Below are 72,089 nucleotides of genomic sequence, written 5' to 3' on the forward strand. Positions count from 1 at the left end.
CTGAAATAAGACAACACCAAGCAATAATAATCACACCACAAAAATAAATTTGTATTTGGTAACCTTGATAATGAGAAAATGGAGAAGATACACTTCACCTTATCCTCATTTGACTTGATGAGTTGTTAGGGGGTTAGGATAGTGTGGCATATCAGTTAACAAACGAAGGGTAAAGTATGACAAATTAATGCAACAAAGAGAAAACAAAAAAAGCCAATAGGAAAAAGAGAATATAGAACTAAAAACATACAAGCCTTGAATACTGGTAAAACCTCCTTCCAACTGAATGATTTCCTCTATAAGGTTGTCATGTCCTATATGAATTAGTTCATACATAGCAGCTCCTCTATAGTCCCATTCCATCAAGAAAAACCACTGGGAAAAAAAAAATAAAATGTAACCTTACAACACCAATTTTAAAAATAAAATTCACATCCTATGGCAATCTCTCCTCTTAATAAGCTATTCAAATCTCATGTAGTTGATGTGATCGGAGGAATATAGAGACGATTAATTTCTCGGCACACTATCATAACTTTGTACTTCTCCGTGTACAGTGTCTCCATTAGTTACATGGAATCACTGTCTCCTGACATGAGTAGGTAAGTCGCAGGAGCAGGATTTTCATGTGCCCAAAATATCATATCAATCATCTTACGTTTGACGGCAGCATCTTCCTCTATGATTTCATGTAAAAAAAATAAACAACAATATCATCAATAAATCCACTTCAAAAAAATACCTATACCAGGAGTCAAATGCATAAGTTGCACCCATTGGAGGTCATCGCCCTTTGCAATTTGGGAGACAACTTAGCACAATTTCCATACAAGTATATGGAGATTTCTCCCTGATGACCCAACTTCTTTAGGGCTAGCATGATATTACAAGTAATAGTATATAGACCCGGGGGATGGGGGTGGTATTGGTGTGCTCGAATGTGATTGTTTAAAAATACAGAGGTTGGGCCAGCCTTTACTCAAAATACAGAAGGATTGTTACTAAGACGCGTAGGCGCATGTTTTCTTAAACCATGATCTGGACCCAATTCCATATATTAAGGCTGTATAAATTTTTCTGGATGAAGTTTTGGCAAGTTGACTGAAAAACAAACAAACATCTTAAAATCTAGGAGTTAGTCACTTGACATTATTCAAAGAACAAGATCATTGATCATTATTCCAGCTTTTTCCTCATATAATGAAATATGATAACACCAAGCAATAATAAATACACCACAAAAAATTTAATTTATATTTGGTAACCTCGATAATGAGAAAATGGAGAAGATGCACTTTCCTTTGTCCTCATTTGACTAGATGAGCTGTGAGAGGGGTAGCATAGTGTGGCCTATCAGTCAACAAAAGAAGGGTGATGTATGGCAAATTAATGCAACAAAGAGAAAACAGAAAAAACCAATAGGAAGAAGAGAATATAGAACTAAAAACATACAAGCCTTGAATAGTGGTAGAATCTTCTTCCAACTGAATGATCTCGTCTATAAGGTTGTCATGTCCTATATGAATTAGTTCATACATAGCTGCTCCTCTATAGTCCCATTCCATCAAACCACAGGGAAAAAAAATGTAACCTTACAACACCAATTTCAAAAATAAAATTCACATCCTATGGCAATCTCTCCTCTGGATAAGCTATTCAAATCCCATGTAGTTGATGTGATCGGAGGATTATAGAGACGATTATTTTCTCGGCACACTATCATAACTTTGTACTTCTCCATGTACAGTGTCTTTATTACATACATGGAATCACTGTCTCCTGACATGAGTAGGTAAGTCGCAGGAGCGGGATTTTCATGTGTCCAAAATATCATATCAATCATCATATGTTTGACGGCATCATCTTCCCCTATGTTAAATTAAAGAATAAATAAACAACAATATCACCAATAAATCCACTTGAAAAAAATACCCATATCAGGAGTCACATGCATAAGTTGCACCCCATTGGAGGCCATCGCCCTTTGCAATTTGGGGGGACAACTTAGCACAATTTCCATACAACTATATATAGATTTATCTCTTATGACCCAACTTCTTTAGGACTAGCATGATATTACAAGTAATAGTATATAGACCGAAGGCTTTTAGGTCTTTGGGGACATGACAATTTTCAATATCCCACAACATGGATAGTTTGCCCAACTGATAATCCTCTTCCGGTATAATCGACGACACTTCACGGGCTTGGGTACGACGGACTCTTGTGCGACGACGAGTTCCTTTGCGAGCCATTTTTCAAATGTGCAAAATTTGAAAATTAAGATTCATCTGGCTGAAGTCTCTGCTCAAGTTCGTTCATCATTCTTTCTCTTCACAAGAGTGTCGGGTTTTGACAAAAAAGGAGAAGAACAGAAGAGAGAGGCAACAGGGCCAAGCAACAAGAAGATAACTAAACCAGACAAGCCAACTGATAAAGGACCAGCTCGGAAAAAGTCTAAAAAATAATCTTAGTCTCTTGAGTCGAAGAGTCCTTTTTTTTAAAATGTTTGTACGAATCTGTACTTAACTCTTTCAAAATCAATAAAATCATTTTTCCTGAATATGTACGAATGTGTACATTATTTTATCTACAATTAGTTTTGTTCTCTATCATCAATTCATAAAATCTAAGTTTTGTCAAATACCAAAAAGGAGAAAATTATTGGAATATTATAAGTTTCAGAGTTTGACAAATTAAACGGTAATATAACTGAAGAATCTAACTGATCGAACAATCAAGTAATCGTAACTGAAGACTTCGTTTGAGATGACTGAAAAAAAAAACCTTATCAATTGAAGAATTTGTAACTGATAAGACATCAGTTAGAACTGATAATGTCCAGCTGAACTGATCGGCTGATCAGTTGACTTCTAATCAGTTGGACATATCATCAGTTGAAGTATCAGCAGAAAAACTGACAAGTCGTACCGAAGGAGAACATATGAATCAGAACAGAACAGTATGAATACCTCGTACTACTGTTAGATAAAGCAACTAGACGACGATTTAACGAATATTTGTCATTAAATGCATTCAATAAGGCTAGAAAAACACACGAAACAATCAAGTTTTAATCTTCAATCAGTTGCGATACTTCTCACGGGTATTTTCTCAATATACAAATCGCACACTCAAGATCCAAATTCATTGCATTTATCATTAGCATTCAGGCTACATGTTAGAGCATTTCAGTTTATTACTGTAAAAGAGTTGTTAGACTAAAAGTTTCAGCTTGGCAATGTGTAAGACCAACTGAAGTGGATTATTACAATTTGTTGTAATATATCAAAATATTTTAGTGAAATTCTATTCTCGTGATAGAAGTATGACATAGGAGCAGTTTCAAGTGTCTCACTTGAACTTGCAACTTGTAGACACTTGCAACTGTCTCACTTGATCTGCACGGAACCGGATTCTGTTCCGGTGCCTCTTTTGTACATTGCGCGCGCGGGTGCTGTTGTCTTCTTTGTCATTTAACACTTGAATGATTTTACAATGTCCTCCAATTTGGTTGTCATGCTCCCGAAACCCTTCCAATCTTGACGTCATGTTTGTAGACCCTTCTTGGTAGCACAACATTAGTCTTTTAAGAGCTTTCTTAAACTTCTTGTTTCTCCCTCTCGTTATTGGTCCTTCCAACAACTTTAACAGATCTAATGCTTTCTTAGGAGCTTGATTATCCACAATCGCATCACATCTCATGAACTTAGCTGATACATATCTATGTGATAAATACCCAATTTTTTCGATTCGAGAATTTTTTTCATGTATAACATGGTTTAATTTTAAAAGCCCTAATATATATATTTTACATTATGTATCATATCATCTCACAAAATTCAAATGGTGCCTTCGTGTATTCTCATCCCTTAAATGGGATAGAAACCCTAATCTTGAGGTGGTTTTTAACCCAAAACAGGGATTTGCGGTGGCGTTGTTTTATTTGGTATGACATGTTAACCACATACTAGGGGTTTTTCTAAAAAATATTATAAATTAATAAAATCATTATAAAATATGACAAATTGAGTAGATATGTAAAATTAGTACAATCCGGGACTTACTGTCCCGGATTCATATTTTCTATTTTATTTTTAAAAAAAATGAAAAGAATGTGGGGGCGCGGATTTTAAAAAAAAATAAATGGAGATCGGCGACTGTTTTTGAAAAACCGTCGCTATTGGCGACGGTTTAAATAAATACCGTCGTTATTTACGACGGTTTAATCAAAATCCGTCGCTAAGACAAATCCGTGAAACACTAGTCACGGATTCTAAGAAACCGTGTCACTCCGTGTGTTTTCTTCCTTTAAGTAGAAATACGGGTATTCTTTCCATCATCGTCGAAAATAATTGTTTTTCATATTCTCGCAACTTATTTCTTTCATTCGATTTATATGTGCAAAAATCAGATAGAAGACTTAAATACTGTAAATATTTATTTTAATGTCGTTTTGATAATAAAATACTCAAATTGTAAGGATCTTTTTTTCAAAAAAAAAAACACATGGATCTAAATATAATTAATTTTGCAGAAAGTTTTTTATTTTTTAAAAACTTTTATTTTATTCATGTCAAAAACTTGTATGAGACGGTCTCACGGGTCGTCTTTGTGAGACGGATATCTTATTTGGGTCACCCATGAAAAAGTATTGTTTTTTATGCTAAGAGTATTACTTTTTATTGTGAATATGGGTAGGGTTGACCCGTCTCACCGATTATGATCCGTGAGACGGTGTCACATGAGACTCACTCTTTATTCATAGGGATGTAAGTTGCAACTGACACAAGATTATCTCATTTTTACCGCTAAAGAAAGCCAAATACATATAGACACCATCTGTTTTCTCGACGTCACTCCACTGAAGCAGAAACCCATGCAATCACCGCAACGCCAAGTACTCCACTGCAGCGGCAAAACCCAGAAATAAGCTCAAGGATAGAATTGCGCGCGCACAAAAGAAATAAGTCACTGGCAAGAATTCCATGGGTGATAATGTACAATTTTCTGAATTATTGATTGAGTTTCTTTGTTTTTCTTCTGGTTTTGCGTTTAATGGGCTCTATCATGTATGAAAAATTCTAGTCATTATGATTAACTTCGGTTATTTGTTATGCTCAACTGGGTGGATTATAAATGTTGGCACTATTGATTTAGTGATTACTTGTTTCTCGGTGTTCGTTAAATCTTGAAGCCATGTAATGTTTTTATTAAAGATTTTCAAAATTTTCATCATGGTTGGATAATCTCACAAATGCATTATGGCGATTAACTTGGTTGGCTTCACTTTTTATGAAAAATTTTCCTGGTTAAACACAATTTGAGTGTAGGTCTCTTTCATCGTTTATTTAGTAGTGTTCTTTGTTGTACACAGTGAAATCTGTATGTTTTCTGCAACATATTTTTGTTGGAGATTGTCTGGTTGTGAGAACCGAGATTTCCTTTAAACCATCTAATTAATATTGTAAGGAAATTTGTAGGATTTGATTTTTTAAAAAAAAAAAGAAATAATAAGATTTGCACATTGGAAATTTTAATTATCAAGTCAATAATATTCCCACCAAGGCATGCTTAATTTCGAAATTGGGAAGAGAACTTAGGAGATTTAGATATCATACAATTTTAGGAGAATTAAGGCATGAATATTGCTAGAGAATTTAGAAAAAAATCCTCCTATATTATTTTGCCCAAATATGGTGGTGCCTAGATATTGATATCATGCAAGATTGAGCCAAGAATTGGAAGCAAATCCCCTCACTTGGACTCAATATTTTCGAAAATATTAGGGGCAAAGGAATCAAGATTTAAATCCCATGGGATTGGAAGATAATCTCACAAATTAAGCAGCATAATTTTCGAAAAATGGCAAGGAATATTGGAGCAAATTTTTGAGATTTGAGCACGAATTTTGGTAATGATTTAACCACCAAATTTAGCTCCCTCTTCTCCCCTATAAATACCACACCACACTATTCAAATCCCCACACCAAAATTCGAGACCCTTGCTGCATTTTTTTCGAAAATTTCAGCCTTTCCCTAGCCGAAAATATACTCAAAGTCGTCCAAGAAATATCGAGCCGAAGTGCCGCCGGAAGGAAGAACGAGTAGCAACCGAATCCCGAAGCCAAGCAACCTCGTTTTTTTTAACATCCAATCAAGTAAGTGGGCTGTTTTAAATTTCGTTTTTATGCATATTAAACTTTCGGTTTTTGGTTTAAAAATACGGTCGAGTACCGTCGTTTTATCTATACGTTTTTACGAAATTTTGGTACGTTTGTGTTTGACACTGTGAGGATTCCCTGAAAATGGGTGGAATTCCAATATATGGCCCTTAACAGTGGGATAGAACTGTTTTATGGCCTCGCCCCCTTAGAGGATTAAAACTTAGGGACTGACGTCAGTAAACCATGAAAGGTGAAAAATCGCAGTGTTATTATGTTATGGAATTTACGTTAGGATTATGAAAAGCATGCTTTACGTTTATGTTATGATTCGAAAATGTTATAAAACTTTTATGTTGTGTTCAAAGTCCCCCATTTACTGAGTATTCCCAAAATACTCACCCCCCTTACTCTCCCCTCCCAGATAAGTCCGAAGAACAGGTTGAGGACGAAGAGACGGATCAATTTTGGGGTTGGTGATTTGCCAGATTAGTAATAGGATTTACTTCGAATTTATGATTTAATAAATTGTAAGACGCTTCCGCATTATTTACTATTTCGTTGGATTTCGTTATTGTAAAGACAACGTTATTTCATTGAAATTATGATATATAAACTGGTTCGGTTTATACCGTGCTACGAAAGGCTTGTTGTTTCGATTGTGTGATTGTTAAACAACGCCGATGTCGACTAACCCCGGTCTCGGGGCGTGACACTGGTGCATTATGAGGGGTGGTTAACATTCGGTTTTGACTAGCCTAGTGATCTGCAAAAATTCTTGTAATTTGTAGTTCACCTTCTGAAATCAACTGTTAAGAAGAAGTTAAAGTTTCATATATTCACATACTTGCAATTTTAATTTCCTTACAGAAAAAATGTGCCATTTTCTTGGGGCCTATGGAAAGGGGGCAAGGTCAGGCCGTCGTTACTCTTGAGTGTGCTCACTCCTTCCATTCTAGCTGCGTAGGCAACAGTGGTTTTACATATGACAATTACCTTTGTCCTGTTTGTCCAGCTGAATGGAATGATGTTCCAAACTCTAACACTGTTACCGATAGCAATTCCAGCCCAAATCCGTTCAATCAAGTTCCTGAATCCCAGGTCCCATTTCACTCTCATGTTATGTATGAGCCAGAACCAATTCGATTTTCTGATGATGAATCGCTCCCTATGGTCACTGAGGATTCTATGTCTTCTGCTCCACCTGCTGACCTGCAGATTGTCAGAATCAATGACATTCCAGAGCGGGTCGCTGTAGCTTCTTCGGAATCTGTTTCTGAATATGATGTTCTTATTAACATAACTGGACCGCCACCCTCAAAAGAGTCCCCTCTGTTAGGATCGATTCGGGGGAGCACCGTTGAGCTACAATAGCTCGGTTCTTGAAATATTGAACACCGATGAATTAAATCGAGTTTGGTTAAAAACCAAGCGGAAGATACTCGAAATAATCCTTCGTAGAAACCGAATAAATATTTTGTAAACCATTTAAAATATATGCAAGTTGAATGAGTAAAAATATTCAGTTGAAGCATTTTATCAAACACTTGGTATGCAATATTTTGGTATTTGAAGAACACATAAAATACTTCAACAATGCATCCTTTAAAAACTACGAAAATGATAAGTAAATGCAATAAACAAATAGACACGAATTTGTTTATGGATGTTCGGAGATTAACAACTCCTACGTCACCCCTTCTTCCCCTTGGGAAGGATCCACTAGAAGACTTTGATTTATACAACACCTTGTACAAACCCATTCAGCTAGGACTTACACCACTGCCTAAACTGAACTCCTAGCACTCAAGATTGTAGGCAGCACCTCACAATCAGCATATTGTTTAATGTCTCATATGCAAAGGCTACATACACAAGTTTTACGTCTTTGTGCAAGACTCACTCAACTAAACTTTGAAGTTCAACTCTCTTGTGTAAGTGTGAGTGATTGTGTGTGAGGAATATATCAGTTACAATTTACATCTCAAATGTATCCTCACACAAGGGCTTGTGCTCTCAACTAGCTGATTTCTTCATGCTAACTGCCCATGCTTTGAATCCCCTTCCAAAGCTCTTGTTTGATCTTCAATAGGTTGTATTTATAGGCTCCAACACTGATATATACGTTAGACACAAGAATATGACCGTTGGAAAGTTTCTGTACTGTTTCTGGAATTGCAACGGTCAAATTCAGCTTGCTGGGCATTTTCCCGACTGGTCAACTCTGGTCAACTGGTCAACTTTGGTCAACTCAACTGGTCATTCAATCGGACTGGTTCAATTTCAGTTGGTCAGCAGCTGGTTCAGTTCAGTTGGTCAGCAGTTGGTTCAGTTTCAGCAGGTGTGCTGAAATCAGTCTAGCTGATTTCAGTTTGTGCAGAACCAGTAGCTTCATCGTCATTTATCAGCATCATAAGCTTCGATTCAGACTTTGACTTATAAGAATGATTTGTAGATCTTTGTCTTAGCTTTCCAACGCATACTGAATCGCTTCGTTTCGATAACCGAGCTGAGAGATATGACCACAATACGGCAGCTGCTCAAACACAACTGATTGTTGTTTTCGTGTGATCAGTTCGGTAATTGAGCGATCAGTTAGACCATGATAACATCCGATTTTGTCCAACTGATGTGAAATACGATTTGTTCCAAATTGGGTTTTCTAATCAGTCTAGTTGGCGTATTGTCATTTGAATCATCCAGCTGGGAGATATCATCAAAACACCAAAGCTTGCCAGAAATTCAGTTTGTGCAGAATTCAGTTTCAGCTTGCTTCTTGTGTTTGCAACTTCACACTTGAGTAAATATGTTAGAAACACAATAACAAGTTTTGTTAACATCAAAATCCAGATTGAGAACTTGAAAAGTTCCAACACCCTCAATTCCATCGTGGTCCTATCGATCTTGTTACTGTGCTAGATATCAGTGGCAGCATGCATGGGTCGAAATTGGCACTCCTGAAAAGTGTTGTTGTCTTTTTTATCGATAATTTGGGTCCTTCTCACTGACTTTCGATAGTCTCATTTTCAACTCATGCTCGGAGAATTTTACCCTTGCGCAGAATGACTGAGGAGGGGCGCGAAAATTCTAAATGGTGTGTGAATTCACTCTCCGCAAGGGGCTCCATCAATATTGTGGAGGCTTTAAAGAAGGAAGTTCAGATTCTTGATGAAAGGAGGCACCAGGATCCAGTTTCTGGCATCGTGTTATTTTCAGATGGTAGGGACACTTGTTACCATGACACACATTTTCCACGTACTGGGCATCATCCACAATATTTGCATCTATTGCTTGGTTCTCTCCATCCTGAAATCCGAGGAATGGAAGATCATGACCAGCTACAAACATATCCAGTTTATTAACTCTGCTTCGGTACAGATAATGACCCTTTCTCAATGCATGCCATATCTGTTGTATTAGGAGGTGGTTTTTCCTATATTGAATCTGATGAATGTGTGAAAGGAGCTTTTCTAAGCTGTATCGAGAGTTTATCAACAGTGATAGGTCAGGAGCTTCATTTAAGGGTGAGTTCTGCATCACATGGTGTCCGAATTAGATCAATATCTTCAAAAATATATGCAAGTGAAATCTCTAATCAAGGATCACGAGGTTCAATAAATGTTGGGAATATTTGTGCTGATGATGACATAGATATTCTCGTCAACTTAAGCATCCCTGTATTTGGGAGTATTGAAGACGACGAAAATGATTCCAACACTATGCACCTTTTGCATATTACGTATTCTTACACAGAATTCGTGTCAAAACAGATGGTACAAATTGATGTTCGCCCAGTCACCATAAGGAGACCGAAATCTCTATCCCCACGTGAGATGACAGTACATGAGGATGTTGATATAGAAAGGAACAATCTCCTGGCAGTAGAAAGCGTCACTGAGGCTCTACAAATGGCAGAAACAAGTGATTTAACAGGCGCACATACTCTTCTGCGGGATCGAAGTTTGATTCTTACTGCTTCTTCATCTTGGCAAAAAGGTTATGGATTTTCTAGGAGTCTCGGAACACAGTTGAAAGATTTGCAGGAAAAAATGGAAAGTAAAGAATTGTATGAAAGTGATGGACGAAGGTGCGCTCTCGAATATGTATATTCGTATGGAACACCTAATATGGTGAACAAATTCGGTCAACTTAGCAAGAAAAGGGGCAGCCCTCCAAGTAAAGAATGAGTGTTGTTAGCGTTTTGTTCTCTTGTGGTGCTTGATAATTGAAATGTATAAGTTCAGCAATAACCAACACTTTTTCTGTTTGCTTATCAGATGTCTTTCTTGAAACCTGATGGATTGTTTGTCTTTCAAAGCTAGCTGGTAGTGTACGTTATCAGAGTGTTTCTCGATATCTCATGCATTATGAAAGTGGATTCTCATATAATTACGTGTGCATGCCATTAAATACAGGACCTCAAAACATTCCGTCTTCACTCTTCACTTAATTGGTTCTGATTAAGCTTAAGTAATTCGAAACTTTCAGGATTTGTTTTCATATTTATCATAAAACTCTTATATTTGAAATCCCTTGATCAAAATTTGCAAATTCTCGCACGATAAATTTTTGTTACTACTCAAATTAAAGATAAGACTAAATTCTTGATAGTGTTTATGTTCCACTATTTAAAAGATGTTAAATATGTTTGGTATAAACTCTTAAAAATATTTGATAAGCTGTCTCTTTAAATTTGTTTGACAAATTTTTTCCAAAGAGCTTATAAACTGTCAAAAAAATAAGTTGTTTGAAGCCGCTTTCAAAGAAGTAGTTTCACCCCAATTTTTTTTTAGAAAATATCTTATTTTAATATTGTAATTATCAATATTATCCATATATTTTCTTAAATGTTTGAAGGTATTGTCATACGAATAATAGTGTAATATTTAGATCGGTTTTTTGGTATATATGAAAATTTAGTAAAATGAGATTTGATGGCATGATTTTCTTCTCTTAAATATTAGGAAATACAACCAAAGAAATCTTGGGAGATATAGTCACCAGATATTTTCCATGTATACATCTTAAATTTCTACTACATACGATGGAAGAGTTTTAGTTTAATTCAACTATAATACTTCGATCTTATTTAAACAATATATTCACTTTGTGAATTTTCACGCAATTCACAATTCGGTGTTCTCTTTTCTTGAAAAACAATGGGAACCCAAGAATCAAATCCTTTCGAAAATCTCACATGACCTGACCGCCGAGATCTTATCGAGGCTCCCCGTGAAGTCTCTTCTCAGGTTCAGATGTGTTTCGAAATCTTGGCTTTTCCTCATCTCCAGCCCCGAATTCGAGACCAACTATCTCGAAGTTTCGACTACTCGCCGCCGAAGACTCGTCTTCGGCACTGCTACTGCACTTTATACTTGCCCACTTAACGGTATCTTTTATGAACTTCCTCATGTAGATTATGAGCAGTGTGATTTCACTAAGGATTACCGAGATGATAAGATTCAGATGGTGGGTTCTTGTAACGGGTTGGTCTGTTTAGTTTATCTATTCACAGGTCATATCTTCGTGTGGAATCCGGCGATCAGAAAGTGTAGGCAACTACCTTCTCCGCAAGCCAGCTATCGGGAACCCTGCGGGTTCGGTTACGATGCATCTTCAGATGATTATAAAGTCTTGCAAATTGTTCATAAGCTAAATTCCACACCCTATTCCAGAACTTATAGCTTGAGAAACGATTCGTGGAAGTCGTCGGATTGGACTCATGGTAGGATATCTATTACAAGAGTATAATTAAGAAATTTACAACTATATGATAACTTTTTGGCCATTCAAATTTGGATAGACGTAAAAAATGGTTATCGGCCTCAAGAGTGCCTAAGAAATTTAAACTACAAAATCCTTGTATCGGCATCGAAAGTTTGACGTGAAATAGAGAAATGTTTGCAAAAAAGAGTTTCAAGTATTTCCAAACTTTCAACAGATGAGACATTTAGAAATTGAACGTAGAAGCTGAAAAACACTTAAAATAAGCTCTCGTAAACATTAACTTAAGTTTTGGACTATAGATAGCATATGATCAAGACTATTCAGCTAATAAACATACTTTTGATGATCATCCTTTTTGAAAACTTAGAGATGATTTCAAAAACGGTTTTCTTTAATTAAATGCAATCTATGGTTTCGAAATTGTCCATATATATATTATACTGGTTGATATATTGTACGTAAACCGTGTTGCACATAGTATCTAAAGTTGGATGCCACTTCTCCAAAGCCAACATGAGAAGGGGTCAAGCCATAACTTTAAATTTCCTTTATCCATGCATGTGAGTTTCATATCAAAAAATTTATTCGCTTCTTGTTGGATGGATTTCAATTTCTTAAAACTGTACATGAAGCTAAGCGTTGTTCGAGCTGAGTGAACCGTAAAGACCAGTTGAGAAGGTGCAGAATTTTCGCGTGTTGAAGAATCATCGAGTTTATAGTGATAATACGACGTATCGAGGAGTGGGGATTCAACATTTGAATAAGGTTAGTGTCTCGTGGTGAGAAAAATAAACTAAGGGTTGTTCGAGTTGGAGATGGTCCGAATCAAGAGAATTAAGTGGCTTATGAACACAAGAAATTAAGTGAACAACTTTATCCATACATGTGATTTGTAGGCAGCAAGTTGAATCAAATGCATAAATGTAGTTCGTGGCAAATCGGTCCGCTCATTATTGTAACTTCAAATGAAATGGGCGATAAAATCAACAAATAATATTAATATATGATAGAAGTAGAAAAGATGGATATTGCACATATAAATCGAATGAAGAAAATAAGTTGCGAGAATGAATATGAGGAACAATTATTTTCGACGATGATGGTAAGAATACCCGCATGACACGGTTTCTTAGAATTCGTGACAGTGTCTCACGAATTTGCCTTAGCGACGGATTTTGGTTATACCCGTCACCAATAGCGACGGGTTTTGGTTAGCGTCGGTCTTTACTTAAACTGTTGCCAATAGCGACGGTTTTGCAAAAACAGTCATCGATCTCCTTTTTATTTTTTTTTAAAAAATCCGTGCCCCGACTTTCTTTTCTTCTTTTTTTTAAAAAAAATAAAAAATATGAATCCGAGACTGTCATATTTTTATAATGATCTTATAATTTATAATATTTAAAAAAAAAACCCACATACTAGCCAGTCATAAAATCGTCCGCGCAGACCAAATAATAATTATTTGGATGAGGAAATATATTAAAATATAGGAATCATTGTTAGATGCGGCATCATGCGCCTGGAAATAAAATTTTATATGATAGAAACCAATTTTGGTTTCTTTAATCCAACAAACGGGACGGGATTATCAATCACTTCTTACCTTCCATTTCTCGATGGGGACATCTTTAGGCACCCCGTGTGTGCAATTGGCCCAACAGTGTTACTAGCCACTACCGTTCAAATTCTTGTATTTTTCCCCAAAAAAAATTAATAAATTATACTATAAACAATCAAATATTCCTCCAATTCACACTATACATGCCATATTTCTGTGAAGTGCTCAAGCGATACTCAAAAAATGTTAATAAATTATACTATAAACAATCAAATATTCCTCCAATTCACACATCATTTACATGCCATATTTCTGTGAAGTGCTCAAGCGATACTCCAAAAATACCACGGGGCGATGCATATGGCTGTTCTGAGTTCACCCTTGAATCTTAGCCTGGAAAGAGCTCGGATGTTTTTGGGTTGGCGGCTGTACAATACTCCATTGTGACGTGATTCCAGCTTTTATTTATCAACTAGTATCCGATTTTTTAGATTCGACGGCTGTACGATAAGATAAACATGATCTCTCGGAGCAATGCCCTCTGGCTCAGCTGGTGAGCAACCTCATAGTATCCGATTTTTTAGATTCGACGGCTGTACGATAAGATAAACATGATCTCTCGGAGCAATGCCCTCTGGCTCAGCTGGTGAGCATCCTCAAAATATCCCCAATCTAGAGCTTATTACCAACAAATTAAATGCATTCTGACCTAAGAAACTCCCAACTTCATACGCTCTTCTCCATTCTTCTTTTGGTCCAACATCCAATATCATAGAATCTCATATCATCAGATCAGCGATCGAGCCACCAAACCTTGCAATCGGTGCCATAACCTTCATGACAACAATATCTCCAGTTTCAGAATTATTACACTTGTATGCCTTGTTAATGTGCAATCCAGAGATTCTTAAGTTTAGATTATATTTTTGGTCAAATTTTAGAACACCACTCTCACTACGTTAGCACACAGATGACTATTTTCCACAATTAATGATACATACAAGGCAGGAATCCTTTATTTATAGAACTAACACCATTTCATAATATAACGATTCAGCAAGGCAGGAACATGACAGCTTCTCGTGGTGTTGTTTATAAGTCAACAGAATTTGACATGATGTTTCGAGTTGTGGGGGTGTTATCGACGATGAACAAGACTGACCTTTCACGAAGGCACACTTTCATGATCTTGTATGAGAAGTGTCAGCGCTCCAGTGCATCTTTCCACATTCTTGAGAACTTGGCTGCTAAAGAAGTGTGTGGGGAATCTGGAGGAGAAAACAATAGAATAGTGAGAATATATGATAAAATCATCAAATGGTAAATTGACTGGTTGAAATTTCTAACTCATAAATCACATCGAGCCAAAGCAATCCAAAAAAATAATTTAAGCATTTTGAAAGCAAAAATGAGTAGGTAATCAAACTAAATATGAACAAAGTTTCAATGGGGGTAGAATTATGTAACTTGGTCAGTGTGTCCAACATTCTCCTCTAACCAGAGCAATAACTTATGTTCCAAAACACCTTACATTTCAACTATGTAGCTCCTAACAATGATCAACACGTATCAACAAATTTCACAACACAACTTTAGAACAACTACAGCCCTTGACTGTGAACGCTTTTTAACTAGTGAAGCAAATTTTCATCAGGTTTAGACCTTAAGAGTGACTTGTAATCGACTTTATTCAACTTAAGAAATAAGATTCCATCCTAATCAAAAAACTTAATTACTCTTCGAACAATTGCTAATTTATTTATGTTCTTAAAATGTGGAAATGTACTCACTTGGACATTGATGTAACCGCATAATTTCTACCAGGCATTAGCAAAACACAAGGGGAGAAAAAGAGGATAAAACTAGACAACAAAAAGCTCTGAAAAAGGGATGTTGATAATGTACATTACAGAAAACTTATTCAAACAAAAATACATAGATGTAACTTATGTTCTTAAAATGTGGAAATGTACTAACTTGGACATTGATGCAACCGCATAATTTCAACTAGGTATTAGCAATAGCAACACACAAGAGGAAAAAAGCAAATAAAAACCTGACAACAAGTTGCTCTGAAAAAGAGATGTTGATAACGTACATTACAGAAAACTTATTCAAACAAAAATACATAGCTGTAAATCTATTTGCTTATGTATTACTTAAAATACAAACATAAATGTGTGACTATTTAAGAATACTAAAAGACAAGTCTGAAAACACGTGATCCTCCAAAAGAAAATTATCTTCCGTAAACAGAAGACCACCTCTTGTAAAATTCCAGGTGGCATAGTACATAAATGCAGAAATGTTACAAAATAGTTGAGGGATTTACAAGGGACTGAGCATTTTGTAAAACTGTAGTGGATGAACTTAGATTAAATTCTCAACTAATATAATTACGATGGTTCATTGTAAAGGTAATGAACTTCTTGACAAATAAAATATGGATGCCTATTGAAATAAATGTCAGACTATATTTTTAAATTCATAGTGCAGTTTAAAAGCAGTCCACGAGTACCCATAGAGAATAGCAACAAACATGCTTTCTTTAAAACCTTAAAAAAATTGATTTTCGGCCTATAGAGTTTGCAGGAAAAATACAATATGGTCCATAGAAACCATAGTTTCATATTCACCAAATTAGGCAAGCACAACATAAGATAACCACTAAAAGCACAAGACATGTTAACCATCAAAACCTCCTTGTATCATAAACATAAGGACAGATGTGGATACTTTACCTTCGGAATCTTTAAGAACTGAAGCATTACTTTGGAGGTATAATCTATCACACTGATGTAATTCTAAGCCTTCCATCTTAGCAAGCTCGTCCAACATATGACCTATAAACTGATAGGAGACCATACTCACGGCATCACAAGCTTCCTGCACCTCAAGGTATTGATTAACACTCCTGCTCTGCTCAGGGAAGGGGATTTTCTGTTCAACTGGTGCATCAGAAAATTCTAATTTCGAGGTGGAAAATGAGAATTTTGTAGTCTTTCCACCACTAATTTCATTGTGGCTGGTGTCAGGTGAGTTAGATAGAGAAAATAGCTTTTTCTTGATTGTCGCTTTAAGAGGATCAGGATAAGCCAATCCACATTCCCCAAAACATCCTGGTAGGTGATGTTTCGTATCTGTGAATGAACAATCTAGTACTTTTGAGTCCCCGCATTTTGCGGAATGAACAAAACTATGGTTTTTATCCGGATCCATTTCTGTGGTATGAAAAGACATTAGAGGTACATCCAACTTACTGCTTGAGGACAGAAGAGGGGAAAAGAAATTTGATTTAGCCATTGATACCAGTGTTCTAAATGGCGGTCGAGGCGGCCGCCTAGGCGGTGCCTAGGCGGTAGGCGGTCCTCGACCGCACCGCCTATGCATGAGGCGGTTGTTTGAGGCGGTTTAAGCGGTACGGCGGTGGGTAGGCGGGTCGAGGCGGGTCGAGACGGCGAGCAGGCGGGGCGAGGCCGGCGAGGCGGCGGCGAGGCGGGCGAGGCGGCGGCGAGGCATTCAGTCAAAATTTTAAGTTGTAGTCAACAAGACTGGTCAACAATTTTAAAATTTTGGTCAACAATTTTAAAAATTAGTCAAAGTCAACAATTTTAAATTTTAAAACCCTAACCCACCTAACTTCTTTATTTTATTTTTAGTTTTCACTTTTCCCTCCCAACTCTCTCCCAACTCCCTCCCAACTCTCAACCACTACACAGCAGCCGCCGCCGCCCGCCGCCCGCCCGCCGCCGCCCGCAGTCTGAATATTAAGGTTAGGTCTTGCATGTTTATCATTTTTCATACTTTTTTTTAAGATTTCAGATTTTTTGATTCCAAAAATCAATTTTTTTTCCTATTATTAATTTATTATTTTATTATTGCTTTATTGTTGAAGATTAATGGCGGAAAAAGAAAAACAACCGGAGTTAGAATTTAAGCCAAAGTCTAATGATATTGTTTGGGAATATGGAGTGTTGTGTAATAAAGAGAAAAGGGATTGGATCACATGCAAGTTGTGTAAGAGGCTTATTAAAGGAAGAGTTTATAGGATGAAGATTGAATGATCTTGTATATGTCAAATTCAATGCTAATCTTATGAAGAAGAAGAGTAAAAGAGAAATGGGTGGAGATTTGCTTCTATCCTCTCAAGCTAGTGAAGCTCAAGGTTGGCTTGTCGATGACGGTGATGAAGATGAGGTCGAGCCGGGTTCAGGACTTACTTGGAGAATGGTAGCGGAGGCCTCGGGAGCGGTTGAAGTGCTACATCCAAGGAGGAGTGCAAGGAACATCCCCATTAGAGAACTTGACGAAGATTTACATACATCGGAGGAGGAGAATGAAGAAAATGTTGATTTTGAGTCCGATGATGAGAGGATCATGGATGTAGTAGATGGTGCATATGTAGATGATTTGGAAGATTAGTTATATTTAGTCTACTATTTGTTCTAATGATGGATAATTGATTGAAACTTAGTTTTTTGGTAAATGATCTTTATTAATTAATATGATGATGAATATGATGATTGAAACTTAGTTTTTTGGATAATTAATATGATGATGAATCTTTATTAATTGCACATTATCTAAATGATATTATATTTTGTGTTTAAACATTATTTAGTTGCACATTTACATGTAAATGATTATATTGCATGATTACCTATAAAAAAAACACTTAAAAAAATTCAACCGCCTAGGCACCGCCTGGGCACCGCCGAGGCGGCCGAGGCGGTAGGCGGTCACCGACCGCCCCGCCGCCGCCTCCCGCCATTTACAACCTTGATTGATACAGGTGAAGTTTCACAAATGCTTTCTGATCCACAATATGAATCATGAGAATAATGTCCACCATACTGAGGGTTCTCTCTTACTTGTTCATCGTCATCTGATATATAGAGGATATCACTTTTTTCTAAATCCTCCATGTATGCGTTAGAAAAATCTCGATCAAATGCATACTCAGGTAGAATGTTCCATACAACTTCTTTTGCTTGAGCACTGACAATTAATACATATTCTACCTCCTTTTGTATTTCCTCCTCCACTAACTCTTTGGTATGAATAACTGAAGAGGGCGATCTTCTGAGACGTGGACGTCGAGATCTATTATTGATGATAATGTCAAGAGTTTCCAGTAAACAATTTGGGACCTTGTCCATATCGCTGCACTCAAAAAGATATTCAGTCAATAAATTCCTTACAGCCCTGCGTAAACTTCTGATCGACATCTCAACATTAGGAGAGAGTAAAACATTCACTCTTCTCACTTCTATCAAGCTTACTCTCTTCGGATCATTTATGAAGAAAATTGCCCTTGCTATGTCAATTTGTAATGCTTCGATTTCTGGTGAAAATTTCCTAAATTCTATTGCAGCAGGCTGGTTAAGCATCAGCTTTAACGTCAAGCCAGCAACTCCCAAAGCCCCAGCTAATGATTCTGCAGGCTCATTACCATTACTAAGATCCAATAGCATCTTCATGCACTTTTTCCTAATTATATTGATTAAACCATCACGGCTCCATCCAGATTTTGGTGACTGCAGGGTTGGGATGTATCCCCTAACTCCTCTCACCTTCCTATGCATAGCGCTTAACGCTCTAAAAGGGAAGTCCTCAAGCCCATCCAGTATCTTGATACCTGCAGCGCAATAAGCTTCAGAAGGAGTTGGACAAACCGCCTGATACCCACGAAAAATTGTCATATCTTTCAGTAGTTGAAAAATATGTTTCAATCTTGTTTTGGAAATGTCACTCTTATCAGCAAGAACTTCAGGAAGAAACTCTCTAATTAACTTCTTCATACACGAATTGGTTTTTTCGTATTTAACTAATCCCCCCGTGAGTATCTCAACGAAAGAATACAATCCTTTGTTTGTCATGTCATCAAGAAGGAAGAATACATCTTTGAGATCATCGTGGGAATTAAAAATTTGTAAATCCTCTAGAACACCATGGTTTTCCATTTTGCAGTTATATGCATTATATCCCCTTTCTACGCAACTTCTTATGTCATCATAGTTCATCTGGAATGAAACATCAAATTTCCAGAACATCAGACAAAATAACCTCCATATGCAGAATGTAAATTCACGCATGTGTTCAAAGTATGCAATTAAACCACTACACGAAGCATGTGATAAAAGGATCAAAAGAATGTGACCAGTCCAATTCTCTTAAAAAATAATAAGATATTTCAAGTGTTATAACACAGTATAGTAAGAAAACTCACATCGTCCTCTCTAACTAATGACTCAGGTAGAATCCTGCCAAAAAAAGAGAGTAAAAACACTTCACCACTATTATTCACTCAAAAATCAGTAAAATGTTTCCAAAAAACCCGGATCCGCATTTATCAAAACATCAAAGACAATGATATCATCAAGGAAAAAACAAAAAATCCACTAATATGCCAACTTTAAAGCACAAATGCAATGTGTGGCCAAAAATTATTAGGAAATAAGTACAATCCAAATTTAAAATATAAATGCATTGATTGATTGATAAAATGATGATAAATGATAAAATATGACCATGTGGGAAAGTATATAATATTATTTTAAAAATTAATATATTATGGAGTTGAAGCATATGGTTACACATATAGAAAAGGTTTCACAATTAACTATAATAACAAAACCCTTTTCTGCAAAAAAAAATACAAAATATTTCAAGTTCATAACATACACCCGAAGGCTTAATGCACATTGACAATTTTTTTAAAAAGACAATAACACAGCCCTAATATCAAAATAAAGCAACAAACTGTCACATAGCAAACTCAAGCTTTTTTTAGAAAAAATGATGCACAAAAAAAATTGATATATCATATTGATCATACCATGGGGTCATTGACAACAATTTTTTTTTTTTCTTGTTTTTAAAAATATTCCTCATAGTTGGTAAGTAATATAAGAACATAAAATTAAAATTCATTCCGAACATCATGATTATTTGTGTAACCTCATATCCAAACCTCAACTCCCAACCTTGTCCAACCCCACTTCCCAGTCACATCCCGACTTCACCATCTACATTTAACGTGTTATAATTCCCTTCAAAATAACCACCATTTTGACACAGATCTTCAAACTCATTGCTATATGTTAACCATGGAGTAAAACCATATTCAAACTCTTTAAAGCCAAATCTTTATAGATTTAAAGGATTACCTTGATAGGCAGTATAGTTTCTGTTCACAAACTTGGTTATTGTGACTAACAGATAGTAGGGAGTGTGATGTTTTCACCAAAACGTTAATATTGATTTATTTAGAATTCAATCTTCTTCGAAACAACTCAATAAACCCAGGAAAAAAAACATACAAGGACATATTAGTTTTTCATATTTCTCTTATGAACTCAAGCAAATTTATCAGCATGCTTAACATGAAGTAACATATCCAAGACTAGCAGTTCGTTGCTCACGTACTGCACGTGATAAAATATGAAATAAGTATAATCCAAATTTAAAATACAAATGCATTGATTGCGGATTTGATATGATGATAAATGACAGAATATGATTATGCGGGAAAATTATAAAATTTATTTTAAAAATAGGTAAGGCTTCACATGACAATAATAACAAACCCCATTTTAGAAAAAAAAAACGTAAGCGCAAATATTTCAATATCATAAACACATTGACAATCTATTTTTATTTTTTAAAATGACAAAATTAACACATCCCTAATGTCAAAATGAATCAACAAATTTTCACATAAAAACTCAGGTCTTTTTACAAAAATAAACAAAAACTTCTATTAATCATATTGATTTTACAGTGGGGTTATTAATAATAATTTTTTATTATTTTCTTGTTTTTTGAAAATATTCCTCCAAGTCGGCAAGTAATATAAGAACATAATTTAAAATACATTCCAATCAAAAACATTGTGGTTGTTTTGTGTTACCTCCTACCCAAACCCAACCTTGTCCAAACCTACTTCAGTCACATCCCTACTTCAGTCATCTACAATTTAAGTCTAATAATTCCTTTCAAAGTATCACCACTATCACAGTACACATCAAATATTTTGACAGTGAAAACTTCATACTCATTGCTATGTGTTAATCATGGAGTAAAGAATACTCAAACTCTCTTTAATGCCAAACCTTTAGAGATTTAAAGGATCACCTTCAAAGCCAGACAGCCAGTACAGTTTCTCTTTAGAAACGTGATCGTATGGCTTTATTAAAGTTAACATAACAGGGAGTCTGAATTTTTCACCATCAAAACATATGTTTATCTAAAGCTCAACCTATTTTTAAGCAATTCAATTTACATAAAAAAAATATAGGGACATAGTTCATACATCAAGTTTTTCACATTTATCCAATGAATTTTTACCAATTAATCAACATGTTAAACACAAAGCAACATGTAATAATAAAAGGATATAGAAAACAAAAATTACACAAAAAACAAAGAAAATCTATACTAGGAATTTCCTACATAATCAAAGATGAGTATTATATGGACGAAAGAATTTCTAGCGATTTCTATAAAATGTGTGTGGGACACTCTACATATTGGAGTAGCACAAATCGAAAGTCATAGTTGTTTTAGGGTGACAATATCATAGTACTTGACCTTAAAATATTTCATCTACAAATTTTTTTAAAAAAAACCGCAACAATTCTTAGGAGGCTATAAGCTCGAAAGAAGACACCAAGCCCATAAAACTAGATTTCTAGGTAGATGAGCTTTTCTAGACTTGTTAGCCACATCACGATTTCTTGTTGAACCAGTATGGGATTCTTAGAGGCTGATTCTAAACAGTGTTCTTTTCTCGATCAATAATGACCCCCAAAACTAGAATTCTCCACCATGATCACATCACACTGAAAAAGGTTTAAAAAAAATACACTCACATGAAAACAAAAACAAAAGAAAAACAAAATTTTGTGCATACTTATCATTGGGTGGCAGTAGTTCTTCAGCACGTTCTTGTTCTCTTTTGGACAAAGATAGACCCATCAAACATCTACGAAGTAATTTTTCATATTTAATTACAAAACATGCGTCAAAAGAATGAACATAAAAATATAATTAAGAGACAAAAGGAATGGAAGGAAAAGTGGTTGGAAGAATTAATTACCGGCGCTTGAGCCTAAGAAGAGACTCACGCTCCTTAAGTTGAGATGTCAAAGCTTTAAAATCTTCCTTATGCCATCCTCTTTCAGTCAGTCCTTCAAAATTCTCTTCCATAGAGTCGAGTTGTGAAGGAAGCTTAAAAAATAAAATTGCCGAAATAGGAGTTAGAAAAATTCCCGTAATTACCAGTAGCAACTTTCTGCGAAGCTCAAGCAAATTAAAATCAGCAACTTTTAAATAAATACGAGCATTATATTTAGTTTTATTGCTAACGCTGTGGCAGATAATTTATTTCAACGATTAATCATCAACCTTAATTTCAATCAACAACTTGGGCTTTATAAAATTTCAGAAAATTACGACTTTCAACTAAAATGCCCAAGCTCATATATTTTAGTTTAAATCGCACAAATTAATAAGATTCACTATATTAATATTTCTTGGCTAGAATATTCGCAACACGATTGCATAATTTTCGAAATATCGTTAAAGATAATTGCATTACTAGTTCAATAATAATTTATCGCCGGAATATACCAAGAAGTCGATCAACTCTTTTAACTACGATTTAAGTCTTAACCCAGTAATTAACCAATAATGAAGTGATATTTGAGCCAAAATTAATTTAAATTGAGTCAATAAACCTCACCCCGGGCAGCTTCTATAATTGAACAATAAGCTGGAATCGAGCTTGAAAATCGCCAAGAACTAAAACAAAATTTCAGCAAGGTGCAATGTTGGTGGTCACAAGGCAAAAGTTGACCAGAGAAACTCGGTTCACGGCTGGCTCAAAGTGAAAAAAGGTGGGGTTGGTCGGAAAGTGTTCTAAAGTTCGAGTACCAACCTTCCTTATGTCGGAACCCAAGCACAACGTCAGTAAAACAGCCGGAAATTGCGAGGAACTGAGCTGCACAGGTGAGGAGGCCTAGGGTTTTCAGGTTCAGCTCAAGTCGCGGTTCTGAAATCCATTTGAAAATATTTATACAATATTATATACAAAAATTTATAAAATATTTTAAATTGTTCTAAGAATATGTCTCCGATTAGACAATTACTTATAAAACGTTTTTATAAAAGTGTTTTTACAAAATATTATTCATAAAAACATTTATATAAAAAAATTATAAATAATTGTCAAGTCGGAGTTATATTTATTCTTGAAACAATTGTTAAAATATTATATAAAATATTTTATAAATTCTTTCAAAAAAGCTTTCAGAATAGCGACTTGAGACGAACCCGAAAACCCTAGGCGCGATCGTCGCCTGCACGGCTTTACTAACCTTTCGATTTCCGACTGTTTTACTGACGTTGTGCAACGTTCTGACATAAGGAAGGCGGTACTCGAACTCTATAACACTTTCCGACCAAACCCGACCTATTTTGCGTGGAGCCATCACGAACCGAGTTTCCCCGGTGAACTTATGCCGCATGATCACCACCATTGCACCTTGCTGAAATTTTGTTTCAGTTCTTGGCAATTTAAAAACTCGATTTCGGCTTATTGTTCAATTATAGAAGTTGCCCGTGGTGAGGAATTTATCGCTTCGATTTGATCTGAGTGATGAGAAATATGTTGCATATTCAGTGAGGCATAACTGAAACATGAACTCACAAATGAGTTGATTTTTGTTTAGTTAGTGTTGTGTCTTATAACTTATTTTGCTCGATGGCGAGCAAAAGGTTAGTAAGGGAGGTTGATGTGTCGATTTTAAATATTTTATTGTCTCATTTTGAGTCTAATTCTTTCATGTTTATGTTGAGTCTATTTTTAGTTCTTTTTAGCTATATTGTGCACATTGGTTGTCCCTCATATGTTTCAGTTTGAATTGTAGGTGAATGAGATAAAAAAAAAAAAAAAAAACTAAGAAAATACGGACCAGATATGAGAGTATGACGGGCTAGGGCGGATGAAATTGTCCGCCCCAGCGTGCAAAGGATGAAAACAGAGTGAAATTATATCAATTTTTTCAAGTAAAAAAAAATTCAGACAACCAATCCAAGGCAGAAACTAAAAGATTTCACTCACAAATACAGAAGCTAATTTTAACTGGTATGAGTTTGAAAAAGAAAAAAAGAAAACTTTAATTGGTACAACAAATATAAATTCACTTCTGGAAAAATAACATTCATGTAGGAAAATTAAGCTTTAACATTTTGAATATACAGACGCACAACCAGCATACACATCTTACAATTACTTCGAACAAATAATACGACTCAAGAAATTACCAAATTTCTTCGGTAATCATTTTCGCATATAATTATATAAACATGAGAAGAAAAACGAGAAGTAAAAAAAAAGGATTTACCTTTCACAAAACGTGTAGTTTTTCCGTTTCCTTCGATTGGAAGGTTAGGGATAGGGCAATGTGCAAGACAACGCCGATGGGAGTTGGGACAACGAAGATGAAAAAAGTTTCAAAGGAGCGTTAGTTTTCCAGGCCCAATATCAATTTTTTCAAGAAAGCCCAACACAAATAAAATCAAAAGAGAATCAAGCCCTATTCCATGTAAATCGTGTGTGTGTGTGTTTATATATACTAGTTACTATGCACACGCTATGCGTGTGTACACTTTTTTTTATTATTATCGATGGACTAAAGTGAAATTTGAAAAAATATGGAGGGATTAAATTGATATTTGAATGGTTGAAAAAATAAATAAATAAAAGTGTTTGTTGAAATTTTAAAAAAACAAAAAACAAAAGTAAGGGTAAAATTGGAAAAAAAATTGGTGTCCTCTCTAGGTAGTTAGTATAATGCCCTCACACTTAATAAATAGTATAGATATATATATATATATATATATATATATATATATATATATATATATATATATATATATATATACACACACATACAATTTACATGATATATATTGGTTTAATCGGTTTAACTGGTTTTTAAAATTTAAAACCGAAATCGAATTGATTCAAATTTGAAGATTTTGGTGGTATTAATTGAATTATTTAAATTATCGTTGTTTCTAGAATTGTTGCGAGTATTGTTGGTTATTTGTGTTGGATATTTGAGATAAGATTAAACTATAACTCAAATATTGCGACTTTGAGAAAATAATTATAAATTCCTCTTTGTTTATGAGATTCTTTGAGTCGAGATTGTTACCAACATTTGAGTTGAGATTTAGAACTTCGAACCTTGTGGATTTTAGCTTGTTTAAATAATTAAATCAATCGAATTAGTTGGTGCGATGGAGGAACTTTGTACGGATTGATGAATTGTTGGAATAATATGTTATGAAATATAAGGGAAAAATTGAGGAACCGGTTAATTATGGGAAAATTGGTGGATTGAGTAATGAGTTGAATTCTTCGGTTATGCATCTTTGAGCTCCGTGCCGATGTATATGAATTTACGTTGATGGTTGTTGGATGTTATATCTGATTATTTTGCTCAGATTTTGGTCGATATTCTTATGGATTCGGCATCCGACGTATCTAAGTCGACCTATTAGATCGGAGCAGTACTTTATCCATTTTAATGCTTTATTAAGCGGTTTATAATTAATAACAAGTCTAGGAACCCATTTTTCTAACTCAGCTGCATTTTTTACATAAAATGCTAGGCAACTCCAAGGACTATTACTTGGTCTAACTAATTTTTTTTTTTTAGAATCCTATCTATTTCTTCTTCACAATATTTTAAAAGCCTAAGCCACATTGCAATAGGTCTTGCTTTAGCAGAAATCTTATCATCAGTGGAAGACTTATTGATGCTTATTCCTACTCCGAAAAGCATTAAGAACCTCTGCACATATCTCTTTAAATATTTTTTTTGAAATATTTTTTTATTTTTTTTAGAATTTTTTCAGAATTCATTTTTTGTTTAATAGTTTTTTAAAAAAATTCATCTTTTAATGAAGTAACGAAATTTTCTTAGTTAGTTACTATTTTTTGTAAAATATTAATAGATTTTCATACTGATATTGTTGTAAATGGAAAAAACAAATTTTTTCCTTTAATATTGATATATAAACTTTTTTCATTAATCTTGTTAATAGGAAATAACATTTGGAAAAAAGATGTTCCTAATATAACAGGAGTAGAAATATAACATGTGTTCCAAATTGTGCTTCCGGCAACTATAAGGACAATCAGTCGGAACCACTGTACACTAAAAAATATTTTTAACACTTTTTATTTTAAAACCAAAGTGAAAATCGTTCAAGAATAATGAATAATATATGCTGAAAATAGCTACTTTAATCAAAAGTTTCTGAAATTTTTCCAGAAATGTTCTTCGTGAATCTTTATTTTTTGGGCAAAATCGGTTGATGATAATGATACACCTTCTATACTATTTGATTTCTTGGTAGAATATGAGCAACTTGGTAGAATATGAGTGTTGCGTAAAATTTTTGCTATTTTTGGTAATATATTTGATATTTTCTCTTATTTTGCCCCATTATTCCCACTAGTTTCTTGCCAAATTTTTTCTTTTCCAAACTCACAAATGTTTACACTTTGATTTGATAAAATGTGTCTATTGAAATCCTTTTATAGGCAAAGTAGAATAAAGTGACTTATATCGTAACACTTGTTTTCAAAAGCCTCAAAATTGACTTCTACCTAAGTTCATTTCTAAATCAGAGAGACCATTTTTATATATAAAAAATTATTACGTAGAGTTTTTTCTCTCTGTTTTTTTTTTTTTTGTTTTTTCTCTCTTTTTTTTGGAGTTTATTTAATCGATGGGACTAAATTCTCAACGTTGACTCGAGCCGAGCCGCCCGACCAATTTTAACGACTGGCAAAAGAGGCCATGATAGGTTCACAAAGCATGCCTATAATGAATGTGATGTCCTTATTAAATTTGGGAAACTAGGAATAGAAAATTTTATTGTAGAAGAATTTACATATGGGAATTTATAAATTTTATAACTCGGAGAAAATCAAGATAGAACATTTATTCATTTTAGAGATACTAATTAAAATACTGTAAAATAAATTTTTAATATTTGGAAATGAGAAGCAGGTAATTAGATATAGTTTCGGATCACGAATGAGCAAACACAAATTGACGACTCTAGACAAACTCCCAAAACAAGATAACTCTCACCCAAGTATGTTTAGTTCTTAAAAAAGTAACTTCTAAGAAAAATTGCATTCTAATTGATAACAAGTGGGAAAATAATATAAAAGTATTGGAGTTTATATCAAACTCAGCTTTACCCAGCATGCATTAATTGGGTCAAACAGATCAAACTCTTCATTATTGCATCAGTCAAAGGAACAAAAATAGAAACTGGAATTGGTGGAACTCTTCTATTGCATATTAGTTGTAGCACAAAAGTGGAAACTGGATTCTTGTATGGCGATTAATTTATTCGTCACTATTCACTAACAAGAGAGTGCTAGTTTCTTCTGAGATAAATAAATTACTGAGAATAAAAAAGAACAATTCATATCCAATGTACTTTTGCATGTTATTAACCTTGCAATTGTGTATATATCAGTTACTCCAAGACATTTCTCTGTGGTAGTGTACTTTCTTTCAGAATGCAGTTGGTAGTCTTATTTTACATACAATTTTCATGCTACACGAAGATTGATTTTTTTATTTTTCCTTTTGTGGTGAATGTAGAGGAACTGCTGCTGAAAAAGGCGTGGTTTCCCCATTGGAAAAAGGTTCGGTTTATCCAGTGGCAAGAGACTTGAGGCCTTTAGTGGGTCAGACGGAAATTCTAACTTGGAAGCAAAATAATCCTCAGGTAACTCGATATCGTCTTTCGGGTATGCTTACTGTTTTATATTTACATTAAAAAACACTTTCGAATAGTGTTTGTTGAGTTTTCATATTTTTTTTGGGTTAATAAACTTGGTTGGATATATTATTTCCCCTTGTGTTGGTTGGATTATTTCCACTTGTGTTCTTCTAGAGTGACAAAATTACCAAAAAAAGAAGTGGATTGACAATGTAGAGAGGATGCGAGAAATATAAATATGGTTCCATCTCTCTTAATGATATTCAACAGTTGATAAATTAACATCAGAAATTATTCATATTACAAATTACAATACAAGCCTCAAAGATAAACTGTTTAAATCTCTCTCTTCAACAGGGGAATTCAGGAAGGAAATAACCGAACCAAATTATCATTTAATTATTTTTGTGTTGACAGGGGGGAGGGTGGGCATGATTACCACATTAGAGACAATTTAAAGCTTAACTACAACACCTGTATTGCTAACCAGAGTCAGCAAGGTAACAATATTATTTTTTATCCAATATTGAAGCACCTCTCTTGTGTAGGAAATACCAATTTTTTCTTCTTTTTACGCATTATTTTATGGTAGAACTCGAATACCTATTATTTATACTATTTGGTTGGATTCAACAGGAACATGGAACAAGCAAATTTCAAGTATGCGGAAAAGCCATTACCAATTTTTTGGGATATGGACTCTTGTCCAATCCCAATACCATCTCATCAGCAACCGAGATAATACAAATGAGAAGCATGTAATTAGATATAGTTTCGGATCAGGAATAAGCAAACACAAATTGACGACTCTAGACAAACCCCAAAAACAAGATAACTCTCACCCAAGTATGTTCATTTCTTAAAAAATTAACTTCTAAGAAAAATTGCATTCTAATTGATAACAAGTGGGAAAATAATATAAAAAGTATTGGAGTTTATATCAAACTCAGCTTTACCCATCATGCATTAATTGGGTCAAACACATCAAACTCTTCATTCTTGCATCAGTCAAAGGAACAAATTGACGACTCTAGACAAACCCCAAAAACAAGATAACTCTCACCCAAGTATGTTCATTTCTTAAAAAATTAACTTCTAAGAAAAATTGCATTCTAATTGATAACAAGTGGGAAAATAATATAAAAAGTATTGGAGTTTATATCAAACTCAGCTTTACTCATCATGCATTAATTGGGTCAAACACATCAAACTCTTCATTCTTGCATCAGTCAAAGGAACAAAAATAGAAACTGGAAAATTGATGAAACTCTTCTATATTGCATATTAGTTGTAGCATAAAAGTGGAAACTGGATTCTTGTATGGTATTCGTCACTATTCACTAACAAGAAAGTGCTAGTTTCTTATGAGGTAAATAAATTACTGAGAATAAAAAAGAACAATAAATATCTAATTTACTTTTGCATGTTATTAACCTTGCAATTGTGTATGTATCAGTTACTCCAAGACATTTCTCTGTGGTAGTGTACTTTCTTTCAGAATGCAGTTGGTAGTGTAATTATCATTTGATTATTTTTGTGTTGACGGGGGAGGGAGGTGCATGATTACCACATTAGAGACAATTTTAAAGCTTAACTACAACCCATGTATTGCTAACTAGAGTCAGCAAGGTAACAATCTTATTTTTTATCCAATATTGAAGCACATCTCTTGTGTAGGAAATACCAATTTTTTCTTCTTTTTACGCATTATTTTATGGTAGAACTCGAATACCTATTATTTATACTATTTGGTTGGATTCAACAGGAACATGGAACAAGCAAATTTCAAGTATGCGGAAAAGCCATTACCAATTTTTTGGGATATGGGCACTTGTCCAATCCCAATACCATCTAATCAGCAACCGAGATAATACAAATGAGAAGCAGGTAATTAGATGTAGTTTCGGATCACGAATGAGCAAACACAAATTGACGACTCTAGACAAACCCCCAAAACAAGATAACTCTCACCCAAATATGTTCATTTCTTAAAAAATTAATTTCTAAGAAAAATTGCATTATAAGAAAAATTGCATTCTAATGTCATATATATATATATATATATATATATATATATATATATATATATATGACATTACGAAATTAATCTCCTGAAATAAAAGGAAGAGGGGTCTAGTGTAAGCGAAATGATTGGGATCAGGGGTGAGAAAAAATATATCGAGGTTACCTTATCGAAAAATACCGAATTTATCGAAATTTTCAGTGCGGTATGGTACCGATACAAAAAAATTTTGGTATACCAAATTTTCTGAAACCTGCCGCCTTTTCAACAAGTCGAGTTCCAAAAAATCTTAGCATATTTATGGTACAAAAAATATCTGCTTTAAAAAACGAATGGGTAATTAATTTCTCTCTACTGAGATGTTTAAGAAAATATACTACAAATTTAAATTTAAAAATGAATTTATTTTAAAGTTTTGAAAAATTACAATTTTGTGTCCTTTATATAAGTTTGTATGTTTGTAATTTAGGTCATCCATATTATCAAAAAGAGTTTTTGTCATTTATTCAATTTTTGACAATTTTACTCTTTTTTCATTTAGAATCCTAATGTGATATTGCATATGTGTGTCATTTAATGTCACATCAAAATCACGTTTAGAAAATAATCGAAGTTCTAAAAAATAAAAACATAAGAGATTAAAAATGAAATTTGACGAGATAAAGAACCAAAATCACAACGAGCATATATACACAATAAAAAAGGAGTGTAAACATTTTTGTTTCATTTGGAAAATACCAAATAGATACATATACACACAGCAAGCGGAAAATAACCTCTCGTAATTATTAATAATGCATAGCATACTTTAATATCTTTTTATTTTATTTGGAAGGATATCTTTTTTATTTACTTCTGGAATAATCACAAAAAACTTCGTGAGACGATTTCTCGAGTCAATTTTTAAAATGATATCTTATTTGGATCATATATGAAAAATATTAATTTTTATACCAAAAATTAATTATTATATATCCATGTTCTTATATCCGTAGTCAAACACGAATGAAAAGTAGTTGAAATCGATATTGGTGTGCACTTACACGAAAAGCTTCTCCGACAACGACGATGAAAGAATCCGGAGAAAGTTCCACAGTCATCCATTGTCCATCTTTTGTCAACACCTCCAATCCATTTACCTCATTTTGATATATATAATCTGGTAATCATGTTTTCATCCGTGTGCGCTGTAAATCCAAGCTCAGTTTCATGACTTTTGGGCGGGTCATACTTCTGAAATCGGATCACGTAATCTGTAGACCCTATGTGCTCGTCTGTATATGCTTCAAGCCCCAAGCTTTCCAAGAACTATCTTGCGCACAATTTGATCCAATTGGGATAGTTGCTCTGAGAAGGACCCAACAGGAAAACTCACAATATTTTGTGCAAAAAAAATGGTTTATAATTAAGGAAACCAAATAAATTTAATAGAAGCAGATAAAATCTTAGGCTAAAACTCACAATCAATAGAATATATTAATTTTAGAAACTAATAAAAAAATTTACTCGTCTTGGGATGATTAACCAATATTCGGGTAAAGAGCTACCATCCCGTATGATGATAACAAGACCTATTTTGCATCGGGAATTTACTAAATTGTTTTATTTTAGGTTTTAGTCCATTCACTCGTCAAGCTTTGATTTTGGTGCACGTAGTTTTAATTTTCAACTATTTTGGTCTAATTATTGACGTGAAACCAGACATGTCAGCATTTTTTGGTACCACGTCAACACTCCGAAGAATAAGATTAAGAACAAAAAAATTTAAAATCATTTTTCCGAAACAAAATTCGAATACTTTGCGGAACAAAATCCAAAATAAACAAGTTAATAGACAAAAAAATTATTATATCTTTGTATTATAATCTTTGGAGAGAATACTATTAGATGAGTGAAATCGAATCTCTTTCAGGCGAATATCAAGATTAAAAATTCACAATAATTGTATAAGTAATTACTCGCCAAGAAAAATTAACGCGACTAGACACGTTACTGGACCAAATAGGATAATTTAAAACGGGTTCCGGATTATGGGATGGTGGAACCGGGCAAATCATGTACGTATGATATCAGATTGGACCGATTCCAAGTTAATCAGATTGGAGTGTGCCCCCGAACTGAATTGAACCAATTGGAAGGGGATTGGACCATATTAGAATCAATATTTTTCATCGTGATAGGCCTAAAGATATTATTTATCAAGTAGTGAACTTGTCAAAAATCAGATATATAAAGTAATACGCCCAAATCCAAAAAAAAGTTAAAAAAGAGTTAGTGTCATCTCAACACGACTCCACCAAAAAAATGAGTTAAAAAAGAGTAAATTAAAGAAGGGAAAAAAGGTAATTGCGTGAAAGTACGTCAATCGAAGAGCCAACAGAAAAACGAGTTTGAAGTATCTATTAGTTTCATTCTTAAAAGTTTATTTCAATTTATTTTTTGTATTAAATTGTGTTATTATTGTAAGAATATTGTGACTCGTAACCGTAAAATAAACGTGTTGAAAATTTGTACACGACAGGTTCAAATTTTGAAAATTGATATGCGTATACAAATTTGATTTGAATATCGAGCTCCCAAAGCACTCGGTGATGGTATGAGTGTGCCTATAAATACCGAAGGCATTGAGGTCCCTAAACACACAATCTCATGCAGAAAATACACCATCTAAAGGAGTGTTGGGAAGGCTTCGATCGAAAGGAAATCAGAAAGCTTCAACAAATTTTCAATGGCCGGAGGTAATTCTCGATTAAGCTTCCGCATATTATATATCATGTTTATATATACGTAGAAACATGATTTTGAGAATAAAAACTCTAACATATGGTATCAGAGCAAGATACCTCTGCCTTGAAATTTTTGTTTTTGAAATTTTACGTAAATAAATAGAAGTTTTGATATCATTAGAAATTTACCTGAAAATTTCTTCGGAGAATTTTCTTCTTGATCGGAGTATGAAGTTTTGAAATTTTTTGAGAAGAAATTTTCATGAGGAAACCTTCTGAAAATAATGAACTCCCGAGAAGTTGAAGATGATAATTTTACGTATAAAATGAGAATAAATAATGGCGTTGGGTTGGGTGCATGCTTTGAATGAAATGTTGATATATATCAATCATGCACTGTCTATGGAACCACGTTTATTTTAATAATTCAAAAGTGTCGGTGGACATTGATAAATTAAATTGGATGCATGGCCATTTGGATAAATTATTGTTTTATAATAATAATAATAAAATAATAATGATAAATGGGATGAAGACTTCCGTAAAAATTTTTAAATTTTAATGATTTATTATTATTATTATTTTAATAATAATGATAATAATAATAAATCATTAAATGAATTGATTTGGAAATAAATTTTAATATTTCTAAATTTAATGTAAATTTCAATACATATTTAAATTAATTTTGCATGTTAGATATAATGTCAAATATAATGAATTAGTATTTGATTTGTACATGCAAATTTAATATTATGCTTGCATTTATTCTTGAAATTATGAAATGAAAATTATGTGAAAAATATTTTTTTGGCACCTAATATTCACATCATGTTCATATTAAATTATATTAAGTTATTTATAATTTTAAAGGAACATTTTAAGTAAGATATGAATATAATATTTTAAAATAAAATATTTCAGATATTCACAAATGAACAAATAACCTCACTTTATCATTACTCTGATAAAAGAGAAAAACTGATGAGGAGTCCACATTTTAGTGATCCTCACTTTATCACTACTCTGATTGAAGAGAAAAACTGATGGGGAATGTATTTGTTCATATTAAGTAAAAATGTGAATATAAAGTTATTTAATGGAAAATTTTGGCTTATAAAGATTCACATAAATGTGGATAATTAAGTTGAATAATAATTATAAGGTGACGTAAGAAAACATGATCTGAGGGAGTTCTTCATAGACCGGTTTAAACTGCCTTGACTAGCCACTGGTCTCCCTGATGAACATTGCTCTGTCTAGAAGTTGGGTATTTAAAGGGCCTTAGCACTACCTATCTTTCCTGGGAGCACTCTTGGAAAGTGTTGATTGCGAAATTATTATTATATAAAGCATTAAGTAAAGCCAAAATTTTGTCCAGTGAACCGTATAATTTTAAATAATTGAGGAATAGCCACAACATCCTTAATTATGAAAAATTATGCATTAAGTGGATTTGAATCACATAATGGACATCAATTATAATTAATTATATAAACATAATAAAATTTACCCCACAGGGATTTTTATTATATTTATATAACTAATTAGGTTAAAATATCAAATTATATTTTTCTTAATTTACCCACAGGAGTTAAGAAAAATAAATTTTGATAGTATTATCATAAAGTTACAGAAAAATCTTATTAAATTAAAATTTTAGCCCACAGGCAAATTTTATGTCACTAGATTTTTAAAACATGAATTACATTGGTAAAACATGATATGGTCTCAAAAATTTTAAGCATATGATATTTTGTGCAGTTATGCAACCTGCGACTTTTTCTAATATGAAATGTGACATTCCCGATCTAAAGGGCGATAATTATAAAATTTGGAAAGAAAGAATTCTTCTTCAATTGGGGTGGATGGATATTGATTATGCTATACGGAAAGACGAACCATCTGCTCTTACTGAAAACAGCATTCTGGATGATGTTGATCTTTATGAAAAATGGGAGCGATCTAATCGACTTTGCGTAATGTTCATAAAGACCAAAATCTCTGCTGGTATGCGTGGTTCTGTCGATCAGCATAATAATGTCAAAGAATTACTGAAGGCTATTGATGAACAATTTCAGTCTTCAGATAAGGCAATAGCAAGCACCCTAATTATGGAATTATCTTCATTAAGGCTCACCAGTGTGAAAGGTGTGCGAGAGCACATAATGAAAATGCGGGACATAGCGGCTCGATTAAAGACACATGAAGTGGAAATGTCTGAGACTTTTCTTGTGCACTACATTTTATGCACTCTTCCACAGCAATATGGACCCTTCAAAATTTCCTACAACACACATAAGGATAAATGGTCAATTAATGAATTAATGACCATGTGTGTTCAAGAGGAAGGAAGGTTGTTGATGGAAACAAGTGATAATGTCTTTATGACCACACAAGGAAAGTATAAAAAGCAAGCCAAAGTCAAGGGAAAAAGGGAAAGGAATAATTCCACCCCAACCTGACATCAAGAAAGAATCCAAGTGTTTCTTCTGTAAAAAGACGGGACACATTAAGAAGGATTGCAATAAATTTAAGGACTGGCTTGAAAAGAAAGGTATTCCTACTTCATTTGTCTGTTATGAATCTAATATGGTTGATATAATTTATAACACATGGTGGATTGATTTTGGTTCTACAATCCATGTTACAAATACCTTACAGGGTATGCAAAACCTAAGGAAGCCAATAGAAAATTAGCGAAGCATCTATTCAGGAAACAAGATGTCTTCGCATGTGGAGGCTATTGGGACTTGCTGCCTAGTATTGAATAGTGGTTATATTTTAAAATTGGAAAAGACTTTTTATGTTCCTAGTTTTTCTAGGAATTTAATTTCAGTTTCAAAACTTGTACCTCTTGGTTATTCATTTCAGTTTTTGGATAAATCAATAAATTTGTTTTATAAATCAAATCTTATTGGAAATGGTACAATGGTTGATGGTCTTTTCTCTATTTCTTTACAAAATAATAACACCACTATGCATGTTCAAGGAGGTATTAAAATATGTGTTATAAATGAAGATTCCTCTATATTATGGCACAGGAGAGTGGGACACATCTCCATAGAGAGAATTAAAAGATTAGTAAATGATGGAGTACTTAGTACTTTAGATTTTACTGATTTTGAGACTTGTGTGGACTGCATTAAGGGAAAGTAGACCAATAAGTCTAAAAAGGGTGCCAAGAAGAGTACAAAAATATTAGAAATCATACATTCAGATATATGTTGTCCAGATATGGACATGCAAAGTCCGAAATACTTCATCTCTTTCATTGATGATTACTCACGATACATGTATATCTACATGCTTCATAACAAAAACGAAGCACTAGAAGCCTTTAAGGTTTTTAAGGCTGAAGTGGAGAAGCAATGTGGAAAAAATATTAAGATTGTGAGAACTGATAGAGGTGGAGAATATTATGGTAGATACACTGAGAATGGACAAGCACCTGGTCCGTTTGCGAAGTTTCTCCAAGAACATGGGATTGTTGCCCAATATACTATGCCTGGTTCTCCTGACCAAAATAGTGTAGCTGAGAGGAGAAACCGAACATTATTGGACATGGTGAGGAGCATGTTAAGTAGCTCAAAACTTCCTAAATCCTTGTGGACTGAAGCTCTTAAGACAGATGTGTATATATTAAACCGAGTTCCAAGTAAGGCTGTCCCAAAGACGCCATTTGAGTTATTTAAAGGTTGGAAACCGAGTTTGCAACATATACGCGTTTGGGGTTGTCCTTCTGAAATAAGAGTTTATAACCCACATGAAAAGAAACTGGACCCAAGAACTATAAGTGGATATTTCATTGTGTATGCCAAAAAATCCAAAGGGTACAGATTCTATTGTCCATCTCACAACACTAAATTTGTGGAATCAAGAAATGCAAAATTTCTTGAAAATGACTTGATTAGTGGGAGTGATCATGACATAATTTTTGAGAATGATCACATTAATGCACAACCATCTTATTCAAATGACAGATTGGTCGTTATTCACACCCCTCAAGACCAAATGGGTGTTAGACAACCAGTTACTGAAGTTCCACAAGTTGCTGATGAAAATCCAGTAGATCAAGTTGTCAATGAAGAACAACAAGAAATTGTTGATCAACCAAACAACTTAAGGATATCTACTAGAATAAGGAGATCAGCAGTATCTAGTGATTATGTTGTGTATTTACAAGAATCGGATTTTAACATCGGAGCCGAAAATGATCCTGAAACGTTTTCACAAGCCATGAGTTGTAATGAATCAAAACTATGGTTTAATGCTATGAAAGAAGAGATGAATTCTATGGCAGTTAATGAAGTCTGGGAACTTGTTCAGTTGCCTGATGGTGTAAAAGCCATTGGATGTAAATGAGTCTTCAAAACAAAGAAAGACTCATTGGGCAACATTGAAAGGTATAAAGCAAGACTTGTAGCTAAAGGATTCACTCAGCAGGAAGGAATCGACTACAAGGAGACTTTTTCTCCTGTATCTAAGAAAGATTCTCTTCGTATCATTCTAGCATTAGTTGCACATTTTGACTTAGATTTACAACAAATGGATGTGAAAACGGCTTTTCTCAATGGAGAACTAGAAGAAGAGGTTTATATGAAACAACTTGAAGGATTCTTCTCTAGTAATGGTGAGCAATTGGTTTGTAAGCTTAAGAAATCTATATATGGATTGAAACAAGCTTCCTGTCAATGGTATTTGAAATTTCATGATGTTATCTCTTCATTCGGATTCGTTGAGAATCTCATGGATCAATGTATATATCAGAAGGTCAGTGGGAGCAAGATTTGTTTCCTTATTCTATATGTGGATGATATATTACTTGCAACCAAGGATAATGGTCTGTTATATGAGGTGAAACAATTCCTCTCTAGAAACTTTGATATGAAGGATATGGGCGATGCATCTTATGTCATTGGCATTAAGATACATAGAGACAGAATACGAGGTATTCTAGGTCTGTCTCAAGAAACCTATATCAACAAAGTTTTAGAGAGATACCGGATGAAAGATTGTTCACCAAGTATAGCTCCCGTTGTGAAAGGCGATAAATTCAATTTGAGCCAATGCCCAAAGAATGATCTAGAGCGGGAACAAATGAAAAACATTCCTTATGCTTCTGCTGTCGAAAGTTTAATGTATGCTCAGGTTTGCACTAGACCTGACATTGCATTTATTGTTGGGATGTTGGGAAGATATCAGAGTAATCCAGGTTTAGACCATTGGAAATCTGCAAAGAAAGTCATGAGGTACCTTCAAGGGACCAAAGATTATATGCTTATGTTCAGACGAACTGAGAATTTGGAAGTAATTGGCTACTCTGATTCAGACTACGCTGGCTGCATTGACTCAAGAAAATCCACTTCAGGATATATTTTCATGCTAGCTGGTGGAGCTGTATCTTGGAGAAGTGCAAAGCAGACATTGACTGCTACTTCAACTATGGAAGCTGAGTTCGTAGATTGTTTTGAGGCAACCTCACATGGTGTATGGTTGAAGAGTTTTATTTCAGGACTTAGAATTATGGATTCTATATCTAGGCCATTAAGAATATTTTGTGACAATTCAGCTGCTGTTTTTATGGCTAAAAATACCAAAAGTGGTAGTCGAAGCAAGCACATCGACATTAAGTATTTAGCCATACGAGAACGTGTTAAAGATAAAACCATGGTTATCGAGCACATTAGCACTGAATTGATGATTGCAGATCCTTTGACTAAAGGCATGCCACCATTGAAATTCAAGGATCATACAGAAAAAATGGGACTTGGTTCTTTTATGTAACTTTGTTGTAAAAACAAAATTAATGAAACTCATTAAGTTATGATATTTTTCATATTCAGTTATGTACATATTCAGTTATCATGAAAAATATCAATAAAGTTGGACCTCGAATAAACATAGGGTTTATTCATTAAGTTATTTGAGAGATATAATACATTGTGATACATGGAAGATAATAATCGCTTTTAGATGACCTATCGCCATGATTCAAGTATTTTATTTTCTCCTATGGTAAATGAGATATACGGGTCAAGTGGGAGAATGTAAGAAATTGTGACCCGTAACCGTAAAATAAACGTGTTGAAAATTTGTACACGACAGCCTCAAATTTTGAAAATTGAGATGCGTATACAAATTTGATTTGAATCTCGAGCTCCCAAAGCACTCGGTGATGATATGAGTGTGCTTATAAATACCGAAGGCATTGAGGTCCCTAAACACACAATCTCATGCAGAAAATACACCATCTAAAGGAGTGTTGGGAAGGCTTCGATCGAAAGGAAATCGGAAAGCTTCAACAAATTTTCAATGGCCGGAGGTAATTCTCGATTAAGCTTCCGCATATTATATATCATGTTTATATATACGTAGAAACATGATTTTGAGAATAAAAACTCTAACAATTATTTGTAAAGTCGTTGCATTGATATTATATTTTATGACAGCGACAACATGTTTCTCAACAAATTATATTTGAATTCTTATATTTTATGTACTGACCTGGATCGAAGAAATCAGGATTATGTAGTTGGGTGGGCTAAACCAAATACGAACCATAATTTTATTTTATTTTTCACACGAAAGAATACACTGATAAAAAAAAAAAAACTAATGAAATCCATAATAAATTTATGATATTTAATGAATAATATTTCAATCAAATTCACATGTAAAAAAAAAATTAATTAATGCTATGACATGGATAACAAAATTAACATTTTCGTTGGTTGGAGCAGCAGACTGAACATATGCAGGAATCAATTGAATTTAAAGTTAATAAATATTAACCAATAAAAGAACTATATTTATTTAATATGACTTGGGATAAAGAAAATTTAGACTAAGCCCTTAACATAATAAAGACAATGCTCAATTATGGAACAACTATTAAAAGCAACTGGGGTTAAAAATAAATTTAGACCAAGCCCTTATATTTTTTAAATATAAGTGGTTGTCGTTGTTAACTCATGCTAGATCGAATTGTCTTTCTAGATCGCCACTGTCTTATCTCGTATCTTTTATCGTGTAAAAAAGAGTATATATATATATATATATAGAAAGGAAGACGATGAAATAATACATTCACACACCATATAATATAATATTATAAATATAATTAATAAAGTGGAAGACATTAATGAATACATGCACCATAAAAATAATAAAGCATGCACACCCTTTCGACACCCGTCCACATGATAATCTTTGTAATTAAGTTACATATATAAATTCTTTTTCGTGTTTTCAGGATCAAAACAGAGATATATCCCTACGCTTCCTCCATCAACGTACACGATGCAACCTGGACTCGAAGTTCCGAAAGGCCAAAACTGTGGAAAAGAGCAGCATGCAGTGTTGGAGTTGATGATCCGAACGACATTTTGTTCAATGAAGGACATAATCCACAAGCCGTGGAATACAATGCTGCCTTTACATCCGTCTTAATACCTTACATCACCTTCTCTTACAACTCCAGTCCCTCGAGAAACCTTTTTGTCTCTCACCAAAGATCACTCCTTCACCAAGCAACCGATGGCAATAGAAGACAGCCAGGCAGTTCCTATTTCGAACACATTTGATCTGCCATACAAGTAGCCTCTCAGCATGTGTTAGAAGTCGTTGCCTACCGTCTAATTTTCTTGGATTCAAACTCTTTTTTCTACAGAAGCCTATACGTTAATGAATACATGTACCATATAAGTAATAAAGCATGCACACCTCTTCGACTCTCGTCCACATGCAATTAACCAAACGTATACTCAAATGTTTATCATATCTTTCAATGAATGTATGAATGAGTTTATAATTATTATTATTATTATTATTATTATTATTATTATTATTATTATTATTAATTAATGAATCAAAATTATCCGGAACACTAAAAGGTGGAATACCAATGGTCAATGTGCAATATCGGAATCTAAAAATATCAAAGGACAGAAATGTAAATACACAATTGAGATTTTTATTCTTACTTTTATATAGAATATTAGATTATGATATATTTTCATGGATTAGAGAGTGTAAAATTTAAAACTAGTGTGAAATAAGACAAAGAACGACTTAGGGTGACCGAATGACGATTGAATTATAGACAAAAAATTAGAAAATTTATTTTATAGACTATTTATTATATTATGGTATATTTTCATAGATAAAAAATTATAAAATTTAAAATTACTATGAAATAAGCTAAAACCTGACTGAAGGTGGTCGAATGACGATCGAGTGATATAGTAAAAAAAACGAGCAAATTCATGTTCTATAGATTATTTATTATATTATAGTATATTTTCATGGATAAGAGAGTATAAAATTTAAAATTAGTATGAAATAAGCCAAATAGCGATTGAGGGCGGTCGAATGACAACTTAGTGATATAGTAAAAAAAAGTTAGCAAATCTATATTTTTAGACTATTTATTATATTATGGTATATTCTCAAAAATAAGAGAATATAAAATTTAAAACTAGTGTAAAATAAGACATTGTGTGAGTGAGAGCGATCGAATGACGAATGAGTTATATAGTGAAACAAAATGTACAAATTTATGTTTTACAGACTATTTATTATATTAAGATATATTTTCATGTATATGAGATTATAAAATTTAAAACTAGTGTGAAATAAGCCAAGGAGCGATTGAAGACGACCGAATGGAGACCGAGTGATATACTAAAGGGAACAAATTCATGTTTTATAGACGATTTACTATATTACGATATATTTTCATGAGGAAGAGATTACAAAATTTAAAAATAGTGTGAAATAAGCCAAAGAGTGTGTGTAGCCCGGGGCTGAAGAGGGCGGGGCGTGATCGCTGGTGCCATAAGGTTGCATGGATAATGAGAGGATCATGGCAAGCTTCTAGGTGGAGAAAACATGGATGAACCGATCTTACACCAAAAGGAGAGGGATTCCGAAACTGTTCAAGTATGAGACTGTGTAGTTGAGGAGGACTTAAAAGATTTGATATGTACTACTAATATCAAGAAGGTGCATCTTCTTTTCGGTTGCTCATCACATAAGAACTCCAAAGTTAAGCGTGTTTCACTTGGGATAATTTTGGGATGAGTGACCCCCTAGAAAGTTTCCTAGGGTGCGTGTGGGGACAATCGTCGAATCTGGGGCGTTACAGAGTGACTGAGAGAAACTGAAAGTGACCGAATGACGACTGAATAATATGGTCATAATTATGTTGCTCCTTGGATGATTTTACACTAATTTTAAATTTTATAGTCCAACTTCCATGAATGTCTACTATAATATAGAAAATAGTTATAATTCATGAATTTGACCTGTTATACCATATCGCTCAGTCTTCACTCGGTTGCTTTCGGTCCTTCTTTGGATTATTTTACATTAGTTTTAAAATTTATAGTCTAGCATCCATGAAAGTCTGCCATAAATATAGTAGATAGTTATAACTCATGAGTTTGATCACCTTTTATACCATGTCACTCAGTCGTCATTCAGTCGCACTACGTCATTCTATGAATTATTTTACACTAATTTTAAATTTTATAGTCTAACATCTATGAAAGTATACCATAAATATAGTAGATAGTTATAACTCATGAATTTGATCACTTTTTATACCATATCACTCGGTTGTCATGTGGTCGCTCTTTGGATTATTTTGCACTATTTTTAAATTTTATGGTCTAATATCCATGAAAATCTACCATAATACATCAATCACTCTTTGGATTATTTTACACCTATTAAAATTTTATAGTTGTTAGTCCATGAAAGCCTACAATAATACAATTGATAGTTATAACTCATTAATTTGATAACCTTGTTTACAATATAACTAAGTCATCATCCGGTCGCTCTCGGTCTCTCTTTGGATTATTTTACATTAGTTTTAAATTTTATAGTCTAACTTCCACGAAAGTCTACTATAATATAGCATATATTTATAACTCATGAATTTGATAATCTTGTATACCATATCACTCAATCGAATTTGGTCGCTCTAGATCGAACTTTGGATTATTTTATATTTTATACTTACTCATCAATGAACATATACCATAATATATTACAGTCATAAAACATGACTTTTGATAACCTTTTATACTATGTCACTCATTCGCATTTATATAGAACTACCATCCATATCTCCAAAATGCACATTAAAGTCATTATTATTTTCTTTATGAACTCCAATATCACAGATTCTAATTATCACTTCCACCTGCAACACGAGTCTAGTAAGTGAATCAACAAATGATAGATATGTTACCTAGGGTCGTGAATTGTGTGTATAGATATATAGATTCTGCATGGTTTGCATGTATTTTTTATTGGTAAATATCTGATTTAGTCATACCAAATATCTCATATATTACATTCATAACAATTTATATGGTCAAATTTGTTAGAGTAGGTGCCCGGCAAGCCAACTTATGGTTTGGGCTTTATTGACTCTAATGTAAAACAATCTTTATTTTAATATTATTTTACGATTTTATTCGATTTTGGCATTATACTTTATCTGTATACCCATGCAAGCTGCATAGATAAAGTCCTTGAATATACAATAGGTACCATGAGGTCTGCGACTCCACGTAAGATCATGAAACTCATTAGGAAGAGTACCGTATATTCTAAACAGGTTCCTAGTCGAATCAGCCGCCTAAAACAAGGATAAAGGTCGCTCGAGCTCGAGACTAGCATCTGTGGAGTAAACACCATGTTTCATTGGTAAGGGCATGGAGATGTCCATTCACACAGATGGGTGATCATATGATGATGCACTGAGCAACCCTCCCTCGGACTGTCCAAGTGGTTCTCACTTATCGAGTGGAATAGTCCGAAGTTATGGTTGTACACCATTAGTCCTTTGACCCGGGACAATGTAGGGGCTATACGTACTAGCATGCACTTTGATCCGTTTACCGACTCCATTGAGGGTCATCAGGTGGCGAGGTTGGGTGTAGTTTCGAAATACGTAGGAGCAAATGCATTGTAGTCGGGGATTCACCGTTCGCCTACGGGGGAAGATAACCTATGTGATCTGATGAGTTAATAGTGCAAGGAGTCTCTGGCCAGAGCAAGAAATGTGCTTTAGGGAAAGGTGTTTTCTTAGTTGCACATACCATGTCACTATTATTACTCAAAGATAAATCACATCGTTATCGAATTCATATGCAACTCTCGATATACCAATAGTTGCAGATTCGATCGGGATATATGTGTTGAAGGGATCGTACTGTACGCTAACCATGACTAAAGGTTCTTGCAGGCACTATCAGTGATACCTAGGGGATCATGGGGCGATGCTACTAGACGCTCCTACCATGATCCGATGGGTGCAATCAGAAATGAGTTCTGACATTCTTGATCAAGGAGTTGATGAAAAGAATGGGGTTAACTAGGGTAAACCCGAATAAGAATAAATGTTATTCTGAATCACATGGAGATGTGAACCCACGGCTAGCTGTATCCCTGAACCATTGAGGGTCACACAAGTATCGGATTCTGTGTTCCCGTTGAGATAGTCAAATTTCAAGGAGTTGGAATTTGGCGACTATAGTTTGATGGAGATCAAACATGAAGCTTATAAAAGAGTTTATGAGCCGATTCCATAGGATGGAAGAAGTGGAAGTTAGCATTATTGCTAAATAAGGAAGGAGAGTGCAACTGCCTGTTTTGTGAAGGAGTTCACTAAAACTGGCAGCTGCCAAACATAGTAACTGTCATATATGGTAAGTTCTAAATTTGGTAAATGAAAATTTTGATCTTCGAAATTTTCGATTTTCATTATATGAACAAGACTTGTATCCTTGGTACATCGGCGCTCTCGGATCGTCGATCAGGATTATAATGAGTTCGGAATCAATTTTTTAGTGAATTTGGAATTTACTAATTAAATGATTGTGCCAGTAATGGTGACTACTAACATGCACAAATTCTCATAAATATTCTAGAGGAGTCTAAAATTAAATTAACTAATGAGTTAATTTATAAATTAAATAATAGTTATTTAATTTAATAAATATACATGTATATATTTTATATGGTGATATAAAATATGTGTATATAATATTATTATATCATGTATTATTAAATGTTAATAAATACATTATATATTAATTATATGAGAGTTTAAATATAATGAAATTATTAGAGTCCTTGTGAGAGAGAGACTCCTAATTAGATTAGGAGTCTCATTCTATAAATACACAATTAGGGCTCCTTGTTAGATGATGAATTTTTGCACACAAAGCAAACAAAATTCTCCTCCCTTGATAAAAGACTCTCGGCCATATTGAGTCAAAAATCAAATTGAGTCTTGTGATTTATTTTTGATTAATGACTTAATTATCTTGGTTAATGATTGATTAAGAATCAATTATTAAAATTCATGATGATGGATCATGGAACTCTCGGCCAAGAAAGAAAATTTTGGTGAAAATTTTGGCCACTTTTTATCTTCTACCGCGACGCCGCTTCGTATCCGGATTTTGGAAATTCGAAGATTGTAATCTCAACGCACAAATCGTTTGGATTTTCTAGTGCAAACCAAACGAGGAATATAGCTTTCGATCGTGGACCCAATTAGGCGATCAAAGAAGAGGGCCGTTCGTAGGGATTTACAAGAAGGGCTATCTCCGCTTGAACACCGGAATAGTTTGGAGTCCAAGCGTTTAGAACGCAAAGGTATAATTCTGAACGCCCTATGAATGTTTTGAACACACGACGCCCAAGAACAAATTTTTTAAACTTCCGCTGCGTCTTGGGTGCGAGAATACGATGTCCCAACAGTGGTATCAGAGCCAGGTTATTCTCTATTGTGTGTTTTAATAAATTGTGTTGAGTTTATTATTTCTAACCGCGTAAGAATTTTATGAAAAACGCCCCTAAAATTATTTTTGAAAAAAAAAAAAAGAACTGTTTTTGAAAAAAATAAAAAAAAACTGTTCACGGTGAACAGTGCCCGCGGGCAGCGTGAACAGTGCCCGAAAATTACTGTTCACGGGCAGCGGTACTGTTCACGGCAGCGTGAACAGTACCAAGGGCAGCCCAGTTTCGGGTCCGGGGCGATTTTCTGATTTTTTTTAAATTTTGGGTTAAATTGATATTTTATGAAAATACGGTCGATTTTACCCATACAATATTTTTTATAAAATCGATTTCTTACGAAATAAATAATTGAAATATGATTTTAATTATTTATGGTAAAAAGTGTTTTACAAGAAATTTAATTATTTGAAATTAAATAAAAGTGTTTATTTAATTTGATAATTATGGCGGTTAGTGATAATTTACGAGATACACGATTTATTGATAATATGTGATATTATCGGATTTATATAATATATGATATTATATGTTAAAAGGATGATCGAGAGCCATGACCAATTTGCTAGGTGTATGTTAGGTTTTTACATGTTGTAATTTTTAATTATTTGATAATTATAAAGTGGGCTTGGTTTATGGCCCGTTCCCACCCCTGAAATTTGTATCCCTATGTGCCATGGAAATTTAATGTAAATATTAGATTTAGTGGGAGATCAAGATTTGAAGACGGTGGGCCCGAGATCCTCTAAAAAGAGTTTTGAAGATCGAAGACATGTAAATTTTGGAAGCTTATGTAATAGTTGCATTTGCATCCCTGCATTTCCCTAGGCAATGGACATGGATCCGTATGTGGCTCGTACGGATTAATTAGCTCTCGGTTATCGATCATCCTTTATTATTATTTGTGATGTATGTGATATATTATAAATAATCAGTATGTGCGTTATTATTTACATAATGACAAGAGTTGCATGAATCCGGCAATCATACAAACAATCATGGCACATGTTTTAAAATTAATGATGAGACAAATTTTTAAAATTAAAATCCCTCATTTTGGATGAGATCCAAAATTTAAATCATGCCCATTAAAAGGATAATTAAAAGAAAGTTTAATAATTCCTTGCCTTCCATCAACGGTGGTTGCATGATGAACGCTACCCGCGGTCAGTGTCTGGCTCATATTATTGGGGAGGCCTGGACGCCGGAAAGCTGTGACTTCCACTGACATATTTGATGTGAACTACATGGAACTCCCATGACTTCGGCTCATATTATTGGGGGATCTCATGGCGACCGTCCACTAAGGTTCAACATTGATGGGCCGGGCTCAACACGTGAAGAGAAAGGGGATCATATTATTGGACCCTCCTCAAACGTGAGGCAAAATTACGTAAGGGTTGCAAGGAGTTGCAATTGGGCTCTACCTTTTGGAAGTTATGATTGGCTGATATTATTCGGGATCATAATCTCGCAATTGGGCCTTGCGTACTCACTAAGGAAATTGGATTTCCCGTTTGTCATCAGAGGGTGGTGAAAATGTCAAAATAGTGGGAGGCGATTCGTAAAAACAAAAGTCCATATTTTACGTCTTACAAAATATTTTAAAATAGTCGGTAACGTTTATTCTGTTTCCATATCAGTATATTTATGATTTTGTCGCGTAATTCATATCTCTTATTAAAACAAGATAACCGAACACTAATTTTCAAGATTGGCTGAGAAAATTGTTCTAAATTGGGAGAAAATAGCATACACACTAATGTCAGTCTTGCTGAACTGACAAAGCATGCCAGATGGTGGGACCATAGTATGCAAGCTAAAGTGTAATATACTAGCTTCTATGCAAATGAGCTGTAGAGACAGTTTGAGGAAATATTGAATGCTGCTGACATTCAAATAACACATGCAAGAGTTGCATGGTGCATGAAACTCGCATAATGATGCACACTACTTTCAAGGAGCTCATGACCACACGTATGCAAGATGGGGCTCTTGCCCATGAGCATGGTGTAAGTATGATTGAGCCTATTGAGAAGGTGGTGGGCCTGGAATTTGACATGGCATAATAATTTAGAACATTTATATTTCACTGCTTGAAGCAAAGACATAAGAAATTATCTAGGCCAGAAATGTTTTGGCAATGATAAGTGAATGTCCAAGTAAACACGATTTTCAACAACGATAAGCAAAAGAAAACAAGATAGTCTAAACCAAGCACATTTGTGACACGTTAGGCTAGGACATATTTCTCAAAGAAGGATCCACAAGCTAGTGGGAGAGGACATGTTTGACTCGTCAGACATAAACTCTCTAAGAGACATGTGAGTCCTATCTGAAAGGAAAAATGACCAAAGCCCATTTCCTAGGGAAAGTGGAACGTGCACATGATCTATTGGATTTGATCCTACAGATGTGTGTGGCCCGCTAAGTGTTAGCACAAGATTTGGCCATTCCTACTTCGTTACCTTTACCGATGACCATTTGAGGTTTGGGTATGTGTATTTGATGAAATACAAGTCTGAAGCCTTTGAAAAGTTCAAAGAATACAGATCAGAAGTAGAGAAACAATTAGGAAAGAGTATTAAAACACTACGATTAGATCGAGGTGGAGAGTACTTGAGTACTGAGTTTCAAGACTACCTTAACGAGAATAAGATTCTCTCACAGTGAACTCCGCCTGCCACACCCCAGTTGAGTGGTGTGTCAAAACGTCGTAACCGGACATTGATGGACATGATCCGATCTATGATGGGATTCACTGAGTTGTCGCCATCCCTTAAGGGATATGCGCTTGAAACAGCGGCAAGGTTGTTGAATCAAGTCCATACAAAGGCAGTGAATAAAACTCCATATGAGATATGGATGGGAAATATTCTTTCTTAATAATATGGGGATGCCCTGCTTACGTGAAGCAGGCAGTGGGAGATAAATTGGATAGTAGAGCCAATTTGTGCTACTTTGTGGAATATCCAAAGAACTCTGTTGGATATTACTTCTATTTATCCTAGTGAAACAAAGTGGTTTGTTTCAAGGAATGTCACCTTCTTAGAGAAGGAGTTTCTATTAGATAGAAAAGGCATGATGATAGAACTCGATCAGATTCGAGAACCACCCGTGACACAAATAGCATAACCCACACCCCAACAGCCAATAAAAGAAACATAAGCTCTTAGAAGATCCGAAAGGATCTCAAGGCCGCCTAAAAGGTTGAGCCTGCTTCTTGAAGAGGGCCAAGGTGAGCCCATTCTTGGATGTGATCCAAGAAATTTCAAGGAAGCATTGTCTGATGCCGATTCATCTAGATGGCTTGAAGCCATGCAGTCCGAGATGGACTCCATGTATTCGAACCAAGTATGGTCCTTAGTAGATCCACCTGAGGGAATTGTTCCCACAGGATGCAAATGGATTTACAACAGGAAACTTGGAACGGATGAGAAGGTGGTGACCTTCAAAGCTAGATTGGTAGCAAAAGGATATACTCAAAGACAATGTGTTGACTATGAGGAAACCTTTTCTCCAATCGCGATGTTCAAGTCCATTAGGATACTGTTAGCCATAACAGCATAGTATGACTATGAAATATAGCAGATGGATGTGAAAACAGCGTTCCTTAATGGGGATATTAAGGAAGAGATTTACATGTCTCAACCTGAAGGATTCACATCAGAAGGAAGTGAGCATAATGTATGCAAACTTCAGAGATCCATTTATGGACTCAAACATGCATCGAAGAGCTGGGACCCTCTGATTTGACAACACTATCAAAGAGTTTGATTTTGTCAAAAATCCCGAGGAACCTTGTGTATACAAGAAAGTTAGTGGGAGTGTAGTGACATTCCTAGTGCTTTATGTTGATGACATACTACTCAATGATAACGATGTAGGGATGTTGCAGTCAACTAAAGTATGGTTAGTTGGTAAGTTCTCCATGAAGGATATGGGTGAAGCATCATATGTATTAGGAATACAGATCTATAGGGATAGATCAAAGAGAATGCTAGGGCTCACCCAATCCACATATATCGATACCATACTGAGGAGACTCTCTATGGAGGAGTCCATGAGAGGATATCTCCCAATGACTCATGGTGTGAATCTATCAAAGTCTATGTGTCCTAAGACTAATGAAAAGATAGAAACCATGAGCCGCATTCCATATGCGTCTGCCATAGGCAGTATTATGTATGGTATGATATCTACTCGACCTGATATTGCATATGCACTGAGTGTTGCAAGACGATATAAGTCGAATCCCGGTCTATTCTTAAGTACTTGAGAAGAACTAAGAATTTGTTCTTTGTATACGGGAGTGGAGAACTAAAATTGGAAGGCTACACTGATTCTAGCTTCCAATCAGATGTGGATGATTCGAAATTGACCTCTGGATGTGTGTTCAAGCTCAATGGTGGTGCTGTCTCTCGGAAGAGTTCCAAGCGAGACACCACAGCGGATTCAACCACTGAGGCCGAATACATAGCTGCATCGGATGTGGCAAAGGAGGGTGTTTGGATGAGGAAATTCATCCAAGAGTTGGGTGTCATTTCTCAAACAGTTGATCCAGTCCCGGTCTACTGTGACAACACCGGTGCCGTAGCGCAAGCGAAGGAACCGAGGTCTCGTCAGTGATCCAAACATATATTGAGGAAGTTCCACATAATCCGGGAGATTGTGGGAAGAGGAGACATATCGGTAGAGAGAGTATCCTCCGCAGATAACGTTCCTGATCCACTAACGAAGCCCCTGCCAGGACCATTGTTTGAGTAGCATCGCGAAGCAATGAGTCTAAGATCTATGGGTAGTTGGTTATAGGGCAAGTGGGAGATTGTTAGAGTAGGTGCCCGGCAAGCCAACTTATGGTTTGGGCTTTATTGACTCTAATGTAAAACAATCTTTATTTTAATATTATTTTACGATTTTATTCGATTTTGGCATTATACTTTATCTGTATACCCATGCAAGCTGCATAGATAAAGTCCTTGAATATACAATAGGTACCATGAGGTCTGCGACTCCACGTAAGATCATGAAACTCATTAGGAAGAGTACCGTATATTCTAAACAGGTTCCTAGTCGAATCAGCCGCCTAAAACAAGGATAAAGGTCGCTCGAGCTCGAGACTAGCATCTGTGGAGTAAACACCATGTTTCATTGGTAAGGGCATGGAGATGTCCATTCACACAGATGGGTGATCATATGATGATGCACTGAGCAACCCTCCCTCGGACTGTCCAAGTGGTTCTCACTTATCGAGTGGAATAGTCCGAAGTTATGGTTGTACACCATTAGTCCTTTGACCCGGGACAATGTAGGGGCTATACGTACTAGCATGCACTTTGATCCGTTTACCGACTCCATTGAGGGTCATCAGGTGGCGAGGTTGGGTGTAGTTTCGAAATACGTAGGAGCAAATGCATTGTAGTCGGGGATTCACCGTTCGCCTACGGGGGAAGATAACCTATGTGATCTGATGAGTTAATAGTGCAAGGAGTCTCTGGCCAGAGCAAGAAATGTGCTTTAGGGAAAGGTGTTTTCTTAGTTGCACATACCATGTCACTATTATTACTCAAAGATAAATCACATCGTTATCGAATTCATATGCAACTCTCGATATACCAATAGTTGCAGATTCGATCGGGATATATGTGTTGAAGGGATCGTACTGTACGCTAACCATGACTAAAGGTTCTTGCAGGCACTATCAGTGATACCTAGGGGATCATGGGGCGATGCTACTAGACGCTCCTACCATGATCCGATGGGTGCAATCAGAAATGAGTTCTGACATTCTTGATCAAGGAGTTGATGAAAAGAATGGGGTTAACTAGGGTAAACCCGAATAAGAATAAATGTTATTCTGAATCACATGAAGATGTGAACCCACGGCTAGCTGTATCCCTGAACCATTGAGGGTCACACAAGTATCGGATTCTGTGTTCCCGTTGAGATAGTCAAATTTCAAGGAGTTGGAATTTGGCGACTATAGTTTGATGGAGATCAAACATGAAGCTTATAAAAGAGTTTATGAGCCGATTCCATAGGATGGAAGAAGTGGAAGTTAGCATTATTGCTAAATAAGGAAGGAGAGTGCAACTGCCTGTTTTGTGAAGGAGTTCACTAAAACTGGCAGCTGCCAAACATAGTAACTGTCATATATGGTAAGTTCTAAATTTGGTAAATGAAAATTTTGATCTTCGAAATTTTCGATTTTCATTATATGAACAAGACTTGTATCCTTGGTACATCGGCGCTCTCGGATCGTCGATCAGGATTATAATGAGTTCGGAATCAATTTTTTAGTGAATTTGGAATTTACTAATTAAATGATTGTGCCAGTAGTGGTGACTACTAACATGCACAAATTCTCATAAATATTCTAGAGGAGTCTAAAATTAAATTAACTAATGAGTTAATTTATAAATTAAATAATAGTTATTTAATTTAATAAATATACATGTATATATTTTATATGGTGATATAAAATATGTGTATATAATATTATTATATCATGTATTATTAAATGTTAATAAATACATTATATATTAATTATATGAGAGTTTAAATATAATGAAATTATTAGAGTCCTTGTGGGAGAGAGACTCCTAATTAGATTAGGAGTCTCATTCTATAAATACACAATTAGGGCTCCTTGTTAGATGATGAATTTTTGCACACAAAGCATACAAAATTCTCCTCCCTTGATAAAAGACTCTCGGCCATATTGAGTCAAAAATCAAATTGAGTCTTGTGATTTATTTTTGATTAATGACTTAATTATCTTGGTTAATGATTGATTAAGAATCAATTATTAAAATTCATGATGATGGATCATGGAACTCTCGGCCAAGAAAGAAAATTTTGGTGAAAATTTTGGCCACTTTCTATCTTCTACCGCGACGCCGCTTCGTATCCGGATTTTGGAAATTCGAAGATTGTAATCTCAACGCACAAATCGTTTGGATTTTCTAGTGCAAACCAAACGAGGAATATAGCTTTCGATCGTGGACCCAATTAGGCGATCAAAGAAGAGGGCCGTTCGTAGGGATTTACAAGAAGAGCTATCTCCGCTTGAACACCGGAATAGTTTGGAGTCCAAGCGTTTAGAACGCAAAGGTATAATTCTGAACGCCCTATGAATGTTTTGAACACACGACGCCCAAGAACAAATTTTTTAAACTTCCGCTGCGTCTTGGGTGCGAGAATACGATGTCCCAACAAAATTATCGTCATCAATTGAAATTTAGATTCACATAACCATGTATAAGTTCTTTGTTCATCAATATTCCACTTCCCGTTAGAATTACTATAAACAAAATAGATTTTTTAAGAAAAATTAAAACTCATACCTAATTTAAAAGATTTCACATTATTTGACCAAATTTTCATTTTAAATGGTCTAAAATTTGACATTCAAATTTACTCAAGTTTACTTTTTTAAGGCCTTAAGTGCACCTTTTAACACGTTTAAGTTGTGAGACATATAGGCAAACAAATAAAATATTATTAGTAGGCTGGATCGTGACAAATATGATATCTATACGCTACATATATATGTTCACCATCACAATTTTATAAGAAAAATAATAAGAAAGTTTCAAATGAGTAGCACAAGATCCCGAATGCAATCAAATTAAAAGGAATATGGAACTACGTTAAAATCCGATTTGTCTTTATTTCCTAACCAAGTGATCGTGAATCCCAATACAAATATGATGTTTGGTCTGAATAAAGTTTTGATTAAGAGTGTGTCTCATGTTAGACCGTCTCACGGATCTTAATATGTGAGACGGGTCAACCCTACCCATATTCACAATAAAAAGTAATACTCTTAGCATAAAAAGTAATACTTTTTCATTGATGACCCAAATAAAAGTTCTGTCTCACAAATATGACATGTGAGACCGTCTCACATAAGATTTTGCCATGGATTAAAATATTAAGTCGAATTTTAGACATTAGTTGAGCATGTTTGCAAAATTGAAAGTTTTGCTACGTGAAATTGTTCGAAATTCTTCTATAAAATTTAGTATTTTCATTTACAAACAAGATTGATGGGTCTTATTTTTTAAAGTTTTCCATATTTAACCTATGGTTCATATATTTTTGATTTAATAATTATATAAGTTTGCACTTGTATAAAATTGACTTGAGTTTGCAATTAGTTCTGTAAAATCAACTTATTTTTACGTGAATAAATTAAGGATATAAATGAATCGAATCGATTCAAGTTAACCGAAAAATTTCGAGGCTCGGAAAATATATATTTGAGCTCGATCGATTCAAAGTGCTCGAGTTCTGCTCGAACATTTAAACATGTTCATAAACTATTCGAACTATTATTCGAAAACAAATATATTCAAAAAATTCGAGATTAATTTATTTAAAATATATTTATTCAAAGATTTTTCGAGACGAATGGAGAAGTTCGCTAATACGGCAAAAAGAAAACAATTCAAAAAAAGTTAATTAACTGAGACATAAAAAAGTGATGGGAATTGTTTGTAAGATCTTTTTGCCCTCCAAATAAACGGTCGGCTTTCTGAAACCCTAATAAGCAATTCGCTTGAATATCTGAAAATCCTTGTATTTCATATCTTCTCCCGCAAATCGGATGCAACCAACCTGTTGAATTTCCCGATGCCGTCTTCGAAGGGTAGCAAGGTGTTTGCGGAAGCAATGGATCGATACGATTGGCAGTCCTTGCATCAGAAACTCCAAGGAGGGAAACCGAAAGACATCCAAAAGATCTTTTCTAAAATGAAATATCGCATATGTAAGTTGATGTTCCATCAGTCCAGTAGCTTTGTGGTTCAAAAGCTGTTCGAAGTCTGCGACGAAGAACAGATGGACCAGTTGGTTTTTTCGGTCACCGCTGATCCCGCTTTGCTCATGTCTGCCTGTCTTGACCCTCAAGGGTATTTTCAGAACTCGATTCCTAGATTTCTTGTTTCTGTAATAACTCTGTTTCTTTGCAGAGCTGAGTCCATGAAGAAATTTCTCGAGTGTATCAGGGCAAGCGAGCAAATATCTCAGATGATACGCTTCTTCAGTCACTTCTCGGTTCCGCTCGCAAACGACCAGTTTGGTTCTCTCGTAATTGGCCATTGCTTCCATATCTTCACTGCAGAAGAAACTAAAGTACTTTTTTATTACTGAATTTCATACTAGTTTTTTGAATTTACCATATCTATAAAGTTCTTGTGTTTTTCGCAGCCACTACTCGTGGCGATAGATAGGAATTGTTCGATAATCGCCGTCAGCGAAAGCGGATCCTACCTTCTGCGGGCCATCATATCAAAAGACCGTCCACTAGGTTTCATGTTAATGTGGATAATGATGGATGCATATGCTCTGTCTACAGAACCATTCGGGTACATATACATCAAAGCACGTTTCCTCCTCACATCCCACTTACAAATTTGCATATAAAATCCAAAATCCATCCTTTTCCGGTTCCAGGAATTATGTACTGCGACATGTGATAGGATTGGAGATTCCATGTCTGATAGAAGAGATAGTGGCTAATTGGTCAGGGGTTTTCCATGGCCTGTCGATGGACAAATATGGAAGCAAAGTAGTAAAGAAATTGATGAAGGCATCCAAACGGAAATACGCCCCTCAAATCATCAACGATATAATCAGCAGTCCTGAGTTCTCGACTGTCCTAGTAGATCCTTTTGGCTACTCTGTTCTCCAAACCGCTATGCAATGCTCTAAGGTACCAATGAAAATGTTCATCTTTATTTCGTTATTTACTTACAGTCTAGCTGGCTTGATAAAAAAAAGAAGCAAAATTTAAGGTTAATTCAATGTAATCCGATCTTGCAGGGAACCGTTCGCAAGAGACTGCATGATCTGATTCGCCAACACTCTGAACTGCTAAATAGGAGATGAAAGAGGAATCATGTCTGGTACATAGCTTGCTGGCTGCTCGGAAACCCCATTCCTGCATATGTATTTGACCTCGTTATGTTTTTGTGTTTTATGGTGTGGTTTTGAACATTGGATGAATAATTTATTAGTACTTACTATTATCTTCTGTCTTTGTTCCATCCCATCTCAAAGTAGATAATCCCTATCAATTATTTGAATTTTTTCAGAGTTTAGAAGTGAGCAAATGATTTTTTTCCAGAGTATAGAAATAATATAGTAAAACTTTTACTCCAAGATACAAGAAATCAAGGGTGTACTAAATTCTCCATTTATGAAGAGTGTGTGTTGGTTTAGTTGGCTGAAGGCAGTTTGCTAAGTGGTGGTTAAATGAAATCGTGTGCAGTTGATTAGCAGAGGAGTTTTTCTTATGCTTAGTGAGATATTCTCAATTAAATGTCGGCTGCTGGTGCAAAATAGTGTTTTGGTTTATTTTGAAATTTGATTTTCTTTGTTATGTCGACCTCGTTTCGTATGTAGACACTTGACTGTCGGTTGATTCTTGTTTCATGATAATCGAAGTGTCTTGATCTTTTGACCCGCAATTGTTTCAAGTTTTATTTTGCACCAATCATTAAGGTCTGTGTGGTGTCACCGACATGGGGAAATTTTTTTAAGGCCTTGCTGCTTAAATTTACCAGGAAGTGGAAGGGAAAAACCATTAGTTACAACCTAAAATCAAATACTAATCATTACTTTCATTACATCATCATGTTTTTTTTTACGACTCACACAGTGGAGGGGAATCGAACCCGGGGAGGGGGTGAGCTAATCTGGCGAGTGAGACCACTGGGCTACAAGCCCGGTCTCGCATCATCATGTTTTAGTACAACACTTGTTTATTGTCCATATTTTCCCCGACATAATTCATTCCATTTTCCTTTCATGCATATTCATTCCCTTTAATCCTTAATATTTCTCCCTTTGAACCATCATCTCATTTCCATAAACAGTATCGTCATTGTCCTACTTTTAGCCATCATCTCCACGTTCCAATATCTCAACCTCAAAATATTTATATATTAGCATCACCACGAATAAACTGACATTTCTATATCCAAATGTAATACATTAAAAATGTATATTTCATTTTCAGTCATATTGCTAATAATCTTGAGCACTTACTTATCATATAACTAGTAAACATATTCACCTATTCCATAAATACTACTCACTTTCATCATTCATGTTTGTATACTTCATGTACCATATCATCAAAACATGGATCGCACTATGAGTTAAAACGCAGTTCATGTCAATAGCATGTCTACCATCATATTCATAAAGCATGTAAATAATATATTTACGTATAGCGACAATGCAACACTACAAATCTCCCATCTCAGGTTACATAAATGCCAAGTTCCTTATCGATTCGATGTTATTTACGGTCAAACCGTATATTCCCATCCATCCTTGTTCATATCACAATCCATACCAAAACTATGGCATAAAGAATCAATATCACAATACTTAAGGAAAGTAAATCATAAAAACATATCTTATATCAATCTCTCTCAAATCGCATAATTTAACTAATAAAACAATAAAAATAATAATAAATGCAAATCATTCGTATGGAAGACTGAGCGTTACAATCTCATTAAACGCATACTTAGATATAAGACTCAAGTTTTAACCTTGTTGGTTATTTAAATTCAGATTATGCAGGATGCAACATTGACAGAAAAAGCATCATTCGATCATGACAGTTCTTAGGAGACAAACTGATCTCCTGGTTCAACAAGAAGCAGACATTAGTTGATTTTGGTTCCATCTTCTATTGAAATTAGAACAATCGATTTTGGTATGAATGAATGTTGTTGTATCCAAATTATACATAATTGAGCTTTGGTTTCATTTTTCATTCTAATCGGAAATGTCGGTTTGATTCTCTATTGTCGCTGGTGTGACATTATTCATTAGACAAAGATTTGAGGATGATCCATAATAGCTTATGAAATAATATGGATTACATGACTAAATTTAGTATTATTAATGTGCAATGACTGACCATCCCACCAACTAAACACCTCAAGAATTGGTAATCGGGCATGTCTTTGTCGCTTTGCACTCTCATTACTTACTTGATAAACAAGTGATCATCGATTTCCCACCCCTTAACGAATACGAATACATGAGCAATCACACTTTTGTCAACGTATTTGAATTATAATATAATATTTTGGTTTTAGTAGGTTATTGGTTATATATTCTTTCGACAAAAAAGAAAAGTTAATAGTAGCCAATTTAGGAGTAGGATTCTTGTGAGACGGTCTCACGAATCTTTATCTGTGAGACGGGTTAACCCTATCGATATTCACAATAAAAAGTAATACTCTTAGCATAAAAAATAATAGTTTTTCATGGATGACCCAAATAAGAGATCTGTCTCACAAAATACGACCCGTGAGACCGTCTCACACAAGTTTTTGCCCCAATTTAATTTTGATCATTTTACTTGCCATGTTGAGAGAAGTCTAAACGTCGTAAAGTAGTTAGTGGTAAACTCGTAATTTTTTTATAAAGAAAATTATATTCACAGTGTTCTTCCCATTAATCAAGAGTATACTAATACAAATAGGTCTTGCAAAATAGATTATGAAAATAACTAGTTAATATTACTAAATGTACAATATCGTAATTTTAAAAATACCAATATCGTATCTAAATAATTATTTAAATTAACTACCAAAAAATTATACAAAATATATCTCTAAATTTTTTAAATTAACTATATAAACTTATTCATATTCACACATTATGTACTCAAATATTTTATAATAGTTCTCTTGTTGGACGATCTCACGGATCTTTATCTGTGAAACAGCTCAATCCTATAAATTCATCGTTATTGAGAACAACTAATTAATGTTACCGTAAATTAGTACAAAAAGTGTGAATTTATTATCAATTGTACATATAAATGATAAAAAATTTATTTTTACATTTATATAATTTTGAAATAAAATATTCATCACATTAATAATACAAATTATGGAATTAATTTTCTTTAACGATGATTAGCGACAATACAAATACAATTAAAAGCCTTGGCTCTTTTCATTTCTTGGGTGCGAATCTGGACTTGATCTTGTCAATCTCTTTTGTCCCCAATATCAAAGGCACAAAAATGTAAACCTGGAATTGATCGAACTTGCATATTAATTGTAGCACAAAAGTGGACACTGGACTCTTCTTTATTGCATATACAAAAGTGGACCCTGGACTATCTCCTTTATTGCATATACAAAAATGGACACTGAACTCTCCTTTATTGCATATTAGTTGTAGCACAAAAGTGGAAACTGGATTCTTGTATACAAAAGTGGACACTGGACTCAAACATACAGTGATATATTTTGTTGGCTTTTGATCAAAGGTTTGAGAGATTTGTTTTGCTTGGGACGCTTGGAGTTTGCATTGACGGGGCATTAGAGAAAATTTAAAGCTTACAACCCCTGTTTTGCTAACCAGAGTCAGCAAGGTAAGGTACATGTGCATTTTATCCCTGTTTTGTAAAGTCTATTTGGGTGCTTCCCGGCTGGTGTAACCATCGTCCAACATACACTACAAGAAAAATTCAAATCAACAACACCCATACGACAACAGTTTTTATTAAAACCGTTGTCTTTTTTCTTTTAACAACGGTTTTAAAAATCACCGTTGTCGTAGAGATTTTTTTTTTGGCTACAACAACGGTTTTAAAAACCGTTGTTATATAGCGGTTTTTTTAGGCTACGACAACGGTTTTTAAACCGTTTTAAAAACCGTTGTCTTTCGGATGGTTTTTTTTGGGCTACAACAACGTTTTTTCAAAAACCGTTGTCTATATAAGATTCTGTCAAGGGTCAAAGAAAACAGTTTGTGTAAACCGTTGTCTTTCGGATGGTTTTTTAAATACGACAACGGTTTTTAAAACGTTGTCGTTTCTTAGTGTTTTATTAGGTTAAAGACAACGGTTTTCGAAAAAGCGTTGTCGTAGTTTCTAATTTTTTTTAAAAAATCCTTTAAAATTTAGCGACGGTTATAAATAACCGTTGTTAATTTAAAATTAGCGACGGTTAAAAAAACTCGTTGTTAATTTTAGCGACGGTTTTAGCATGACTGTCGCAAAATTTAGCAATGGTTTTTACCTTACCCTCGCCGATTTAATTTAGCGACGGTGTATAAACCGTCGCATTTTAAAATTCTTGACTTTCTCAAATTAGCGACGAGGCAACCGTCGCTAAGTTAATGTATGCGATGGTAATTTAAAACATCATCGCTTATCGCAACGGTTTAAATAACTGACGCAATTAGCAACAGTTATATAACATTAGTCGCTACTAGCAACGGTTTTTTGAAATACCGTCGCTACTAGCGACAGTTTTAGCAATTACCGTCGCGCATTTTCTATAAATATCCTCATCCTTAGTCATTTTCTTACCACACTAAAGTCTTTTCTCTTCCACAAAATTCCTTTCACTTTCACTTTTCAATTTCATTTTTCTTCCACGTTTTCTCCACTATTTGCTTTAAATTTCAATTTTAAGTGTTAAAGTTTATAATTATATTAATTAAATAAGATTGTTAGGTTTATAAAATTATAACCGTAATTTTTTTTTATTTTACGAAAAACAATAGCGACGGAAGTCATAAGAAAAACCGTCGCTAATTAGCGACGGTTATCATAATTAAGGTTGTCGCTAATGTGCGACGGATAAACAAAAACTGTCGCTATTAGCGACGGAATTATTTCGAATATTGTATCTAAATAATTATTTAAATTAACTACCAAAAAATTATACAAAATATATCTCTGAATTTTTTAAATTAACTACATAAACTCATTCATATTCACACATTATGTACTCAAATATTTTATAATAGTTCTCTTGTTGGACGATCTCACGGATCTTTATCTGTGAAACAGCTCAATCCTATTAATTCATCGTTATTGAGAACAACTAATTAATGTTACCGTAAATTAGTAAAAAAAGTGTGAATTTATTATCAATTGTACATATAAATGATAAAAAATTTATTTTTACATTTATATAATTTTGAAATAAAATATTCACCACATTAATAATACAAATTATGGAATTAATTTTCTATAACGATGATTAGCGACAATACAAATACAATTAAAAGCCTTGGCTCTTTTCATTTATTGGGTGCGAATCTAGACTTGATCTTGTCAATCTCTTTCATCCCCACTATCAAAGGCACAAAAATGTAAACCTGGAATTGATCGAACTTGCATATTAATTGTAGCACAAAAGTGGACACTGGACTCTTCTTTATTGCATATACAAAAGTGGACCCTGGACTCTCTCCTTTATTGCATATACAAAAATGGACACTGGACTCTCTTTTATTGCATATTAGTTGTAGCACAAAAGTGGAAACTAGATTCTTATATACAAAAGTGGACACTGGACTCAAATACACAGTGATATATTTTGTTTGCTTTTGATCAAAGGTTTGAGAGATTTGTTTTGCCTGGGACGCTTGGAGCTTGCATTGATGGGGCATTAGAGAAAATTTAAAGCTTAGAACCCCTATTTTGCTAACCAGAGTCAGCAAGGTAAGGTACATGTGCATTTTATCCCTGTTTTGTAAAGTCTATTTGGGTGCTTCACTGCTGGTGTAACCATCGTCCAACATACACTACAAGAAAATTTCAAATCAACAACACCCATACGACAACGATTTTTCATAAAACCGTTGTCTTTTTTCTTTTAACAACGGTTTTAACAAACACTGTTGTCGTAGCCTAAAAAAATCCGTTTACAGACAACGGTTTTTTAAAAACCGTTGTCTTTTATGTGTCTACGACAAAGGTTTTTAAAAACCGTTGTCTATGAGCGTTTTTTTTGGGCTACAACAACGGTTTTACACCTATACGACAACGGTTTTTCATAAAACCGTTGTCTTTTTTCTTTTAACAACGGTTTTAACAAACACCGTTGTCGTAGCCTAAAAAAATCCGTTTACAGACAACGGTTTTTTAAAAACCGTTGTCTTTTATGTGTCTACGACAAAGGTTTTTAAAAACCGTTGTCTATGAGCGTTTTTTTTTGGGCTACGACAACGGTTTTGAAAAACCGTTGTCGAAGTAATTTTTTTTTGGGCTACAACAACGGTTTTAAAAACCGCTGTTATATGAGCGGTTTTTTTAGGCTACGACAACGGTTTTTAAACCGTTTTAAAAATCGTTGTCTTTCGGATGATTTTTTTGGGCTACAACAACGTTTTTTCAAAAACCGTTGTCTATATAAAATTCTGTCAAGGGTCAAAGACAACAGTTTGTGTAAACCGTTGTCTTTCGAATGGTTTTTTAAATACGACAACGGTTTTTACCTTACCGTCGCCGATTTAATTTAGCGATGGTGTATAAACCCTCGCATTTTAAAATTCTTGACTTTTTCAAATTAGCGACGAGGCAACCGTCGCTAAGTTAATGTATGCGTTAGTTATTTAAAACACCATCGCTTATCGCGACGGTTTAAATAACTGACACAATTAGTGACAGTTATATAACATTAGTCGCTACTACAACGATTTTTTGAAATACCGTCGCTACTAGCGACAGTTTTAGCAATTACCGTCGCGCATTTTCTATAAATATCCTCATCCTTAGTCATTTTCTTCCCACACTGAAGTCTTTTCTCTTCCACAAAATTCCTTTCACTTTCACTTTTCAATTTCATTTTTCTTCCACGTTTTCTCCACTATTTTCTTTAAATTTCAATTTTAAGTGTTAAAGTTTATAAATAAATTAATCAAATAAGATTGTTAGGTTTATAAAATTATAACCGTAAATTTTTTTTATTTTAAGAAAACAATAGCGACGGAAGTCATAAGAAAAACCGTCGCTAATTAGCGACGGTTATCATAATTAAGCCCGTCGCTATTGTGCGACGGATAAACAAAAACTGTCGCTATTAGCAACGAAATTGTTTCGAATATCGTATCTAAATAATTATTTAAATTAACTACCAAAAAATTATACAAATTATATCTCTGAATTTTTTAAATTAACTACATAAACTCATTCATATTCACACATTATGTACTCAAATATTTTATAATAGTTCTCTTGTTGGACGATCTCACGGATCTTTATCTGTGAAACAGCTCAATCCTATAAATTCATCGTTATTGAGAAATATTAATTAATGTTACCGTAAATTAATACAAAAAGTGTGAATTTATTATCGATTGTACATATAAATGATAAAAAAATTATTTTTACATTTATATAATTTTGAAATAAAATATTCACCACAGTAATAATACAAATTATGGAATTAATTTTCTTTAACGATGATTAACGACAATACAAATACAATTAAAAGCCTTGGCTCTTTTCATTTCTTGGGTGCGAATCTGGACTTGATCTTGTCAATCTCTTTCATCCCCACTATCAAAGGCACAAAAATGTAAACCTGGAATTGATCGAACTTGCATATTAATTGTAGCACAAAAGTGGACACTAGACTCTTCTTTATTGCATATACAAAAGTAGACACTGGACTCTCTCCTTTATTGCATATACAAAAATGGACACTGGACTCTCCTTTATTGCATATTAGTTGTAGCACAAAAGTGGAAACTGGATTCTTGTGTACAAAAGTGGACACTGGACTCAAATATACAGTGATATATTTTGTTGGCTTTTGATCAAAGGTTTGAGAGATTTGTTTTGCTTGGGAAGCTTGGAGCTTGCATTGACGGGGCATTAGAGAAAATTTAAAGCTTAGAACCCCCTGTTTTGCTAACCAGAGTCAGCAAGGTAAGGTAATGTGCATTTTATCCATGTTTTGTAAAGTCTATTTGGGTGCTTCCCTGCTGGTGTAACCATCGTCCAACATACACTACAAGAAAATTTCAAATCAACAACACCCATACGACAACGGTTTTTCATAAAACCGTTGTCTTTTTTCTTTTAACAACGGTTTTAACAAACACCGTTGTCGTAGCCTAAAAAAATCCGTTTAGAGACAACGGTTTTTTAAAAACCGTTGTCTTTTATGTGTCTACGACAAAGGTTTTTAAAAACCGTTGTCTATGAGCGTTTTTTTTTTGGGCTACGACAACGGTTTTGAAAAACCGTTGTCGAAGTAATTTTTTTTTGGGCTACAACAACGGTTTTAAAAACCGCTGTTATATGAGCGGTTTTTTTAGGCTACGACAACGGTTTTTAAACCGTTTTAAAAATCGTTGTCTTTCGGATGATTTTTTTGGGCTACAACAACGTTTTTTCAAAAACCGTTGTCTATATAAGATTCTGTCAAGGGTCAAAGACAACAGTTTGTGTAAACCGTTGTCTTTCGAATGGTTTTTTAAATACGACAACGGTTTTTACCTTACCGTCGCCGATTTAATTTAGCGATGGTGTATAAACCCTCGCATTTTAAAATTCTTGAATTTTTCAAATTAGCGACGAGGCAACCGTCGCTAAGTTAATGTATGCGTTAGTTATTTAAAACACCGTCGCTTATCGCGACGGTTTAAATAACTGACACAATTAGCGACAGTTATATAACATTAGTCGCTACTACAACGATTTTTTGAAATACCGTCGCTACTAGCGACAGTTTTAGCAATTACCGTCGCGCATTTTCTATAAATATCCTCATCCTTAGTCATTTTCTTCCCACACTGAAGTCTTTTCTCTTCCACAAAATTCCTTTCACTTTCACTTTTCAATTTCATTTTTCTTCCACGTTTTCTCCACTATTTTCTTTAAATTTCAATTTTAAGTGTTAAAGTTTATAAATAAATTAATCAAATAAGATTGTTAGGTTTATAAAATTATAACCGTAAATTTTTTTTATTTTAAGAAAACAATAGCGACGGAAGTCATAAGAAAAACCGCCGCTAATTATCATAATTAAGCCCGTCGCTATTGTGCGACGGATAAACAAAAACTGTCGCTATTAGCAACGGAATTGTTTCGAATATCGTATCTAAATAATTATTTAAATTAACTACCAAAAAATTATACAAAATATATCTCTGAATTTTTTAAATTAACTACATAAACTCATTCATATTCACACATTATGTACTCAAATATTTTATAATAGTTCTCTTGTTGGACGATCTCACGGATCTTTATCTGTGAAACAGCTCAATCCTATAAATTCATCGTTATTGAGAAATATTAATTAATGTTACCGTAAATTAATACAAAAAGTGTGAATTTATTATCGATTGTACATATAAATGATAAAAAAATTATTTTTACATTTATATAATTTTGAAATAAAATATTCACCACAGTAATAATACAAATTATGGAATTAATTTTCTTTAACGATGATTAACGACAATACAAATACAATTAAAAGCCTTGGCTCTTTTCATTTCTTGGGTGCGAATCTGGACTTGATCTTGTCAATCTCTTTCATCCCCACTATCAAAGGCACAAAAATGTAAACCTGGAATTGATCGAACTTGCATATTAATTGTAGCACAAAAGTGGACACTAGACTCTTCTTTATTGCATATACAAAAGTAGACACTGGACTCTCTCCTTTATTGCATATACAAAAATGGACACTGGACTCTCCTTTATTGCATATTAGTTGTAGCACAAAAGTGGAAACTGGATTCTTGTGTACAAAAGTGGACACTGGACTCAAATATACAGTGATATATTTTGTTGGCTTTTGATCAAAGGTTTGAGAGATTTGTTTTGCTTGGGAAGCTTGGAGCTTGCATTGACGGGGCATTAGAGAAAATTTAAAGCTTAGAACCCCCTGTTTTGCTAACCAGAGTCAGCAAGGTAAGGTAATGTGCATTTTATCCATGTTTTGTAAAGTCTATTTGGGTGCTTCCCTGCTGGTGTAACCATCGTCCAACATACACTACAAGAAAATTTCAAATCAACAACACCCATACGACAACGGTTTTTCATAAAACCGTTGTCTTTTTTCTTTTAACAACGGTTTTAACAAACACCGTTGTCGTAGCCTAAAAAAATCCGTTTAGAGACAACGGTTTTTTAAAAACCGTTGTCTTTTATGTGTCTACGACAAAGGTTTTTAAAAACCGTTGTCTATGAGCGTTTTTTTTTGGGCTACGACAACGGTTTTGAAAAACCGTTGTCGAAGTAATTTTTTTTTGGGCTACAACAACGGTTTTAAAAACCGCTGTTATATGAGCGGTTTTTTTAGGCTACGACAACGGTTTTTAAACCGTTTTAAAAATCGTTGTCTTTCGGATGATTTTTTTGGGCTACAACAACGTTTTTTCAAAAACCGTTGTCTATATAAGATTCTGTCAAGGGTCAAAGACAACAGTTTGTGTAAACCGTTGTCTTTCGAATGGTTTTTTAAATACGACAACGGTTTTTACCTTACCGTCGCCGATTTAATTTAGCGATGGTGTATAAACCCTCGCATTTTAAAATTCTTGACTTTTTCAAATTAGCGACGAGGCAACCGTCGCTAAGTTAATGTATGCGTTAGTTATTTAAAACACCATCGCTTATCGCGACGGTTTAAATAACTGACACAATTAGCGACAGTTATATAACATTAGTCGCTACTACAACGATTTTTTGAAATACCGTCGCTACTAGCGACAGTTTTAGCAATTACCGTCGCGCATTTTCTATAAATATCCTCATCCTTAGTCATTTTCTTCCCACACTGAAGTCTTTTCTCTTCTACAAAATTCCTTTCACTTTCACTTTTCAATTTCATTTTTCTTCCACGTTTTCTCCACTATTTTCTTTAAATTTCAATTTTAAGTGTTAAAGTTTATAAATAAATTAATCAAATAAGATTGTTAGGTTTATAAAATTATAACCGTAAATTTTTTTATTTTAAGAAAACAATAGCGACGGAAGTCATAAGAAAAACCGTCGCTAATTATCATAATTAAGCCCGTCGCTATTGTGCGACGGATAAACAAAAACTGTCGCTATTAGCAACGGAATTGTTTCGAATATCGTATCTAAATAATTATTTAAATTAACTACCAAAAAATTATACAAAATATATCTCTGAATTTTTTAAATTAACTACATAAACTCATTCATATTCACACATTATGTACTCAAATATTTTATAATAGTTCTCTTGTTGGACGATCTCACGGATCTTTATCTGTGAAACAGCTCAATCCTATAAATTCATCGTTATTGAGAAATATTAATTAATGTTACCGTAAATTAATACAAAAAGTGTGAATTTATTATCGATTGTACATATAAATGATAAAAAAATTATTTTTACATTTATATAATTTTGAAATAAAATATTCACCACAGTAATAATACAAATTATGGAATTAATTTTCTTTAACGATGATTAACGACAATACAAATACAATTAAAAGCCTTGGCTCTTTTCATTTCTTGGGTGCGAATCTGGACTTGATCTTGTCAATCTCTTTCATCCCCACTATCAAAGGCACAAAAATGTAAACCTGGAATTGATCGAACTTGCATATTAATTGTAGCACAAAAGTGGACACTAGACTCTTCTTTATTGCATATACAAAAGTAGACACTGGACTCTCTCCTTTATTGCATATACAAAAATGGACACTGGACTCTCCTTTATTGCATATTAGTTGTAGCACAAAAGTGGAAACTGGATTCTTGTGTACAAAAGTGGACACTGGACTCAAATATACAGTGATATATTTTGTTGGCTTTTGATCAAAGGTTTGAGAGATTTGTTTTGCTTGGGAAGCTTGGAGCTTGCATTGACGGGGCATTAGAGAAAATTTAAAGCTTAGAACCCCCTGTTTTGCTAACCAGAGTCAGCAAGGTAAGGTAATGTGCATTTTATCCATGTTTTGTAAAGTCTATTTGGGTGCTTCCCTGCTGGTGTAACCATCGTCCAACATACACTACAAGAAAATTTCAAATCAACAACACCCATACGACAACGGTTTTTCATAAAACCGTTGTCTTTTTTCTTTTAACAACGGTTTTAACAAACACCGTTGTCGTAGTCTAAAAAATCCGTTTATAGACAACGGTTTTTAAAAAACCGTTGTCTTTTATGTGTCTACGACAAGGATTTTTAAAATCCGTTTTCTATGAGCATTTTTTTTTGGACTACAACAACGTTTTTTAAAAATCGTTGTCTATGAGCGTTTTTTTGGGCTACAACAACGGTTTTTAAAAACTGTTGTCGAAGAGATTTTTTTTTGGGCTACAACAATGGTTTTAAAAACCGTTGTTATATGAGCGGTTTTTTTTAGGCTACGACAACGGTTTTTAAACAGTTTTAAAAACCGTTGTCGTAGACACATAAATTTTGTTGAAGAGATATATTTTGTTGGCTTTTGATCGAAGGTTTGAGAGATTTGTTTTGCTTGGGACGCTTGAAGCTTGCATTGACGGGGCATTAGAGAAAATTTAAAGCTTAGAAACCCTGTTTTGCTCACCAGAGTCAGCAAGGTAAGGTACATGTGCATTTTATCCCTGTTTTGTAAAGTCTATTTGGGTGCTTCCCTGGTGGTGTAACCATCGTCCAACATACACTACAAGAAAAATTCAAATCAACAACACCCATACGACAACGGTTTTTATTAAAACCGTTGTCTTTTTTCTTTTAACAACGGTTTTAACAAACACCATTGTCGTAGCCTAAAAAATCCGTTTATAGACAACGGTTTTTAAAAAACCGTTGTCTTTTATGTGTCTACGACAAGGATTTTTAAAATCCGTTTTCTATGAGCATTTTTTTTTTGGACTACAACAACGTTTTTTAAAAATCGTTGTCTATGAGCGTTTTTTTTTTGGGCTACCACAACGGTTTTTAAAAACTGTTGTCGAAGAGATTTTTTTTTTGGCTACAACAACGGTTTTAAAAACCATTGTTATATGAGCGGTTTTTTTAGGCTACGACAACGGTTTTTAAACAGTTTTAAAAACCGTTGTCGTAGACACATAAATTTTGTTGAAGAGATATATTTTGTTGGCTTTTGATTGAAGGTTTGAGAGATTTGTTTTGCTTGGGACGCTTGGAGCTTGCATTGACGGGGCATTAGAGAAAATTTAAAGTTTAGAACCCCTGTTTTGCTAACCAGAGTCAGCAATGTAAGGTACATGTGCATTTTACCCCTGTTTTGTAAAGTCTATTTGGGTGCTTCCCTGCTGGTGTAACCATCGTCCAACATACACTACAAGAAAAATTCAAATCAACAACACCCATACGACAACGGTTTTTATTAAAACCGTTGTGTTTTTTCTTTTAACAACGGTTTTAACAAACACCATTGTCGTAGCCTAAAAAATCCGTTTATAGACAACGGTTTTTTAAAAACCGTTGTCTTTTATGTGTCTACGACAACGGTTTTAAAAACCGTTTTCTATGAGCATTTTTTTTGGACTACAACAACGTTTTTTAAAAATCGTTGTCTATGAGCGTTTTTTTTGGGCTACAACAACGGTTTTTAAAAACTGTTGTCGAAGAGATTTTTTTTTGCGCTACAACAACGGTTTTAAAAACCGTTGTTATATGAGCGGTTTTTTTTAGGCTACGACAACGGTTTTTTAACAGTTTTAAAAACCGTTGTCGTAGACACATAAATTTTGTTGAAGAGATATATTTTGTTGGCTTTTGATCGAAGGTTTGAGAGATTTGTTTTGCTTGGGACGCTTGGAGCTTGCATTGACGGGGCATTAGAGAAAATTTAAAGCTTAGAACCCCTGTTTTGCTCACCAGAGTCAGCAAGGTAAGGTACATGTGCATTTTATCCCTGTTTTGTAAAGTCTATTTGGGTGCTTCCCTGGTGGTGTAACCATCGTCCAACATACACTACAAGAAAATTTCAAATCAAAGTTTTAAAACGAATCGTCCAACATACACTACAACATACACCTTTTAGATGTTCATTAAGTGTGGTAAAAATTTGGGGAAGTTTTGGTTTAGTTTCGGTTCGATTCGGGTTAAAACCGGGACACCAGTCAAAGTTTTAAAACGAATCGGTAAAGTTTTAAAAATGGACTCGATTTTACGTCTAGGAATGCTTATAAATATGTTTTAGGACATTTTAAGGAGTTTGGTAAGCTTCGGGTCAATTTTAGAGGTCCAAAGGTAAAACGGTTATTTTTGGGTTTCCAGGGGCAAAATGGTCATTTTACACCTGAGGTGAGATTTTGGTCCTGGCAGCACCATGAGCACAATTTTATCATATTTTAAATTTTTATGCATCATGTTCACGATTTTTTTTATGAAATTACGATAAATACATTGCATGCTTGGTTTAAAGAAAAAAATTATGTATATGCATGCTTTTATTTAAGTGATGAATATGATGACACGTTGTGAAGGATGAGAGTTGGTTGTGACTGATACGATCAAATGATGACACGATGACATGATGACACGATAGGTTGGGGCACAGTGGACGGGTAATGTTGTCGCTGATGCCTCTGTTGTCGGGTACCTTGTTTACACGTAGATGAATCCATCGAATGACATGATAATACGAAAGTCACAGCTGACGAACGGAATTCAAATTTAAAAAATGAACACGCATATGTTGATACGATGATACATACTATGATTATTGACATGTTTTGAAAGGTCACGATTATGAATATTATTTTCCCCTAGACATGAAATGTATGGTGATTACGATATTTTCACTACTGCTTGTTACGTATATGTATTTGTTATCACGGTACAGGTGTGTTGAGTCTTTCTACCGCTAGGCATGTGTGATGCAGGTGATCAAGATTTTGAGGGGGCTGGAGGTGTTGAATTCTGAGCCGGCAGACCTGGTGGGCGACACGATCCGAGGACCTCATGATTTTCCGCACGTTTACGATTTTATGTTATTGAGAGGAATAATGTGGGGACCCGGACGCTAATCAAGTTCTTAATCATCATTGGGACTAATTAATCAATTATAAAAACAGGGTCTAATTTTTTTTTAAAAAATACAAAGCGGAAATGTCATGTAATTTACTCAAATTACATATTAAACATGAACATACAAATCTTGTGTTATCTACAAGAATTCAACTAGGTTCAACTACATATCATTGCTGAATCCTATGTTGCTTCGAAGCCCGGATCTCCACGTTATCTAATCTTCTCTCATCCTCTTCTTGACCCTGATCCAGCCCCACCTGTTGTCATGCACACATACAAAACAAGACAACACCCGGATAACTCCGGTGAGATATAAATATCCCAGTATAAACAATGTAAACATGCAATCATATAAAAGCATATACGAAAGCATATAAGAATTATTCATAACATGTCTCAAATCAGAAACATAAATCAATATCAAGCATTCAATAATCATGAATGATATAAACAATGTAAATCAACATGTCGTATCAGACTCAACTCAACCGACGCGTCGTCTCAGACTCGACTCAACTGACGCGTCGTCTCAAACTCGACTCAACTCTAACCTAGGGATCCCGATGTCTGGATAATGATAAATATATCGAATCTCAGTCGATAGGAATGAATCAATCCCTAAACGGCATCGATATAATTCATATATCCAGTGTCTGGGCGAATCAGCCACAGAATTGATGAATCAGTCAATAACCCGACGAATCAGCCGGTGACCAGACGAATCAGCCAGTAATTAGGCGAATCAGCCAATAACCAGACGAATCAGCCTGTAATTAAGCGAATCAGCTTAAGTTTAGACGAATCAGTCACTAACCAGACGAATCAGCCGGTGACTAGGCGAATCAGCCCATGACTCAACACTCAGAAATCAATACATGCATTCAGTATCTAAGCAAATCAGTCGATGACTAGCGAATCAGCAGTCATTACATGCAGTGGCTATAAATCAATAGACTACATTCATAAGTCTCATCAATTGCAAATATCAATGCAATAAATGACAGTATGTGATTTAGGGAGACTCGAGTCAAACCTCACTCGAGTTGTGCAATCCCAACTCAACATTAATTTATACCTTTCTTTCTGATACTCTGGCTCTGTCAAAGTCTCGAACTCAAAGCCTGTCAATACTCAATCTGACAATAACAATATCGAGGAGTATACTATCAATACCCGTTCAAATCAATACTGGATATAAACAGAATTCAATCAAATTCTGTTTCAACAACATAACGGCATAATTTCAATATATCCAGCCATATCATATCAGTCAGATATCAATTCCAATATCTCATAATCCATAACAACTCAATTCTGATACCAACCTGACTCCAAAACTGTAGTAACCCGATTCCTAATTGAGTAATTATTGGATTAATTATATTTTCGGTGGGATCGGAAGGACCGAACAAGGTTCGGATCGTCCGATGAGTTCGGATCGTCCGAGCCAGGTGTCGGACCGTCCGAGACAGGTGG

General features: G+C 34.5%; 5 protein-coding genes across 5 annotated transcripts; 4 read left to right on the plus strand and 1 right to left on the minus strand.

Moving 5' to 3' along the window:
* The first annotated feature begins 7,061 nt into the window (after window positions 1–7,061).
* On the plus strand, window positions 7,062–7,538 carry LOC140810258 (uncharacterized). The gene has a single exon (XM_073168131.1). It carries the CDS (start codon window positions 7,062–7,064, stop codon window positions 7,536–7,538), a length of 477 nt encoding a protein of 158 aa, XP_073024232.1.
* A 1,688-nt stretch (window positions 7,539–9,226) lies between these two features.
* On the plus strand, window positions 9,227–10,351 carry LOC140810259 (E3 ubiquitin-protein ligase WAV3-like). Its single transcript, XM_073168132.1, has 2 exons — window positions 9,227–9,383; window positions 9,543–10,351. Exons 1-2 carry the CDS (start codon window positions 9,227–9,229, stop codon window positions 10,349–10,351), a joined length of 966 nt encoding a protein of 321 aa, XP_073024233.1.
* An 877-nt stretch (window positions 10,352–11,228) lies between these two features.
* LOC140810260 (F-box/kelch-repeat protein At3g23880-like) lies at window positions 11,229–11,915 on the plus strand (the record flags this gene model as incomplete). Its single annotated transcript, XM_073168133.1, has 1 exon — window positions 11,229–11,915. A coding segment is annotated over one exon (687 nt), but the record flags the coding sequence as incomplete, so codon positions are not given.
* A 1,767-nt stretch (window positions 11,916–13,682) lies between these two features.
* LOC140810261 (uncharacterized) lies at window positions 13,683–23,180 on the minus strand. Its single transcript, XM_073168134.1, has 7 exons — window positions 22,550–23,180; window positions 22,364–22,435; window positions 19,679–19,712; window positions 18,193–19,472; window positions 16,191–16,765; window positions 14,612–14,717; window positions 13,683–14,282 (listed from the first exon to the last, which is right to left on the minus strand). The coding sequence occupies exons 1-6, from the start codon at window positions 22,657–22,659 to the stop codon at window positions 14,653–14,655; spliced, it is 2,136 nt and encodes a 711-aa protein (XP_073024235.1). The 5' UTR covers window positions 22,660–23,180; the 3' UTR covers window positions 13,683–14,282; window positions 14,612–14,652.
* A 31,137-nt stretch (window positions 23,181–54,317) lies between these two features.
* On the plus strand, window positions 54,318–55,882 carry LOC140810829 (pumilio homolog 12-like). The gene is made up of 5 exons (XM_073168725.1): window positions 54,318–54,758; window positions 54,819–54,981; window positions 55,057–55,214; window positions 55,303–55,561; window positions 55,672–55,882. Exons 1-5 carry the CDS (start codon window positions 54,481–54,483, stop codon window positions 55,735–55,737), a joined length of 924 nt encoding a protein of 307 aa, XP_073024826.1. The 5' UTR covers window positions 54,318–54,480; the 3' UTR covers window positions 55,738–55,882.
* Window positions 55,883–72,089: the final 16,207 nt, after the last annotated feature.

The sequence above is a fragment of the Primulina eburnea genome, chromosome 13 (assembly GCF_022965805.1).
Source record: "Primulina eburnea isolate SZY01 chromosome 13, ASM2296580v1, whole genome shotgun sequence".
Lineage (NCBI taxonomy): Eukaryota > Viridiplantae > Streptophyta > Magnoliopsida > Lamiales > Gesneriaceae > Primulina > Primulina eburnea.

Coding starts and splice junctions, on each gene's coding strand:
- LOC140810258 (XM_073168131.1), top strand. CDS start 7,062: ATGGAAAGGGGGCAAGGTCAGGCCGTCGTTACTCTTGAGTGTGCTCAC.
- LOC140810829 (XM_073168725.1), top strand. CDS start 54,481: ATGCCGTCTTCGAAGGGTAGCAAGGTGTTTGCGGAAGCAATGGATCGA. Junction 54,759..54,818: donor GCCTGTCTTGACCCTCAAGG/GTATTTTCAGAA, acceptor GTTTCTTTGCAG/AGCTGAGTCCATGAAGAAAT. Junction 54,982..55,056: donor TCACTGCAGAAGAAACTAAA/GTACTTTTTTAT, acceptor TGTTTTTCGCAG/CCACTACTCGTGGCGATAGA.
- LOC140810259 (XM_073168132.1), top strand. CDS start 9,227: ATGACTGAGGAGGGGCGCGAAAATTCTAAATGGTGTGTGAATTCACTC. Junction 9,384..9,542: donor CATCGTGTTATTTTCAGATG/GTAGGGACACTT, acceptor GCTTCGGTACAG/ATAATGACCCTTTCTCAATG.
- LOC140810261 (XM_073168134.1), bottom strand. CDS start 22,659: ATGGAAGAGAATTTTGAAGGACTGACTGAAAGAGGATGGCATAAGGAA. Junction 16,766..18,192: donor AGGCGGCGGCGGGGCGGTCG/GTGACCGCCTAC, acceptor ACCGCCATTTAG/AACACTGGTATCAATGGCTA. Junction 14,718..16,190: donor AGTTCTTAAAGATTCCGAAG/GTAAAGTATCCA, acceptor TTTCTCCTCCAG/ATTCCCCACACACTTCTTTA.